This window comes from Notamacropus eugenii, chromosome 1, assembly GCF_028372415.1.
Source record: "Notamacropus eugenii isolate mMacEug1 chromosome 1, mMacEug1.pri_v2, whole genome shotgun sequence".
In the NCBI taxonomy this organism is placed as follows: Eukaryota; Metazoa; Chordata; class Mammalia; order Diprotodontia; family Macropodidae; genus Notamacropus; species Notamacropus eugenii.
This window is the reverse complement of record NC_092872.1, coordinates 254,046,936-254,110,889: the sequence shown is the minus strand read 5'-3', so window position 1 is coordinate 254,110,889 and position 63,954 is coordinate 254,046,936. Positions and strand designations below refer to the sequence as shown.

The window sequence follows — 63,954 nt, the reverse complement described above, 5'->3', positions numbered from 1 at the left end:
GTGCACGTAAATTTTCATATCAAATTTAGTGAGCATGTGATTCTCTCCTTCAACCACACGTGGGGAGAGTAACTTTATTCCTTGCCCCCTTCTCCCTTATCTCTTCCATTGAATATGATTTTTCTTATCTCTTTTATGAGTTATAGCCTGCCCCATTCCATTACTCCCTTTCTCTTCCCGGAATTTTCTTCTTCCACCCCTTAATTTTTATTTTATTTATTTTATTTTATTTTATTTTGTGTGTGTGTGGATAGTTTGTGTATGTGGATATCATCTCTTCTGATATAAGATACCCTGTACTCTCTCTCTCTCTCTCTCTCTCTGTGTGTGTGTGTGTGTGTGTGTGTGTGTGTGTGTGTGCAATCTCTCTAACTTCCCAAATACTGAGAAAAGATTCAAGGGCTAAAAATATTTTCTTTCCATATAGTAATGTAAACAGTTCAGCTTTAGAGAGCCTTTCATGATTTTTCTTTTCTGTTTACCTTTTCATGCTTCTCTTGATTCTTGTCTTGGGAAGTCAAATTTTTAAATACACATCCTCTCTTTTCCTCAACATGAAATCTTGAAAGTCATCTATATCACTGAATGACCACTTTTCCCCTTGAAGTATTATATTCATATTTGCTGGGTAGGTGATTCTTGGTTTTAATCTCAGTTCCTTTAACTTCTGAAATATCCCACTCTAAGCTCTTCAATAGCTTAATGTTGAAGCTGCCAGATCCTGTGTTATCCTGATTGCATTTCCACAGTACTTAGACTGTCTCTTTCTAGCTGCTTGCAGAATTTTCTCCTTGATCTGGGAACTCTGAAATTTGGCCACAATATTCCTAGGAGTTTCTCTGTTCAGGTTTCTTTCAGGAGGTGAACGATGAATTCTTTCAATATCCATTTTGCCCTCTGATTGTATAACATTAGGGTAGTTTTCCTTGATAATTTCATGGAACATCATGTCTAGGTTCTTTTTTTAAAATTTATTTATTTAAATTTTCAACATTCATTTCCAAAAAATTTTTGGGTTACAGGTTTTCTTCCCATTTCTCCCCTCCACCACCCCAAAACACCGAGTGTTCTAATTATCCCTATCACCAATATGACCTCCCTTCTAACATCCCTCCTTTCCCTTATCCCCATCCTCTCTTTTGTCCTGCAAGGTGGGATAACTTCCCATACCCCATTACCTGTATTTCTTATTTCTTAATTGCAAGAATAATACTCAACAATTGTTCCTAAAACTTTGAGTTCCAACTTCTCTTCATCCCTCCCTCCCCATCCATTCCCTTTGGGAAGGCCAGGAATTCAATATAGGTCATATCTGTGTAGTTTTGCCAATGACTTCCATAATAGTCATGTTGTGCAATGCTGACTATATTTCCCTCCATCCTCTCCTGCCCCCCATTTATTGCATTCTCTCTTTTGATCCTATCTCTCCCCAAGGCTGTTGACTTCTGATTGCTCCTTCCTCCCATTGCGCTCCCTTCTATCATCCCCACCCCCATCCTGCTTATCACCTTCTTCCACACTTTCCTGTATTGTAAGATAGGTTTTCATAGCAAAATGAGTGTGCATTTTATTCCTTCTTTTAGTCGAATGTGATGATAGTAAACTTCATCTTTTTCTCTCACCTTCCCTGTTGTTGCCTCCACTAAAAAATCTTTTGTTTGCCTCTTTCATGACAGATTATTTTCCCCATTCCATTTCTGCTTTTCTCCTCCCAATATATTTCTCTCTAACCACTTAATTTCATTTTTTAAGATACATCCATCCTATTCAATTCACTCTGTACTCTCTCTGTGTGTGTGTGTGTGTGTGCGTGTGTGTGTGTAATCCCACCAACTACCCAGATACTGAAAAGTTTCAAGAGTTGCAAATATTGTCTTTCCATGTTGGAATGCAAACAGTTCAACATTAGTAAGTCTCTTATGACTTCTCTTTGCTGTTTACCTTTTCAAGGTCAGCTACAGTACTGACAGCACGTTCTTCAATCTGAAATGGCTATAAGGAAGACAAAAGCAGAGGAAGTACTGGTACATAATTTTCTGTTTGCAGGTGATGGTGCACTCACTGCAGCCTCTGAGGCTGAGATGCAACAAAGTATGGATCAATTCTTTGCTGCCTGTGCTAATTTTGGCCTAGTAATTAATACCAAGAAAACACAGGTGCTCCCTCAGCCACCACCACACCATCCACACATGGAACCATGGGTTACAACAAATGGAGAAGTTTTGAATGCTGTGGATAAGTTCACTTACTTTGGTAGTGTACTTTCCAGGGATGTACACATTGACAATGACATTGATGCATGCATTGCCAGAGCTAGCTCAGTTTTGGGAAAGACTCTGGCTCAACACTTTGATCATTAAGTAGCATTGAAAGAAGTTCTGCAAATTGGGGGGGGCGTATCTTGGCAATGTGTGTGTGTATACATACATGCATATATACATATGTGTATACTTGCCCCTCTCATATCTTCCTCACCTGTTTTATTTTTCTTTTCTTTTTTCTACATAATCTAACTCTGAGAAGTTTCCATTCCTCTTGAACTGAATGCTCCTACAGATGTCACATATTATTTCTGTAAACTCTAAGGAATCTGTTCTCCCCCTCATCTCAGTTTTTCTTAACCTATGAGCAGCTCTCTTCTACTCTATCACAAATGCTAAGATGCCAAGGTCAACTCTCAAATGGCCCTTTCATTTCCACCTCAATAATCAGTTTTACTTTGGTGAGAATAAGATCTAGAATTGACATTTCACTTTTTGAAACATGACATTTTCATTTAGAGAAGTCAAGATACTTTAAGATTGTTTTTTTCTTTTCAAGGGGTGGAGAAACAGAGGCAGCGTCAGAGACACAGAGCAGAGGAACAGAGAGTCAAGGAGACAAAGACATGAGGTAGGGAGATACAGATAGAGAAACAGAGAGACAAAGTCAGAACAAAGAGGTATAACAGAGAGAAAGTAGACAGAGAGAATAACTTACATCTTTATGGAATTTACTATGTGAAAGACATTATGCTAAGTTCTTTAGGATTATTATCTCATTTGATCTTCACAAAAACAACCATGGAAGGTAGGTGCTACTATTATCCCCATTTTATAGATGAGGAATGAGTCAATCAGAAGTTAAGCAAATTGCCCAGGGTTACACAGCTAGTAAGGGTCAGAAGTTAGATTTGAAGTCCCATTCTGGCAATCCATCCTCTGTTCCAGATAACTTCCCAAAAAGAGGAAGAGAGAAAGAAAAACAGGCAGAGAGAGAAAGAGAGAGGGAGAGAGAGAGAGAGAGAGAGAGAGAGAGAGAGAGAGAGAGAGAGAGAGAGAGAGAGAGAGAGAGAGAGAGAGAGAGAGAGAGGCATTATAACTGGGGTGGAACAGAGCACATAGAGGAATTCCCAGGTGAATTTTTGGTTGGTCAGCTGTGACACACACTCTTGTTCCTTTGAGATGAAAAGCTACTCGTTCAGGTCTCAGATGTGCTGTGCCTTCTAGATGCTGAAGAAAACTCTTCTTATCCACTAAGCTGAAAAAACTGTCATTAACTCAGTAGATACTCAAAAATACTTTTTCTTTGTCCAAAATACTTTGTTCTTTCCAAGTTACATAAGTGATAAGTAAAATATAGATAGTAAGATTCAGCTAGGGAATCTCTGGGAATTTGTTTTTGCTTTAGGTTGTTTTCAGGATGAGGGAGAAATACATTTTATTGCAAGCAGTAGCAATGGAATCAATGGATATAGAGAAACTGAAAATTGGAGAAAAGGGGAGGTGAGAGGGTGCAACCTCTACAGGAGTGGGAGAGGTGACATCAAGGACTCAAGTACAGGAGCTGGTGGTTGCAAGGAGAAATGATACTTTTTTTCTCTCCACCCGCTCAGCCACATTAGACAAAAGAAATGAAGTGTGTGTGAGTATGGGGAGGTTATTTAGAATAAAGAATTGTAGACAAGAATAAATTAGCAATATGTATTCTCAATTTTTTTCCAGTGATGTATTGAGTTCAGTCTTATGGTAAGAGGGAAGGAGTGAGATGTGGGAGAAGTCTCAGGAGAGGAGAGAAATCTTACAAAAGACGCTGAAATGAGGGGATGATCAGAAAAAACAGATCTATGTTCAGCAGCAAGATAATAATTACAGAGAAGGCAAGTTGTAGGAATAATTCCTTTCTGGAATTCAGTTAGGAAATGCGTGCCCCCATAGCACAAGGGTACATGAGATTTGAAAGTGGAGATTAACTTAAGATGGAACTGGTTTACTATTGGGTCAAGATACTGAAAAAAGGAAAGTGACAAGAAAGATGGAATGAAGACCCAAAAGATAGATGAATGGGCTATCCCCACTGATCAAAGTAACATATATGAGGACTCATTAGGAAATTCTGAGCTCATGTAGTCCAACCCTTTTCTTTGAGAGATGAAGAATCTGATGACAATAAATGGTGAAGTGACTTGCCCAAGCTCACCGAAGTTGTCAGCGTTAGAGGCAGGATTGATCCCTGGTACTATGCTCCCAAAGTTAGGAATCCTTCTATGTTACCCTGCTGCCTTTGAAATCATGAACCCTCACTGTAAAGTACAAGTACACAGTTGGACATCAGGAGTCATTAGCAACACAACTGTATTTATTGTACTGTAAATTCACAAAGAAGTGGTATGCAATTTAAAATAAGATCATCCTTAAGGATATTTGAAAATTAAAAATTAATATGGGTTTTGGGGGTGATGTTTTACATATCTTCCTCCACACCCTGTAACTAGAATCAAGGCTCTAGATATTGGTGAGAGGGCTACATATAAAGGTCTATAAGGTAGCCACCATTACATAATGATATATGATGCACTCTGCAAGCCTATCTTATCCTTGAAAATTAAAATGTATTTTAATTAATAGATAGACATTTGTCTTTCCTCACAGTAATTCCACTCAAAAACAAGAGAGTGATGAGTATAGAAGACAAAACCAGCTGGATAATTTACACAGATGAGCTTTTCTTCTTACTTAGTGAGGAACAAAGCATAGTTGATAGCTTGGTGGAATATTGGTAAACCCAGTATGATTGGTCTTCATACTAATTTCATTTGGATCTCCAACTGGTTTGAGGGTGAAATTCTGTAATATGGTGGTAAAGAACAAGAATAACTCCATCCTTGCCAGGCCCTCTCCAAGACAAGACCGTTTTCCTGGAAAGAAATAAAATTGTGCTCACAAATCTTCACACAATATCAGTGTCAGCCAAAGTGAAAAAGCCTTATTGGACCAGGGAAATAGTGGGTAAGGGAGTAAAAGAGATGGATACAGATGGGCTAAAATGGTGAGAATTCCTGTTGGGAGTTATATCTGTCATTAGTGGTTACTACAGGGCAGGAAGGAATTTCCATTCATACGATTTTTCCCATGATGAGCCCTTGTGCAGTGGATTTTACAATGGAGTCAGAATTCCACTAAAAGAAAGAGGCAGATGAGCCAGCCAAGAGGATCAGCTCATCTTTTGAGGAGCCTAAGAAGAAGCCAGACCTTGAGAATACTAGAAAAGACAATGTGTGACAGGCCATTGTGGGGCAGTGCATCCTCAGGAAAACTACCAGGAGGGAGACTGGCTAGAAGAGGGTGATAGGGGATATGAGATTCTCCTTTCAGAGTAAGAGGTAGCATTTGGAAGGTTTTCTTTTTACCAATGGAAAAAGGCATGAAGTAGTCACTTTTCTTGAATTTCCCATTCTGATCCAGGAAGTGCTGGGGGTCAAACTTTTCAGGATTGGCAAACTCTTTGCTGTCCCTCAAGACTGGAAACAGCAATGGGTAGATGGTTGTTCCCTAAGGGAAAGAAATTCCAGGGGAAAATCAGTTATCATCATGACTATCCCTTTTATGCCATTTCCTAGAAACTTTAATGGCTCCCTAATGTTTCTAGTACAAAATGCACATTCCCTTGTGTGTGGTATAGACTGAGATGCCAAGCCATTGAGAATATGCATAGACTTCACTCTAGCTTTCCATGTTGGTGTCTCCATTATTGATCCCATCATGCCCTCCTTGGAGGTCCCGCTAAACTGATCAAACTTCTCTTCCCCATCCACAAGGCTCCCTGTCTGGTTTTCATGCCTTTATAATAGTCATATCCCAAGCCTGGAAGGCACTGCTTGCTAACTTCAGCCTTTTAGAATCTCCAACTTTCTTCAAGGCTTGGCTTGGATAGCCCTTCATAAAGGAAGCTTTGACTAAGGCCCTCAGCTATTTATGTTCTCTCCTCAGTTCCTTACTCTCTTTTTCATGTCTGTACCTGTTGCCAGCATGACTGTGGGCAGGATATCTGAATTTTCAATGCCCCAGACAATGCTTAAAACCTCTAGGAGTGGAACCTGAGGGAGTTTCTTTATCAGGAAGCCAATCTGCAAATCAAATCACAAGTTGTGTCTGAAGGAAAAAATAACACTTTGGGAAGACTTTTCAGGTTCCAAATTTTGCTCCCTCCAGGAGAAGCCAAAGCCCTGAATGATGAAACCTTCTCTTCCAGCCTTTTGTCTATAGCACTTGTCCCAGCTGTTCTCTTATAGTAGGTTCTTATTGAAGCCTTGATGATTTGAACTGAACAATTCACTCAATTGGGTATATTAAATGTGAAAATAGGTGGGTTGCTCCCTTCTTTTCTCAAGGGGAAATTCTTCTGCTGATTCCTGGTTAAGAAACTTCAATCTAATTCAATTCAATTACTAAGGTTACTTAACCACCTTGCAAAGCTGTACTTCAGAATCTAAAGACCTAGGTCTAATCTCTGCTTCAACACTTTTAAATTACCTTAATCAAGTCATTTGATCTGAGACAGGCAACTCCATCTATACAATCAAACAGATAATAGCATCTACACAACCTGCTTCATAGTCTAGTAAGAGAAAATGATATTTTAAAAACTTCACTTGAGCAATCTCACTCTATTATAGTCCTTATATGTTTTCTTTCCAGTGTTGCTGTGGTCAATGAAAAGGAAGAAGAACAGACATAAGTATAAAGTTTCCTCTCATTTATTTCAGCACCACATCCAAGTTAACTGTTTGTAATAACAAAGGACTACCTTAAGGAGCACATCATGTGAGATCATTACAAAGGGAATCAATTTTCTCGTGTGTAGAATTAAATCACTGGACCAGATGATATTTAAGATCTCTTTCAACACTAGATTCCATTCTTCCATGACTACTGACCTTAGGAAGGACATATTGTTGAAACTGGATGTCCTGATTCACTGCATGGGGCACGTTGAGAGGTGAGAGGTTAGAGAATCTTTGCACTTCATGTACCACAGCATCCACATAGGGCATATCTTGTCTGTCCTTTATGGAAGGAACTCGATTAGGTCCAATCACACGATCAATTTCCTCTTGAATTTTTGCTACAGAGACCAAAAATATAAATAAATACTGAACTCTTGTAATGAGAGTTGAAGATCTTCTCCACCCATTAATAGACCCCAGGTGGATTCCACTGGAGGAAGCTTAATTAAGGGAGTCTTGCTTTGTAGGAAGACTTCATATTTAGTTAATTTCTAATGAGTCACTGGGTCATGAGGGTCGTGACCACCTCCAGCTGTAAAAAAGTGTATACTTACTCTGAGGTGAAGTTTTGCTTTAGGGACTTACTCATTGGAAGAAGGTTCATGTGCTAGATGAGGCTCTGGGTAGCCATTATGGAATTTCCCCAGTTTGAAAATCCAGATATTGGTGCTTCTCTCTCTAGTAACTATGTACATAAGCAGTTGTCAGACAACTGCCTCTGTCTGTTGATCTGTGAAGTATGTATTGCTTATAGTTACAGTTAGAAACCCTGTCTGTTGGTCTTTACTTCCTCTGCTTGTATTTTCTATATTGGTGAATGTAATTAAAGATGATTGTTGACCCCTCAAAAGTTGCTTTTCTCATATAAAGGAAGATCTAAGAACCTATGCTTGCAGGCATCCTGGATGTGTCAGGGTGCTTGCTGCTACAACTCCCTGGTTTCTTAGGAATGCCCAACAGAGCCTGTGACCTAAGATGACTCTCAGATGGAGTTAGTGTCTTCCTTCTACTACTCAGTTAACTCTTCAAAGGGTTAGCAATAGAATACCTTTCCGTGGTTTGCTTGATAGGAGTCATGAAGAATTGCTTTTACATTCCTTTTTAGACACTCTCTGTATAAATTCAGGTAAATCATTAAATCTGTCTAAACCTTATTTAGCTCAACTGAAAAATGGGTATCAGAAATTATCTGTCTTCTAAGGTTCCTTACACCTCTGAAGCTATTATTCTGTGATTTTTAGAAAGGAAATAAAATCTGCACCTCCCTTACAAGGCATCAAATAAAATAATATGACAAGTGATTTTCAAACTCTACATCTTTTATACTGATACCTTCTGTCATTGTCAAAGAAAATGGATGTCTTCATTTGAATTTAATGGTGCTAGTGATTTCATTTTCTTCCTAATTTGAAGCATTCACCAGGTATATAGCTCAACTCCTGTCTCAATGTCCTAAAGTGCTGAGGCAGAGGAACTTAGCATTAGAAATCATCCCTTTTCACCTAGGGCCATCCATACTTGAACAGGAATCACATTTCCAATGGAATGAACAAAGGGTCACCCAGCCTTTGATTGAGAATCTCTACTAAAGGGGAACTTACTACCTCAATAGCAAGTGAGAAGGTTTTGGGAGAACTTTAATCATTGCCCAATCTTTCTTTAAATGAAGCCTCGATTTGTCAATTGTCATTTTCTATCTATGGCTCCTAGCTTTGTCTCCTTGGATCCAGCAGAACCAGCCCTGGCAGAATGCAATCCATTTAAGGAAAGGGGGTGTTTCATTTGAGTCTTTTTATCCTAAGCATAGAACTGAGGGTGCACTGTGGGAACTTAAGTCATGTTTGTTAGAATGAATTCAATTCACCATCACAGACCTTCACATACTTACATAATTATCAGTCCCTGTCCAAGGGTTCTCTTTTCTCAAATATACTACCACCTGATCTGTTGCTGATTTGTGTGGGAATCATAGAAATCCAAAGGGCTGAAATATGGTGCCAGCTCCTGAGTAAGGTGAAGGCCTGAGAAAACAAGCCTAATCAGTAAACAGTGCAGTTCTTATACTTTACCTTGGACCTCAGGATGTTTCAGAATGAGCAGCAGGCCATATCTTAGGGTGCTGCTTGTTGTCTCTGTTCCTGCACGAAAGAGGTCTGCTGCAGTCATTTTTAGATTCTCCAGGTCAAATTCAGAGTGAGGATTATCTTTTTCCTTAAGGACAGGTACAAAATAAATGAAGTAATGAGAGACAGTAGGGAAAATCATTAGTAATCATATTAAGTACATGAAGTTTGATCTAGAATCTCTGCCCACTTTTACTTCAGTACCCTAAAAGACCAGAACTTTTCCAATATCCTTAGACTTCCAGTGCCCTACAAAAGACTTGTTCTTCCCAGACAACTTCCTTCCTGCAGTAATATGACATAGTGGACAGAGAACTAGGGTGTGAATGAGGAAGATCTTGATTAAACTTTAGCTTCAGCTAAGGGTTAAGTATCCATGGGAAAGTTACTTACTGTCTCTGGGCCTCAGTTTCCCATATGTAACATGAGAGAGTTGGATCCCTTCCAACTCTCTATTTATTATGTGTGATACATATGGTATGGTGAGGACCTGATCAAATAACTAATTTAAAATCCTAATAACCAGGTAAATGATCCCTCAGGCTAATACTTTCCCCACAAGGCAAAACAGCATCTTGGTTTTAAAAAACAACAACAAGAAGAAATTTCAGGTTTTCAGAATGGGGAATTGTGAGAAAACTCTTGGGACTGGAGAATGCAGAATTTCAAATGTTGTAGGGAAAATGAACCAGCCAACCTGTAACTGATCAGATATCACCTATAAGTGGTCATTCAGCCTCAGCTTGAAGACTTTCACAGATGGGGAATATATTACTTAATGAAGAAGTTGATGTCATCTTTGTACACTATCCCCATCATGTGAAATTGAAATGTGTCACTGCAACCTCAAACCACTGTAATGAGTTGTGTCCTCTGGGAGGGAGGAAGCAAAGCATTCTAATTCATTTGTTTGAAAGCCCTCAAAGTTAGGTATCTGCTGAGCTTCATTTCAACTCACAAATTCTGTGAACATCTCTGAAATATGCCAACTCATAAGATATAGGGCTTGGAAGAACCTTGGAGATGATTTGGACAAACATGAAGGAAATTATGCCCTAGAGAGGTGAAGTGATTTTTTTTCAAAGTCACACAGAAGAAAATGGAAAGGGATGAATGCTCGAATGATCAAAATGGTCAGGATTCTCCAAAATTGAGAAGATTTAATACCATTTTGCGTGGAGCAGAAATGAAGTTGTCTGTGGTCCAAAAAAGAAGAAAAAAGAGGAATTAAGAAAAAAGAAGGAAGGAGGGAAGAAAGGAAGGAAGGAAAGAAGGAAGGAAAGGTTGAGACAAAATGTGACTTGATTTTCTACTCAAATCAACTGACAGTGAAACTCATGAAGAATGGAAAATGAGGAAATAATCAATACCACGACATAAAACAATGAATATAGAATATATAATCCAGAACAAGTATTGAATCATCTCTATAAATGAGAAAAACAAGGGAGTAAGTGTAATAGGACTCTCAGAAATAAAGGAGCAACATCCTAGAGACAGCTAAGTGGCAGGATGGAAGGAGTGCTGGACTTGCATTTAGGAAGATCTGAATTCAAATTCAGCTTCAAATACTTTCTAGCTTTGTGATAGTGAGCAAGTCATTTCACCTCTGTCTGTCTCCACTTTTCCATTTCTAAAGTAGGGGAAACAATAGCACCTACCTCTCAAGGTTGTTGTGAGGTTGTAGTGAGAGAATATTTTCAAAGTGCTTTGAAATTTTTAGGGTCATCTAAATGCTAACTATTACTATGAAAGTGTTTCACAAAGATAAAGAAAAGAATTAAAGGGAGAAATAAGGATGAAGAGTGGGCTGAAATAGCAGGTCCCCAAAATAAAAAAAAACATATCTATATAATTTAAAACATACAACGAATAATTCCTTTAATATGAAACTGACACATTTGGTACTGGAAAATTCAGACATTTTGGAAACTCAATGTAGACAACAATGTTGGAATAACACATTGGCTCTCTACAAGCCAAAATGATCTTGAACATGGGGCTTCAAGAAGTAAATTAAGGTTCTTAGAGATCTTACAAATATGGAATTAATCTTAAATCCTGCATGCAATACTTCAATAAAGAAAAACTATATCATTTTTAAAAACTAAGGACAAAAGTATATTTATAAAATTCTGAGGTCATCAAAAAGAAAGAAGCATCAAGCTGAAAACCTCACAAAGTGTAGTATTCCAACATTACATCATCAGCACTAAACCAGTGTTTTGGGCATGATAAGTATGCCCTTTATCTATCAAGAAAAATAAATTTGAATGAATTGTGTCTGAGAAATCAGAGATTGGAAAACAATATTATCAAAATCAAAGCCGATTAAGTTACAGTTGTAAATAATCCTGCAAATATGAACTTAACCCTGACAAAATAAGATGGACTTATAGCCATCAATAGTATGAAAATGAGCAATTTTGAAAGATTTAAGAATTCACACCAATTCTATTATAAAGCATGGGCACAGAACACTAACAAAGAAGAATGTTATCTTCTAAGAAAGCTGATAGATGAATATGCAAAATGGGACACATAATTTTGGACATGGCAAATATGGAAATTTGTTTTTACTGATCATGTTTATTTGTTAACAAGGATTTTGTTTATCTTTTCTCCATTGCAGGAGGAAATAAATATTAGAAAGAAGAAGATGAAAAAAGGGTGGATTTCAGATATTTCCTAAAAAGAATTCAAAATGAGTCAGGTGTATGACCTGGAATACTTCAAACCAGATGAACATTAGGTAAATAAAAATTTAATAAGAAAAACCTAAGCAATGGAAGCAATACTCTTATGCTTTTATTTTAATTTAACACTTTTTAAAAATCTCCCACTGGCTCAGTAAAAGAAAGGTAAAAATTCTAGTGACAATAGAAATGAAGTGCCAATATATCTAGGGAGGACATTAAAAGAGTCTTCAAAGATTGTTGTATTTCTTTCTAGTGAACACTTAAGTGCTCTGTACTATTTGAGATTTTTTATCAGTATATTAAATCAGTCAGTCAATAAATATATATGAAATATGTTTTATGTGTCAAGAAGAGTTCTGGATAATGGTGATATAAAAGCAAATGATAAAAATAACTCAATCCCTTTGCTTTAGGAGTTTATATTCTACTGAAGGAATGCAACATATTGAAAGACAAGTACATATGGGATCCATAAATAATAAATACACTGAGATTTTGGAGTGGAATGCAAACAGCAGGAGGAAGAAGAGAAGGCTACTTGAAGCAGGTAGCAGCTCCATGGGGAAGGATGTTAGACCTGCGAAGAGTTGAGGAAGGAGAATGACAACATTCTAGGCATGGGGGCAAAATTATATAAAGGCAAAGAGACAAAAGATGGAATGTTGTGTAAAGGGGAAAACAAGTGGGCCAGTTTGAGGTTGGGAGGGGGGAAATGCAGAAGCAGCCTAGAAAGAGAGGCTGGCAGGAGATGGTGAAGGGCTTTCGTTGCCAAACAGATGAGTTTGTGTTTTGTCTTAGGAGCCCTGAAGTTTTCTGATCACAACAGTGAACCAGTGAGTCTTGCGCTTTGCATGGTAACTGTGTCAAGAATGGATTGAGTCCGGATGCCTGGAGAGCTGGTAGGAGAGAACTGGCATTATCTAGGTGAGAGACGATGGTGACCTGAAGTAGGGTGGTTCTGGCATCACTAAAGAGAAGAAAGGGTTAAGGATACTACCAAGATGGTGTTGGGGGAGGGAAGACAATTACTCTCTCCTCCTTGCCCCCACCCCCACATGATCATGAATTATTTGGATAGTTCAGATACTGGTTAGCACTCCCAAAATGATTTTTCCTTCCAGTGTATATTTAGTTTAGATTTTACTAACATTTATTTTACTTCTTTACTAATAAGCATTTATTGAGCATTTGCAATGTGCTAAGCACTTGGAAAATATTATCTCATTTGATCTTCACAATGACCATAGGAGGTGGATGTTAGTATTTTATCCATCTGATAGTTGAAAAGACGGGGGCAAAAAGGTGTTAGGTGATTTGTCCAGGGATACACTGCTCTAAAGCAGCTGTCTCCAGATTTGAACACAAGCTTTTCTGACTTCAGGATCCGGACTCTTTCCATACCACTACCTACTACCTCTATCAATGTGAGTGTAACTATGTGTCACTAGAAGGATTAATTACAATGTAGGGCTGATGTCCTCATGGCAACTCTGAGGAAATTTTCCTTGTCAGGGAACAGTATGGGATACCATAAATGCTTCATTTATTTATTGAATTGTTTTGTGGGTTTCTGGGAGACTTTTGCATGTTTTTCATTTTTGTGTAGGGCAAAATTAAGGTTGCCCTCCTCCTGAAATTAATTTTGACTGCTTTTATACGATCGAGTTATTGTTATCATTTCAATTAATATGTAGTATTTATAGAAGATTTTAAGGTTAACTATTTGCTTTGGAAAGTGTTATTTTGTCTTCATAATCATCCTGGGACTTAAATACTATTATCCCCATCTTAAAAATGAGGAAACGAAGACAAACAATAGCAATAAGATGTGCCCAAGATTACAAAGCTGGAAAGTACAGGAATTTGACTTTGAAATCAGTTTTTTTGACTCCAAGTCCTCCTCTGCAGCTCCTTTCTCCTTTTTAAAGTTTGTTTTGTATTTATTTGTTTGCATATTATGTCCTCCATCACATTGTAAGTTCCTTGAGGGTAGGGGCTGTCTTTTGCCTTTTTTTTTTTTTAATTGTTAAAACTTAGCAGAGTGCCTGACACATAGTAGGTGCTTGGTAAATGTTTACTAACTGATTCCTATTATCATTCTCCAAAGCAATATCCTCCTCCAAACAGGAAAGCCCACATCAGCAGCTCAACATCCAGCAAAGTGGATGTTTTCCTATCTCATTTTCCATACGGAATTCAGAGAAGGGACATAAACCAAATAAAGTCTAATTACAAGAAAGCCAATGGCTTCCTTGGGGTATGTGGATACCTTGAGACTCTCCATGTCCCTTCCTGTGCTTTGAAGAGATTTGTCAAATTTTTAAATCTGCTAAATTTGTTGATAATTCGTATAAAAACAGCCTTGTTCAAAGAGCAAAGTGCTTCCCGGATGTGTCCTACCTGCAGCATTTTGGAGAGAAAGCAGTCAATGTAGTCTTGTGGGTTGTTGGGGTCCAGTAACTTTTGATGCTCCTTCACTCTTTCCACAACGAAGCATTTTACTTCCTCAATATTTTTAAAAATTGTTTTATGTGTTCCAGGTAGGTGTGCTCTGAATGCTGGTAAAAAGTTGTAGAGCTACACAAAGACACCCCCAAACCCAAACAAACACAAATGAGTTTATTGTCATGAAAAATCAACTTTAAATTTCTAATTACAAACTATTTCATTTTATTCAAAGGCATTAGACTTTTTTCTCATTTTAATTAATTTTTTCAATAACAAAATGTATTTTCTTTCCCATTTTTACTGCACAATTGGAAAAGAAAGAAAGACACATCTATTGAAACACATATACATAGTCAAGCAAACAAATCCCCACCATGGCAATAGCCAGAAATTCGTGTCACATCTTCCATCTTGAGTCCATTCCCCAATCCGTCATGAGGTGGGTCGCTTGGCTGACTGTGCTTCCTCTGAAATTAGTATGAGTCTTTGCATTGTTTGTTACTTAGACTTGAATGGTATTTGTCCTTGTAGTGCTGTTGTAAACTAATTCTGCTCACTTTGTTGTTGCTGCTCAGTTGTTTAAGTTGTATCTGACCCTTTGTGACTGCATTTGGGATGTTCTTGGCAAAGATCTTGGAGTGAGTTGTTATTTCCTTCTCCACTTCATTTTACAGAGAAAAATAGGGTAAGTGACTTGTCCAGGTTCACACAGTTAGTAAATGTCTGAGGTGAAATTTGAACTCAAAAAGATGTCTTCCTGACTTCAACCCTGACACTCTATCCACTGTGCCACCTACCTGCCCGTTCTACTTGGCATCTGTTCCTAAAGTTGTTCTAGGTCTGAAACTTTCACTTTCATCATTTTTGACAATATAGTGAAATTCCATTGCATGCATATGCCATAATTCATTCAGCTATCCAACAATTGATGAATATCCCCTTAATTTCCAGTTCTTTATATCCACAAAAGGCTGCTTTCAATATTTTGCATATAATTTTCTGGTTTTCATATTTTCTTCTTTTAAAAAAATTCTCTTTGAGTTCAGGTGAAGTAGTGGTATTGCTGTTTTAAAGGATATACATAATTTACTTCTCTAATAATGTACTAATATACATAATTTACTAATCAATGGATATATAAATTTACTGATATGGGAGGGATAGATCCACATTGCCTTCCAGATTTCCTGGATCAGTTCACAGCTACACCAAAGAGTAACTCAATGTGCTGTTCTTCCCACAGTCCCTTTAAAATGTGCTATTTACCTTTGTTTAAATGAATTTGAAAACAGTTGCAAGGAGAAGTCAGGACTTGTTCACATTTTAAAGAAAGTCATTTGGGGCTAATTTTTTATGACAACTTCAAAAGGGCAGTGAACTGGAAGAATGTTTTTTTCAAGTCATCCACTGAGCAAAGACTTGGTGTTAGTTATAATGAGCAGGTTCTAGCAACCAGGAGCAGACAAAACATCTCACCTTATTTGGACAGAGCAAGTTTCAGGGTTATGTACAACAGAGGTAGAGAAGTTAGAAGTTGTTGACTTCACTGAACTTCAAGGAGAAACAATTTCATTTCTGACTGAAATGACTATGGAACAGAGAAAGAAACCTCAGGACAAGACAATGCTTCTTTCTTTGCAGAAATGGAATTTTGGCAGGGCACAGTGCTGCCACGTTCTAATTGAGGTGGCGATTAGAATTGGGAGGAGGAGAATTAATGAGAGACTTCAGAAAAAAGGAAAGTTCTAACCTTCAGAGAAGCTAAGCCCTTGAAGGGATAGGGAGAGAGAGTTTCTGTGCAGCAAAAGTGTAAAATCAATTTCTTTCCATTTTTTGTTTATCAGGTAATAAACTTTACCTTTCCATGCCTGTTGAGTTGAAAATAAAAAATAGTGTAGCAACAAACATTAATAGCCAAATAAAACACAAATCCCATTGTCTATGTCCATAAATTTTTGTCTCTTTCCGAATACTCAATATTTCAATTTTCTTTCAGTTAACAGCATATTTTATCCTGGATCCTTTGTAATCAGCATTGGTCATTGCATTGATAAGACTAAGTAAGTCTGTTACGGGTTTTTTGTGTTTAAAATGTTGTTGCCGTTGCATAAAATGATCTCCTGGTTCTGCTTGTCTCAATCTTCATCAATTTACCCATTTCTTTCAAGGCTTCCCTGAACTCATTACTCTCATTATTTCTTTAAGTAAAATAGTACTTCATTAAATTAATATAATATAGTTTTTCAACCATTTCAAAATTGATGTGTAACCCCTCAAATTTAAGTTCTTAGCCCCAACAAAAATTAAGTATATTTTTGTAAACATATAGGCTTTTTACTTTTTCTGTGAGGTCTACAGAGGAACTGATGGTTGAAAGTTTAAATGACTTTTGAGTTTAATGACTTTTAAGACACTCTTCCAAATGACTTCCAGAATGACTTCACAAACACTACATTAATGTGCCAACTTTTATGCAGCTCCACCAAAATTTGTCATTTACTATTTTGTCAACTTTGCTAAATGAGAGTAATATTTGCTTTAATTCTTACTTCCTCTAATTATTAATGATTTGTAACAAATTTTTTCATATGGTGGCTTGTGACTTGAATGTCTTCCTTTGAGAAATGTTTGTTCATATCTTTTGTTCATTTATCAGTTGGAAAGTGGCTACAATCAATTTGAATCAATTCTTCATAAATCTTGTCAATAATACCTTTTTCAGAGAAAAATATTGCAAGTTATGTTCTACCAAGTTAGTTTCCCTACTAATTGCAACTGCATTGATTTTGTTTGTGCTAGCAATTTTCAGTTTTACATATCAAAATTGTTCCTTTTATCTTTTGTGGTTCTCTAGCTTCATTTTTTTGTCATAAACTCTTTCCATATGCATACATCTGGAAGATAATTCCTTCCTTTTATCTTTAAGTTGTATGTGATGTGATATTTTATATATGTCACATGCAATTTGAAGGTAATCCTTATCTATAAGATATGAACTCTTGGTCCGAACTGTTTTTTACCAGGATAATACTTAGTTTCTCCAGCACTTTTTTGTCAAATAGTGATTTTCTATGCTATGAGCTAGGGTTTAGGCTGCCAGGTTAGTTTTTTTCTAATTGCATTATATCCTATCAAATTTCCCTGATCCATTTATCCATTTTCAAGTATAGTGACATCATTTTGACATCTGGTACTGCCAGACTCTCTTCTCCAGTTTTCATGATTTCCTTGAAGTTTTTGACATTTTGTCCAATAGATGAATATTATCACTTTTTCTAGTTCTATTAAGTAACCCTTGGATTTGAGTGGCATTTATAAATGAATAAATTGAGTTTTTATTACATTGGTTCAGCCTGCCTGTGAGCAATTAAGATTCCTTTAATTATTTAGATCACTCTTCATTTCCATGTAACAGAACTTAATACTCTGTCCAAATCCCAAGAGTTACATAAATCTTCTCCAATCTAAATTGGCAAAAATCTCAAAATTAATTTGTCCATTGTTGTACTTCCCACTAAGGAGACCAGAGGGCAGAATATTATGTGCTTGTTCAAAAGAAACTGATATTAAAGTTAAGGGGGAATCTAATTACCTTGGAATTGCCAACATAACAAAGAAGGCAAGTAGACATCAAAGTATCCAATTAATTCAACTCAGTTCACATTAAGGTAATGAAATACATCACACATTTATTCAATGCTCACTAGGAATGAAGTACTGTGTTAGACTATGTTGATATTGACAAGAACGAAGCAGTCGTCATCCTCAACAAATTCACATGCTGCCAGAGAAGGTTTTAGCTAGAGTATGTATTCTAGACTGTAAGTGGAACAGAATATGGGCACAGAAAAAGAAAGCTTGTTTTTGTCTGGAAGAGGATACTTAGTTCTAGCTTCAATGAATGAAGCTTTGATCCTAGACTAGAACACCCTCTGAGTCAGTGTAGGCTGTCAACCTAAATGGCTTGGCCATATAACTTTAGTCAACTCTCCTCCTTTTTCTCTGGAAAATGTCTAGGGAAAGTTCTTTGTTGAGAGTTATTTTACTTGGCCACATTAATGAACACTATTCAAGTGAGACTGTACCAGGCCCCAATCAGACATTTCCTTACATGTTAAATTTTTATATGACCTAGAACTAGTTTGAATGACTACTAGAAACAGACTATCTACCCCCCAGCATTTTATCTGAGACATAAAGATACTACATGATATTATTGTCTATGTTGAATGGTGTGGGAATATGTGAGTGTGTGTGTATGTGTCTGTGCGTGTGTGTGTATGTGTGAGTGTTCTCATGGGTGATGGAAATCTTTCTAAAGGGTGAGAGCCTATGGTTTACTGATCCTGTTTCTGAAGCTCAGGAAATAATTACAGAGTAAGAAAAGAACTCTGATCTTACCTGTGACCATGGTTTGCTAAAAAGTCGAAAGTTTTCATTTAATAAGCGCATCAGATGTAGAAATTTTGCATCATTGTACTTGAATCGATCACGAAAAAGGATAGAGCAGATCACATTGCATGGGGCACAGCCAAGGATGAAAGTGGGATCGGTGGGCTGACCTAATGTAGAAAAATTTACCAAAGAGGGGGGGAAGCAACTTCAGTAAGAATGTTTCTAATGAGGTAGAGCCTGTGCATCTCTGCTACTCATATGGTACTTAGTTCCTATAAGGCTAATGTATATTGTTCTACACCATCTCTTTTACTGCTTATTGGGAGGGCAAGTATGCTTATAATACCTGAATACAGGAAAAAAAGAATGGAGTTCTCTGTCCCAGTAGAGTTATTAACTTGTTCAGTCAACCAAGGCAGAGATTATAAAATAATTCTAAATACCATTTAGAAATGGGAATGATTGAGCAGTTGGACCCCACATGCCCAGGAGCAAATAACCAAAAACTAACCCTTTGTTTTCCTGAGTTCCTCCACCAGACATTGGGCTTCTTCTTGAACTCTCTCTTCAATGGATCTCTTCCCCATCCCAAAGTTCCTTAGGGTCATGAGAGAAAACCTGCGGATTTGTTTCCACCTTTCTCCATGACTGAAAATAACACCTAGACAAAGGAGAAGAATATGACATTGATCACTCTAACATGAGAGGTGGGGGAGGAGTATAGTGACTGGATTTTCCAGCTTAGTCCACTGATTGAGTTTAATTTTATTCAATTCAGCCCCAAATGCAATGGTAACATGGCAAGTAACAGGTAACTACCACATAAAGATTTTGCGGTGGGTGCTGGAAATTGAACAATAAAAATGAAAGCAGTAACTATATCCAGAGGGTTATGTTCTACTGCATATACTCTGTCATATATTTTCCTTTTCTGTTACTCTCGCATAAACTGAACTTACCTTTTCCTTTGGAAAAATCGTCAAATATTGGTACATCTCCTCTCTCCATAAAAACATCTCCATGATCAATTAGAGCTTCCTTGGTAACATTATATCCATGGAGCACCACAACAGGCTTGGTTCCAAAATAAAGAGTATAAATGGGGCCATATTTTTCAGCCAGCTGTGAAAAGAATGCCAAGAAATAGGATGAAGGTCAGTGTGAAATCTTAGAAAGTTGGGATTTATTCCCACAAGTGTTTTGTACCATACCAGTGCCTATATATATGCATGAGATTATATGATATTAATGAATTATGGGTATATAAAGGCATAAGCTGTGGGGCAAAGAAGTAGTATTCTCATTCCTTTTAGTTTACTCCTTGGGAAGCCCTGTCCTTATGTGACATAGTATTTTTCTCAAGTAGAATCTCCCTTTGTGCTCCATTGGTACCTATCTAGTGTGAAGAGAATACAAAAAGGCTCTGGGGTCAATGTTTGGTAGATGACGTATGGCGGTTTTGTAAGAGGAAATGGGAAATAGTTACACAGATTGCAGAGGGGATTGGCATCTCCTAATGAAAGTTAACTACTCTCATTGCTTCTCCTCTAATTTTTTAATTTTTTTTTGCAATAATTCTTTAGTCATAGCTGGTCAATTCCAACTGATGATTCCAAAGTTATTACTGTTCTTAGCATTGCCAATCTGATAGTCTTATCTCAATCTACATTCTTTTATACCTCTTTACGACAATTGACGCTATTCTGCTCTTTGGGTTTCTTACATCAGTCTCTCTGTTTCTCTCTATCTCTATCTATGTCTCTCTCTATGTGTCTCTCTGTTTTTTTCTCTTATTTACATTATTACACCTTTTTAATCTCCTTTGCTCAATCATAATCTATATTGAAATGTGGATTTTCCCCATCGTTCTGTCCTGGGCCATCTTTTCTTTCCATACTTGCACTTGGTAACATCTTTATCCCCATGGAGATAACCCCCAGATCTATACATTTTGCCCTACTATCTCTCTTGAATATCCACATGCATACCATCGTCAATAAAAACAAAATAGAATTCACTCTCCTTACCCTAATGATCCGTTCTCTTCCAAATTTTCTTATTCATGACTAAGATGCCACTATATAGGCAGAGGTCTTATCACTTCTCTCCCTGGATCAACAAACTTCAGTGGTTCCCTATAGCATTTGGGACCAAATGTAAACTTCCTTGGTATTTAAAGGCCTTTGCAACTGGGCTGAAACCTTTCCAATTTCATTATTCCTCTTTATTTATTCCATAGTTTAGATAAATTGACTTTTTTCCTCTTTCTCACACAGTACTCTTATCACCCATATCCTTGCCTTTGCAAGGCATTTGGGAGCCCTATGTTCTGGAGGCACTTCTTCCTTGCTTCTGGCTCTTGCAATTACCTGTTTCCATCAAAACTTAGCTCAAGTACCTCTTTCTGCATGAGGTCTTTCCTGATACCTCTCTGCACTGCCTTCCCTTGTAAACATTACCTTACATTTATTTTCAGCATTTATGTTTACTTTGCAAATTCTCACATTTCCCCTTTGGCTTACTTCCCAAATCTATATCCACACTAGAATTATTGCCCCTCCAATGGATGAATGCTGAAGCTCTCTGAGTTCTACAAGAGTGAGCACAAAATTATTATACTATTGCAGTGTTATACATAGAGAGGGTGACATATGTAGAGTATGTAAGTCATTTTTCTTTTTCTCCTAGGTCTTTATCATGAATGTGTGTGTGGACACACACATGCTTTTTGTCTCATTCAAATGTGAAATCCTTGAGGACATGGATCATTTTGCTTTTGTCTTTGTAACCTTAGTTCCTAGTGCAACGTCTGCCACATGGCACATGTTCAGTGATGACTTTTTTGTTGATTGATTAAGTTCTGGCATATTCTTCCTAGATAAAAAAGCCCTAGTCCCAATAATGTCTTCATTATATGCTATCTGTTTGTGGAGAACAAGTCTACCTAAGATCAACATAGTATTTAAGTATTTCTTAATCATTTACCATTTTAAAAACTCTTCTATCATTTTATTAGGTTACTCCCTTTGTTATTGGTCACTGACAAAGTTATTTAATCCCTAATCCCATTTCCCTGTAAACTATGGGTTTTATTGCACAATTTTGAATAGTGGGGTGATTGGGGGAAATCATACAACATGTTATTGCAGGAATAGATGTATATAATTTTGCTGAAATATTATTTCATTCTAAGCAGTGAAGAATGGGTTAGTCTCAGAGAAACACAAGAAATCTTGTGTGAACTGATATAGAACCATGTGACCAAATCAAGAAGAACTTATATGTTAAAAGCAACATTATAAGAACAAAAACTTTGAAAATCTTGAGGACTATCATCAGCATAGTAAGAAGCCACCATGCCAAGGGATTCATAATGAAACATGCTATACACATCCTGAAAGAAATGGGATAGATTGGGGTTCAGATGGAGATACTTTTCATTCATAGATAATGCAGGAATTTGTTTTGCTTGGCCACATATTAGCTACAGGGATCTGATTTTCTTTGTAAGGTGGGAGCTTCAGGCAGGATGAGAAAAGATGAATTTCCTTCCACAGAAAAATGTGAATATAATTAATTAAGTAAAATTAACTGTTCTCTTACTATTTCCTTATTTCTCTTGAACATCACCTCTCAGTCATTTTTTCCCGTTATTTCCAGCACATAGTTCATTTTCCTCGGCAAGAAAAGCATAGTCAAATAAGGAACACCTGACTTTGCCCCCTCTCTGTTGTCATTATTGTCCCATGAACGCCAAGCAAATGTCCTTTTCCATAGTTATCCTGCTTTTCCCACACAGAAATTTAAAAACCAACCCTCCTTGTTGTAGTTCATGACATTATTTTTATCAAATTGTGAGAGACGCTTAGGCCCATTTTCTCCTACCCAGCCTTCTTTCTGCAGGTTTCTTTCCAAATAAGTTTAAAGCCAGGACTTTCGATCTTCTATCACTTTCATATCTCTGTGAAAGAAGGACAAGAAGTTACCCTGGCATTATCTGTTCTTAATGAAGGCATGGTAGCTTTTTGTAATCATTGTGATCTTTTATTGATGTTCAAGAAATATCTTTTCAGTGATCCACTCTCAAAATTATCCAGGAATTGACATAAAATTAATTGACCTTTTTTTTTTCACAGGCTCTGGATTTTTTTCCCTTTTTGAAATTTGGCTTCAGGATGACTTGAGGCTAATGGTTCCATTAGGCATCAAGAAACAATAAAGCAAAGTAAAACTACCCCTCCCTGCAAAATGGAGAGAAAAATAGATAGCAAACTGAGTAATCAAGAAATTTCTGCAGACTATCTCAGTTTCTTCTGGTTCTCCTGTTACATGCTTGGCTGCTTATTCTGAATCTGCAGTGCTGGATCATCTTAAATCTCCTGCCCACTAAGGCTCTTTTCTGGCCCCTCTTTCCTTTTCACTCCCATGGAGATTCCATGGAGATGCCATTACACTTTATAGCTAGGTGACCTCAGTGTCTATGGTTTCAATTATCATTTATAAGCAGAAGATTCCCACATTCATATAACTAGGGTATCCCTTTTGAACTCCACATATCTAGCTATTGAGAAGTGGATTTCTCACCCTGGATATCCTATTGGTATTACAAACTTAATATGTTCATGATACAAGTCATTTGTTTTCCCCTAAAACTACACTTTCCTCCAAACATATCCATTTTCCTTGAGGGAACCCAATAGGCAGACTTCATTTGGAGGCACCTCCATCAACCCTGATTTTTAGGTATGGGTTTATGTCTGACTTTTCATTCTTAATTATATCCAATTAATTGTGGTCAAGTCTGGTAGATTCTATCTTCGTGTCTCCCACATATATTCTGTCTTCCATCCTTACTTGTTTTCTGACCTAATAAAGACTCTCATCCTCTCTACCTTACTTAGATTACTGTAATAGACTTGTGAAACTGGCACCTAAACTACTTAACCCAATAAGTAACCTAGAGGGGAAGAAAAAATGGAATGTGACCATCAAACTACCACTAAAATCCTTTGGAAATCAAGATAGCCCAGAACTGTTACTCAAGAGCCTTTGGGATGGCCTTTTCACATCAGTGATTCCTCCCCTTAGACCTGAGGTTCCCAAACTTATTTTGCCTTCGGTCTCTTTTTTAAAAAACTTATTCTGTGGCCCCTTGGAAATGAATTTTCCTCAACCCTTCAATTTTTAAAAAAAAGACGCAAAAGAATTTCTTAGATGATACAACTTATGTTTAATAATTTATTGAAAATTTGTGGTTTCCAAGTTTTTTTTTTATTTCTATGACATAGTGTCTTAATGTTAAAATGTCATTACATGCAGATATTCCTACAAATGGATGCTGGACTTCACAACCTGAAATGTACTATACACTCACCTGGCAACACTTGCTTGTTAAGACCTGTGGATTGACAGCACACTGATCTGTTACAACTTACATTTTATGTAGTTTATTTTATTTGTTTATTTTTAAAAAGTAAAAAAATAAAAAGTTTATTTTGTTTAGAAAATAATGTAAATAATACGACTTTAATTCTGTTTCACAACAGATAAAACACGTACAAGAGGTTTTTCAGATTTTTCTTCCCTTCTTTTCTTATGCTTCCACTGCTAACTTGTCTTTATTCAATGCTCCATAACTGCACCAGAGGCTATGATCCCCTCCTGGATCATCCTGGTGACCCGCATTGCATGGTATCACCCCCTTTGGGAACTTTTTTCCGTAGACTGTTGGCTTTTCTTTTTGCCCAGGCCAAGCAAGAATCCTTTCACTGAGGGGCGATCACTATGAATAAGGGACCCAACTTCCTCAAAACCATCACTTCCAATTACTAGACAACTGATCCTGGAAGGCAGGTAAGCCCAAGATTCCTGGGAGTGGCAGTCCACCCTGCAAACCACTGTTCCTACTTCCATTCAAGCCACTCCCAGCATCAGCCCTGGAAGCAAAACTCCAGCAACTGCTTTTGTAGGTGCTGAAGCCATAACTACTGAAGACTGCAAAAGAAAATGGTTCAGTATCAGAAAAGATATGACTTTTATCAATGGAATTGATGTTAAATGTGCTGTATTGCTACCACTTTTGTAAATTTGCCCTAAGAAGAATCAGACCTTTCCTAGTGATATAGACCTGAAATGTCATACTCTGTATTATCTCCACCATACTGAGCACATTGTAAGTACTTAAGTATTGATATTTTTATTCATTCTTTCAGTGGGTTCCAACTTCAACACCCTGGGCCTAATATTTCTCCTTTGTAATGAATAATCCACACAATTAATAACTCAATATTCCTGTGGCAGAATTCTGACCATGTCATTCGTCTTTTCAAAAGTCTTCAGGGGCTCCCTACTGCTTCCCTAACATGGCACTTAAAGACCTCCACAGCTGGCTCCAATCTAATTGCCCAGATTTATTTTGTACTACCCCTAATCCCATGCTTTACATTATTGCCCAATCCACTTGCTCGTTATATAGTTTCTTGCCTTTGCCCAGAATGTCTCCCATGCCAGGCATTCATTCCCACCATGTCGTCCAATCAGAATATGTTATTTCCCTCAGGGTCTAGCTCAGGTGTTCTCTTTGACTTGAAACTTTTTTTTGTATCTTCCAATTACAAGTGTTTTCTCTGTAATTTAATTACCTTCTAGTTATACGAATTTGTCATATCCTTCTTTTAGAAAATAAGCACTAGGAGGACAGGAACAATTTGCTTTCAAAGTGAGATGTTTTCATTCACTATATGTTTTTCTCCTGTGCCTGCCACTGTGCCTGGCACATAGTAGGTACTGAAGAAGTTCTCATTCATTGACTGATTTATTTTTTCATTTCCATCAGCAGAAAGTAGTGTGATGCATTACAAAAGACAAATACTTTACCCTATTGTTGAACTTCTTTTTGTTTTTTTATTTTCAGCGTTCTACAATAACTACCATATAACTTAGATTTTTTTCCCTCCCTCCCCCTCCTTACCTCCACCACCCCTCTCTCTCACCAAGATGGCATGCAATTTTATATGGGTTCTGCACATACATTACTATTAAATACACTTTTACCATACTCATGTTGCAAAGTTTTTAATTTTAACTAAAATTTATTTTTAATAAGAATTTTAATTCTTATTAAAATGAATGGGAGAAATCCTAAAACAAACCAAAACATAATACAATAGAAAATGATCTGCTACATTCTGTAGTTGAATTTCACAGTTCTTTCTCTTGATGTGGGAGGCATTTTGCCCTAAAAGACCAGTGGAAATTTTTTAAGTCCTTGCATTACAATGAAGTGCTAAGTCTACCAGAAAAAATCCTTGCAAACTGTGGTTGCTGCTGTGTACAAAATTCTCCTGGCTCTGCTCCTTTCACTCAGCATCAGATCATTTGCCTGTCCATTCCTCTCTGAACTCTTCCTGTTCATCATTTCTTAGGGCACAGTACTATTCTATGACATTCATATACCACAATTTATTCAGCCATTCCCCAATTGATGGTCATCCCCTTGTTTTACAGTTTTTGGCCATCACAAAATATATCAATGCTATAAATATTTTTGTACATGTCGTATCCTTTCCCATTTTTATAATCTGTTGGAGATACAATCCTAGAAGTGGCATTGCTGGGTCAAAGGGCATGCACATTTTTCTAGCCCTTTGGACATAGTTCCAAATTGCTCTCCAGAATTGTTGGATCAGCTGACAGCTCCACCAACAATGAATTAGTGTTCCAGCTCTCCCACATCTTCTCCAACATTTATCATCTTCTTGCTTTGTCATGTTAGTCAATGTGATAGGTGTCCTGTGATATCTCAGAGTTGTTTTGATATGCATCTCTCTAATAAATAGTGATTTACAGCATTTTTTCATATGACTATAGACATCTTTTCATTTCTTCCTCTGAAAACTACCTTTTTATATCCTTTGACCATTTATCATTTGGGGAATGACTTGTGTTCTACATTTGACTCAGTTCTCTCTATATTTAGAAATGGGGCCTTTATCAAAGACACTTGTTGCAATAATTCTTTTCCAGTTTTCTACTTCCCTCCTAATCTTGGTTGCATTGGGTTTGTTTATGCAAAAACTTTTCAGTTTAATGTAATCCAAATTGCCCCTTTTGTACTTCATAATACTTTCTATCTCTTATTTAGTCAAAAATTCTTCCCTTCTCCATAAATCTGATAAATACACTATTCCTTGCTCCACTAATTTGTTTATAGTATCAATCTTTATACCAAGATCATATATTCCTGTGCACTTGATTCTTGTGTAAGGTGTCAGGCATTGGTCTACGTCTGGTTTCTGCCACACTGTTATCAAGTTGGATAAACCCATGGACCTCAACTTCTGGAATAAGAACTTGCTGTTCTACAAAAATTTCTGGGAAAACTGGATAATATTCTAGAATTTCTTTTGCTATCAGAGTTTTGACAAAACTGTCAATTCATGCCTGACATCATTGAGAATGGATTTATCATTCATAACACCCTTGATTATACTCTCCATAAGCTAGGACTCTAAATCACCATGAGTCCTGATTCAATTATTTATTTGAAGTGTTTGTGTCACATCCCCCTTCCAACACACACAGAGACATATTCCAAGCAGCTAGGATCCAAACCCCAAATTCTGTCCCTTTACCTGTGAGAATGTTTCACTCAGATTCTTGAAATCCAATTGCAGGATGTTACCAATAAAGGGTAGAGGAGTGGGACCTGGTGGGAGCTTCCTCCTTTTGAATCGTTGGTTCCATAGGGACACAGAGAACAGGAAAAGGACACAAGCCAGAAGGGCAGTAGTGGTGAGCACCCAAGGATCCATTGCCCTGAGAGATGGTCCTACAGCTCTCAGGGGTACTGGATCAGTTACCGTACTTTTATAATCATTTGTAGAAAACAAGGGGAGGGAATGCCAGGCCAATAAACAGATAGTTTTTGTAGGCAATCTGGATTAGTTTTCCATTAACTTTGATTGATTTTATGGTCTTTGGACACTGACGTTAACCTGGAAATAAATTACATGGAGAGAGTGGGAGGAAGGAAGGATTATATCCATCTCTTCTTGTTGGGAGATCACAAACTGTCAATAATAAAATTTCTACAGGTATATGAATGTGTATTGACATAAGAAGGGAGAAAATATTGAAATTCAACCTGAGAGGAGGTGGAGGTGGATTTCATATGGTCAGATCCTGCATGCTTAACCTCCCATTAAAGAGCTTATGCCCTATCTTCTTGTCTCCTAAGCTACATTGGGCTTAACTGACTTCTTAATCATGCTTATTGTTTCTCTACCTTGAAGAACATTCCTCTTGAGAGAGAAGATGGAAAATAAATAGATATTGACATGTCCTGCTTTCTTTCTGTACTCTTTGAGTGGTAGGCCATCCCCCCTAGGGGTCCTCACCACTATCTTTCTCTTTTTCACTGTTCTTACTCAGACCTTTTATGTTTCCCAAATTTTTACAACCTTAAATGTCTTCAGAGCTTTAGTCTTTCTGACCCTGATCTTTCAGGTTGATATCTTTTCTGGTATCAGTCATTGAAAATACTCACCATCCAACCATTCTTGTTACATGCCTTCATCTACTAATGTCACTTTAAGCCCAGTCTGAACCTATCTCTCTTACTGACCTGCATAGATTACCTGCCTCATTCTACCTTGGAGGATAACCATAGATCTCAGACTGAGACTGTAATCATAAATCCTTTTATTCTTGGTGGTCTTCCAATTTATATTGATATAGAACTCATTTCTCTGTTCGTACTGACCTCTGTTTTGTGTCACGTTCAAGACTTTGAGCATCCCATTGGAATGTATTCCTTGCCCCATATTGCACTTTCCTGCAGATCTTTAAAGTTCCATAGGTAATATAATATGCCTTCAATGGTCAGTACACAGAGAGTACTTCAGGAAGGACTCTAGGTAGGGTCTCAGCTAGTCACCTTTCACTTATCTTCCTCTTTTTCGTTCACAGAAATTCCATTCCCTGGCAAACTTTGACTAAAGTCTCTTGTTCTGTTGGAATAACGGGGATACTGAGAGTTTCAAAAAGAAAATACAAAGATAAAGAGTTAAGATCACTGCCCAAGCGTATGCTCAGTCTATCTCCAGAGAGTTGGTTGTTAAAATCTAAGTGTGATCATTTATGCTGTGATCATGTGAGAAACACCAGAAATCAGCACTTGATTTATTGTTTTATTTTTAGACTTAATAATGAAGAAAATGGTAATAGTTAAGTCTAAATCTAAAAGTATGACAAGTGTAATTTTTTTCTGGAAATCTGGCTATTTACCAGGCTACTTCTGAACCCTGCCTCTTTGGAGGGTTTTAGGTGTCCTGACACAAGAATTATCTACCCTGCAAAGATATGACTGTCTTACTATATCACTTGTTCGAGGGAGTTCTTCCTCTGGTTATATCTCAGAAATCTTAATTAATGTTATAATAATAATATTTATGTGACACTTTCTATGTCCCAGACACTGTGTTAAAAACTTTATAATTATTTCACCTAATCCTCACAATAATATGAGTAACTATGTGTTATCATTTTCCCAGTTTAACAAATGAGAAAAGTGAGCCAAATGGGAGTTAAGTGGCTTAATAATAATAGCAGAAATACCATACTGCCTCTATTCCATTACCATTCTGACCTTGGTCCCTAGACCTAAGTTTCCTTCCCTGATTACTGAGAGCATTGGGCTAGAAGAAATAGTCCTTATTTTTTTTTTCATAAGATTGTGTCTGAACATTTATTTTTATTTTTTTATTATTTTTATTATTTTTTAATGTTTAACAATCACTGCCATACAATTGAGATTTTATCCCCCACCCACCGACCCCCCACTACCCCCCTCCCTCCCCACGACTGCATACACTTCTGTATAGGTTCTACATATACTTTCCTATTGAGTATATTTTCTCTATAGTCATGCTATGTAGTCAGACTAAAATAAATGAAAGAAATCGTATAACAAATCAAAACATGATTCACAAACACATACACATACACAAACATGATCTGCTACATTTTGTGAATGACTTCCATATTTCTTTCTCTGAGTGTGGAAGGCATTTTGCCTTGAGAACCACCTTTGCGATTTTTTTTTTTATAAGAATTTTTTGCGTTATTACAAAATTCCAAGTCTACCAGAAAAAACTCTCTCACACTGTGGTCATTGCTGTGCACAAAGTTCTCCTGGTTCTGCTCCTTTCACTCAGCATCAGGTCATATAAGTCCTTCCAGGCCTCTCTGAAGTCTTCTTGTTCATCATTTCTTATGGCACAATAGTACTCCATTACATTCATATACCATAATTTATTCAGCCATTCCCCAATTGATGGACATCCCATTGACTTCCAGTTTTTGGCAACTACATAGAGTGCTGCTATAAATATTTTTGTACATGTGGGACCCTTTCCCATTTTTATGATCTCTTGGGGATATAGTCCTAGTAGCGATATTGCTGGGTCAAAGGGCATGCACATTTTTGTAGCCCTTTGGGCATAGTTCCAAATTGCTCTCCAGAATGGCTGGATGCGCTCGCAGCTCCACCAACAATGAATTAGTGTTCCAACTCTCCCACATCCTCTCCAGCATTTATCATTTTCTTGTTCTGTCATGTTTGCCAATCATATAGGTGTGATGTGGTACCTCAGAGTTGTTTTGATTTGCATCTCTCTAATCAATAGTGATTTAGAGCATTTTTTCATATGATTATAGATAGCTTTAATTTCTTCCTCTGCAAATTGCCTGTTCATATCCTTTGACCATTTATCAATTGGGGAATGACTTGTATGATTATACATATAAGTCAGCTCTCTATATATTCTAGAACTAGTGTTTCAACAGTGAACCCTTGTGATCTTGTGATTTCCCCACACATGCCTTACATAATCCTCACCACCCAGTTTAAAGATTAGGAATTGCTAGTGAAATGATCACAAGGGATTTACATAAGATCATACACCCAATGAGTGACACACTGAGTTGGGATCCTCCCTGAACTATGAACTCAACCAAAGTGAGATGAGTTTATTTCTTTGTTTATAGGAGACATGGACCCTGGTGACCACTCATGGACTCTTTTGAACTTGGCATGAAATTATGAGGACTTTTAGCTTGTTTAAAACTAATCCGTGTGCCTTATTCAACACTGGTGTGAATTATTTCCTTCTAATTGCTTCCAGAGAGATGGAAAATACATGGTGCTAGGACAAGAAAGAATGAAAGTGGATTATAAAGGGAGATCACTTGGCATCAACCTTCTGATTATTATTATCAGGGAGATACATGTTCTGGAAAGTTTCTAGCACTGTCATGATGGAGAGCCAGAAGGGTTCCATTTGGGTGGTGAGGTCTTTCAAGTGCTTCCATCTGGATGCATCAAATCCCCAACACTTGCAGAGCACTCTGGACATGATGGAATTCCAACTTCTGTGTTGAGGTTCAGTTAGGAGGTAACAAAGGGAATATCTACATCATTATCAAAACTTTATATAGCTTTTAAATTCACACACAGTCATAATTAGAGCATTTTTAGTGTAAAATGCAGTTGATCATTGGTAAAATGCAGATGATTCTTAGATCATCACAAGTTTCCTGTGAGGTCAGAAGTGCACCTCATGAGTTAGCTTGGTATCCAGGGAAGGAACCCAGACTTGGAGTCAGAAGATCTGGTTTCAAATGTCAGCTCTGCTGGTGACTCCCTGTGTGACCTTGGTCAAGTCACTTGCCCTAACTAGGGCTTCAGTTTCTCATGTGTCAAATGAAGCCATTGGCCTCAGTGACTTCCAAGTTCCCATTCAGCTCTAGATTTAGGACTCTTTTAAGCATTTTATGATTTCCCAAGGTCTTTACAGACATTGTTTCCTTTAACTCTCATGAGAATTCTGTGAGGTGAGTGGGGCAAGCATTACTCAGCTCATTTTTCAAATGCAAAATCCTGGGCCCTGAGTCATTCAGTGATTTGTGTAACAAATATGTTCAAGCAGGAACTGGCAGAGCAGAATTTGCAGGCATACCTTTTAACTCCATATAAAGCTTCTCCTACCACAAAACCCTCTTATGATCATGCCAAGTATGTGCTATGTCATTCTTAAATGTGTGATTCCATTAGGGACTGAATTTCTGTTGATAGATGTCCTCTCCTAACGCACATTGCCACTTTCTCTGAAACATTCTGCTAGAGAATTTTCTAGGTATGCTAAGATGGTAATGACTAGTCAAAGGCTACATAGCCAGTAAGTCAGAACATGTCTTCCTGACCCCAGGGCCAACACTTTCTCTTCTCTGGCACATAGGAATGAAATGTGGGGTTGGAAGTATAAAAGGAGAAGAAAAGAGCAAACAGCTGAGGTTAGCCTGCAGGATACACTGCTGAACACACTGCTGATAATGGACAATGCATCAGGTCCTTGCCACTGAGTACTCCATGGCAGTTCTCTGACAGCAGATAATGAGACATGGCCATTATTTATCTGCAGCAGAAAAGAACTGACTAATGTCAGGGTATTTTTTTATGTACTTCAGTCCACAGGTCAGAGATGGTTTGTGAGCTTGATATTTCCATAGTTCCTCGTGGCTAGTTTTGGGTGGAATTGAAATGAAATAAATATATTGAAATCAAGGTGCCATAGTTATGAGACCCCATCTGAGCTAGAGTTGCAGGGAAGTCTATATCTTCTTGGAATTCAGTGAATTTTCTTTATTTTAATTCAGATGTATGGCATCTGCTAAATATGTGGTGAATACTGATATTTGTTTGTCTTCTCTAGTCCCTTGCAGATATCATCTCCTTAATCATCTTAATTTGCATTTTTAAAATTTTGTTTTTGTTTTTCAAATTTCTGGAATAAAACAAGCATTTCCATAACAGAGTGTAACAAAATGAATGTACATGATACTATAAATCTCTTATGTGCAACTTCCTAATCCTTTTAAATATATAATAAAGTTATCATATAAATTTATTTGTTTCTCCCCCCAACCTAGAGATGGCTACCACCAAACACAAATACATGTGTGTGTTTGTGTAAATTTGTTCTATCCATATTTCTCTTCGTCAATTCTTTCTCTGGATGTATATAGCACCTTTCTTTACATGTCTTCTGTAGCTAATTTGGGCATTTGTAATAGTCAAAGTGACATTCACGCAAAGTTATTCTTAACCGATATTGCTGTTGCTCTATATGATGCTCTTCTGGCTCTGTTCATTTGTTTTTTGCTTATTTTGTGAAAGGCTTTCCATGCTTTTTCTAAAATCATTAAACTCATCACTTCTTATGGCACAGTATTATTCCATCATAATCATGTACCACCAATTGTTCAGCCATTTCCCAATTGATGGGTATCATTGAAATTTCCAGATCTTTGCCACTACAAAGAGAGCTACTATAAACATTTTAGGTTATATCGGTTCTTTTCCTTTTCCCTTAATCGTCTTTGTAAATATATCCCTAGTAGTGGTATTGCTGGGTCAAAGGGAATGAGCAATTTAGGAATTCTTTGGTAAATAAAACACACTATGAAATATCTCATCAGAAAAGCAATTAAACTGGAAAATAGATAAAGAAGAGACAATTTAAAAATTATTGCACTACCTGACAGTCATGATCAAAAAAAGAGCCTAGACATCATTTCCTAAGAAACTATCAGGGAAAACTACCTTGATATTCCAGAAACAAAGGGTTAAATACATATTGAAAGAATGCATTGATCACCTCCTGCAAGTGACCCCAAAAGAAATATTCCTACGGATATTGTAACCAAATTCCAGAACTGCCAGGTCAAGGAGAAAATATTATAAGCAGTAGGAAAGAAATAATTCATGTATTGTGAAAGTACCATCAGAATAACACAAGTTCTAGCAGCATCTACATTAACTGTAGAATTGAAGGGCTTGGAACAAAATAATCGAGAGGTCAGAGGAGCTAGGATTAAAACCAAGAATCACCTACCCAGCAAAACTGAGTTTATTACTTCAGAGAAAAATGGTCTTTTTTTTTGTTAGGGATAAGAATTTGTTTACTTAAAATGTCATTGTGGGAAATCAATAGCATTGATTGTTTCAAGGCAAATTAGCCTGTTCCTTTGATGAACATGAGAACACACCGTATCCTCAGGTGCCAGTCTCATTAACTTGTTCAGTGGTGGCAAACCCGAAAGATCCCTGATTGTATGGACCTGAAAAGGGAAAATGGTCTTTCAATGAAATAGAGGACTTGAAGCATTCCTGATGAAAAGACCAGAGCTGAATAGAAAATTTGACTTTCAAATACAAGAATCAAGAGAAGCATGAAAAGGTAAACAGGAAAGAGAATCATAAGCAACTTATTAAAGTCAAACTCTTTGTATTCCTACATGGAAAGATAATATTTGTAACTCTTGACACTTTGATCAGTATTAGGATTGATGGAGGGATTATATACACATAGACAGAGGGCACAAAGTGAGTAGAATAGGGATGATATTTTAAAATAACATTAAGGGATGAGAGAGGAATATGTTGGGAGGAGACAGGAAGAAATTAAATGAGGTAAATTATCTGTCTCATAAAAGAGCCAAGAAAAATCTTCAATAGAGGGGAAGAAGAGGAAGGAAGTGAGAGGGAAAGAGTGAACTTTACTCTCATTGCATTTGGCTTAAGGAGGGAATAACATGGACACTCTATTTGCTATGAAAACGTATCTTTTCCTTGGGTAAGTAGGAGGGAAGAGGATAAGTGTGGAGTCAGGGTGGGGAGGGAATGATAACAGGTGGGGCAAATGGGAGGAGGGGGACATTTGATGGAAATAACTTTTAAGGAGGGATTCTTTGAAAAGAAAATAGAATAAATTGGGGGCATGATAGAATGGAGAGAAACATAGTTAGTCTTTCACAGTATGACTGTTGTTGAAAAGTTTTGCATAACTTCACATATAAAACCTATATTAAATTGCTTGCCTTCTTATTGGGGCTGGTGCAGGAGGGAGGAAGGGAGAGAAGTTGGACTTCAATCCTTACCCCCTTGAGTACCTTTGGGAAGAAATCTCTGAAGATCTTTCTGTTATTTTCTCTCTTAAAACTTAAAAAGGGAAGGAAGAGACAAGGTGGAGGAGTAGAAAGAGGGACCTACTACAGGTCTTCCCTAAAAACTCCTCAAAAGACCTTTAAAATGACTTTTAATAAATTATAGACCATCAGAAGCCATAAAATGGCAGGTAGATGCAAATTACCAGTCAAAGACAATCTGGAACAGGTATGTTGTATCCAACCAGGGCGGGAAGGATTGCCTTTCTGTGGGTCATGCCAGCTTGGACTGAGCAGGACCAGGCCTTGGGGACAGAACTGATGGTGGCTGCTGTGGATTCCTGACTTCTCAGCCTACAAATGCTGAAGACAGTTTCAAACGTCAGTGGGATTGATGTCTCACCTGGTTGAGAGGGGAGCTCCAGCCCCTGCCTCAGAGCCACTGCTGAAGCAGAGGGTGCTTCTGGAGACCTCCACTTGAGTAAATGATTCAGAAAATGAGGAATCCAGCTAAAAAGAAACAGACTACAGATTCTTGCATTCCCTGTGAAGAGGTATTTTCTTGCATCTTTGGAGACAAGGAAGATAAAAATATATAGCCAGAAGAAGACAACAAAGTCAAAACTCCTGCATTCAAGACCTCTAAGAAAAATATGAACTGGTCTCAGGACATAGAAGACCTCAAAAAGATTTTTGAAAATTCAATAAGAGGAGTAGAAGAACAATTGAGAATATAAATGAGAGTGATGCAAGAAAATCATGAAAACAAGCTAACAGCTTGCTAAAGAAGATCCAAAAATGCTGAAGAAATTAACATCATTAAAAATAGACTAACCTGGAGCAGAACCAAGATGGTGGAGTAGAAGCATGGACCTGCTTGAGCTTTCCCCTCATAGGCCTTAAAATACATGTAAACAATGACTCTACACATATTCTAGAGCAGCAGAAGCCACAAAATGACAGGCAGAGCGAAACTTGTTTCAAACGCAAGACAACCTGGAAGACCAACAGGAAGAGTCTTTTGTACCAGCCTTGGAGTGCAGCACAGCCCAGCATGGGCCTTGCTAGAACAGACGGGACTGGATGAGGCTTCAATGTGCTGAATCATGGATAACTGCTGTGATTGCCAGATATCTCAACACACAAACACCAAAGACAGCTTCAAAGGTTAGTGAGAAAGGTCTTTCACCTGGCTGAGAGGGAAAGTTGGTCAGGCTCCAGCCCCAGGCTGAGCCGCAGAGCAGTGACAGTGGCTTCTAGAGCTCTCAGCCTAAAGAAGGTGGGGCAATCCAGTGACTGACCTTGGTCTCAGTCCTGAGTTGCAGGCCTGGGGTGAGGGGGGGTCCTTGCATGATGGAGCTCGAGTTGACTGTGGAGATGGAATTCTACTCATAGTTCCAGGGCAGAACAAAGTCCATATGGTTTTCCATAGGCCAGAGTACAGGCCATGAGAGGAGTAAACACCTCCCCTCTGATCATACCATGTTGGAGGAACTAAGAATTTACAGATCTCAAAGGACTCAAAAGTCAAGTAATTGTCTGGAAAAATGCCCCCAAAAGGGACAAAATAAGAACATGGAAGACTACATTCTTGGTGAACGGTACTGTCTTCTATCCTTTTGAATGAAGAAGATCAAAACATAGAACCAGAATAAGACCAAAGAATACAACCAGAGGAAGATAGCAAGGTCAAGACTCCTACATCCAAAGTCTCTAAAAAGTGTGAAAGGCTCTCACGCCGTGAAAGAACTCCAGAAGGACGTTGAAAAGTAAGAAAGAGAGGTGGAGGAAAAATTGGGAAGAGAAATGAGTAATTCAAGAAAATCATGAAAAATGAGTCAATGGCTTGCTAGAGGAGACTCAAAAGATTCTAAAGAAAATAACAGCTATAAAAATAGACTAACTTAATTGGCAGAAGAGATCCAAAAAGCCAATAAGGAGAAGAGTGCCTTAAAAAGTGGAATTGACCAGGTGGAAAAGGAGGTCCAAATGTTCACTGAAGAAAAAAGTTCTTTAAAAATTAGAATGGAGCAGATGGAAGCTAATGACTTGAAGAGAAATCAAGAAATTACAAAACAAAAACAAAAGAATGAAAAAATGGAAGACTATGTGAAATAATGCATTGGAAAAACAACTCACCTGGAAAATAGATCCAGGTGAAATAATTTAAACTTCTTGGTCTGCATGAAAACGATGATCAAAAAAGAGCCTAGACATCATCTTCCAAGAAATTCTGAATGAAAACTGCACTGATATTCTAGGATCACAGAGTAAAATAAAAATGGAAAGAATTCATCAATAATTTCCTGAAAGAGACCCCTAAAGGAAAACTTAGGTATATTGGAGCCAAATACCAGTGTGTCCATATCAAGGAGTAAATATTACAAGCAAGTAGAGAGAAACAGTTCAAGTATTGTAAAAATTCAGTCAGGATAACACAGGATTTAGCAGCTTCTAGAGTAGGGGATGAAAGGGCTTGGAATATGATATTCCACAGGTCAAAGGAGATAGGATTAAAACCAAGAATCACCTACCCTGCAAAAATGAGTATGATACTTCAGGGGAAAAAATGTGACTTCAATGAAAGAGAGGACTTCCTAGCATTCTTCTTGAAAAGACCAGAGCAGAATAGAAAATTTCACTTTCTTTTTTTAAAAATTAATTTATTTGTATTCTGTTTTCCACAGTCACTTCCACAGGTCCCAGATTTCTCCCCCTCCCTTTCATCTCCCTCCCTGAGATGGCATACAATCTTACATGGGTTCTACAGACACATTCTTATTAACCATATTTTGGCATTAGTTATGTTACATAAAAAAATGGAAATGAATGGGAGAAGCCATAAGAGAAAACAACCAGAACATAACATAACACAAGAGAGAAGAGTCTGCTTCATTCTGCATTCCAATTCCAGAGTTCCTTCTCTATATCCAGATGGCATTTTGCCTCAAGAGTCTTTTGGGAATATTTTAGGTGCTTGCATTGCTGTGAAGGGCTAGGTCTACCACTAACAGTCCTTGCACACTATGGCTGTTACTGTGTACAATGTTATCCTGGTTCTACTCATTTCACTCAGTTTCATTCCATATAAGTCCTTCCAGGCTTCTCTGAAGTCTTCTGTTCATCATTTCTTATAGGAAAATAGTATTCCATCACATTGATATAGCACACCTTGTTCAATCATTCCTCAACTGAAGGACATCCCCTCAATTTCCAGTTCTTGGCCACCACAAAGAGAGCTGCTATAAATATTTTTGTACATGTGTGACCTTTTCCCATTTTTATGATGTCTTTGGGAAAAAATTCACTTTCACTAGAAGTATCAAGAGAAGCATGAAAAGGTAAATAGGAAAGAGTAACCATAAGGGGCTTACTAAAGTTGAACTATTTACATTCCTACATGAAAAAATATTTATAACTCATGAGACCTTTCTCAGTATTCAGTATTAAGATAGGTGGAAGGATCCTATATGTATACATATATGTGTGTGTATGTATATGTATGTGTGTATATACAGAAAGATACAGAGAGACACAGAGAAAGACAGAGAGACAGACAGAGAGAGAAATGGAGATAGAGGACACAGGGTCAGGTGAATATGAAGGGACAATATCTATAAAAGAAAATTAAGGGTTGAGAGGAATATAATAGCAGAAAGAGAAAGGGACAGGCAGAATATAACACATGATCTCACATAAAAGGAAAAACTTTTACAGTGGAGGCAAAGAAGCGGAAGGTGAGAGGATGTAAGTGAACCTTGCTTTCATTGGATTTTTCTTCAAGAGAATATAACACACACATTCAATTGTTATGGAAGTTTATCTTACTCTAAAGGAAAGCAGAAGGGAGAGGAATAAGAGAAGGGTTATAATAGAAGGGACAGCAGATTGGAGTGAGGGGTTATTGGAAGCAAACACTTTGATAGAAGGACCGGTCAAATAAGAAAATTGAGCAAACAGACAGGGGCACAGCATAGAGAGAAATCTAGTTAGTCTTTCACAAGATCACTGTTATGCAGATGTTTTGCATGACCACATGGAGCCATAAGAACACCAGCATACACAGGAGGGCCTATTACACAGGTGTTTTTCGAAAAGTAAGGCAATTTTTGAAGGGTCAACAATCAGTTTAATGAAACACATACATAAACAGAGAAAATACAAGCAGGACCAATAGACAGGGTTTCCAGATGTCTGATCATAGGCAATGTAAACACACATTGTTACGAGAGGGAAGAGCCAACATCTGGGTTGTCTAAGTCAGGGGGATTCTTAAAATGACTTCCCAGAGTCTCATCTGGCACATGAAACTTCTTCCAAAAACTGAACCCCAAAGCAAAACCTCACCTCAGAGTGCATACTCTCTTTTCAATAACACCTGGCGACCTTGCCTCACCAGCATCCAGCACAAAGTATAGGCCTCCATACCAAACAATTGCTGAATCAAGCTTCCATCAACAGCCTCACCTGAGGTCTATCAATCGACAGGGAAGATAATGAACTCCCATCAAACCACACTGGTATAAGCTTCATCCAATTGCTTGCCTTCTCAATAAGGGTGGGTGGGGAGGGGGGAAGGGAGAGAATGTGGAACTCAAAGTTTTAAAAATGAATGTTAGAAGCAGTTTTTCACATGCAACTGGGAAATATGGTATATAGGCAAAGAGGTGCAGAAATTTATCTAAAGGAAAATACAAAAGAAGGGGATTCAGGTTGTGATAGAAGGGAGGGCAGATTAGAGGAAACAACAATCAGAATATGCACTTTCCTGGGGTGGTGGTAAAGGGGATTTGGGGAGAAATTTTGAAATTCAAAATTTTGTGGAAGTGAATGTTGAAAATTGAAAATAAATAATTTATGTGAAAATAAATAAATAAACCTTAATAGGTTTCTGTCCCTTTCTAGTTTGTTCCTCCTCCTAGTATTTTCATGAGATAGGGTAATATACTTCATTACTTATGTTTTCTCTTGGTAGCTTTATTTTTTTTAATTTTAATATATAATTTATTTATTTTTCAATTTTCAACATTCACTTTTTCAAGAATTTGAATACAAAACTTTCTTCCCACCCCCCACTCAAGGACAGCATGCACCCTATCCACCCCTTTCCCCAGTCTGTCCTCCCTTCTATCACCCCACTTTTTCCAACTGCCTGCACCCATTTTCATGTAGGGCAAAACGGATTTCTATACCCCATTGCCTGTAAATTTTATTTCCCACTTGCATGAAAAATAATTTTTTAACTTTCATTTTTCAAGCTTTGAGTTCCATATTCTCTCCCTTCCTCCATGGCCATCCATCCTTATTGAGAAAGCAAGCTATTCAATAAAGGTCATACATGTGTAGCTGTGCAGAACACTTACATAACAGTGATGTTGCTTAAGAGTAACCACATTTCCTTTTGTCCTATCCTGCCCTCCATTTATTCAATTCTCTCCCTTGACCTGTTCCCTGCCAACAGTGTTTGCATCTCATTATCTTTCCCCAATTTACTCTCCCTTCTTTTATTTGCCCTCTCCTATTCCCTCCCCCATTACCTTCTGACAGAATGAAATAGATTCTCATACCCAATTGAAGGTGCTTATTTCCTCCTTAAGTCAAATCCCATAAGAGTAAGGTTCATTTTTTTCCCTTTCATCTCTCCCCCTTTCTCTCCACTCTAAAAACTCTTTCTTGCCTCTTTTATGTGACAACATTTGCTACATTCTACCTCTCATTTTCTCTTTCTGCTAATGTATTTCACTAAACAGTATATTTTATTTTTACGTATTCTCCCTTCATGTTCAGGTCATTCTGTGCACCCTACCTATACATATACACACACACAAACACACACACACATACTATATGCTCATATATATGCATATATATACATATATATACATACATACATACACACACCTACACACATATATATACACACATATAGTATATTCATACATACCCACGTGTATGTGAATATGTATGTATATGTGATGTGTGTTCATACATATGGGGGTAGTGGCGGTTTTCCTTTGCTCTCGAGGAGGAAGAAAATGACATCTCTATGATAACATCAAGTTTCAGTGTGTTCACTTGTGACTGATCAGACCTATATGAGCTCGGAATGCTGTACCACAGATTGGGCACAGATAGTTGGTATGAACATTTGGGGTGGACACTCTGAATTTGTTCATCCTGTTTTTCCTTTGTGTTGTCTCATTTCTGCCTTGCTCATAGAGCACAGCACTCTTTCTCCTGTGTGTACTCTATGCTGAGTGTTCCTGTGCCAATGTCTCCCATCTCACACAGTCAAATCCAAAATCTTGAGCATCCTTGTATCACTTCTTCTGACCACCATGTGATCTCCTGCCCCATGAGAGTTCTCCATCAAATAGTCTTTTTGGCAAGCATAGATTTTGCATTCAAACAACATGGCCAGCCCATTGGAGTTGTGATGTCTGAAGCATAGTTGGAATGCTTGGCAGGTTAGTTTGAGCAAGGACCTCAGTGTCTGGTACCTTATCCTTCAGATGTTCAGAAGATCTTCAGAATCCTCCTAAAACAGTTCAAATGGAAGCAATTTAGTTTCCTAGCATGGTGCTGGTAGACTGTCCATATTTCACAGGCATAAAAGAATGAGGTCAGCGCAATGGTTCTGTAAATCTTCAGTGTAGTCATCAATCTAATATCTCTTCTCTCCCAAACTTTTCTTCAGAGCCTCTGAAACATTGAGCCAGCTCTGAAAATGTGTGCATCAACCTCATTGTCAATGTGTACATGCCTGGAAAGTACACTACCAAGGTAAGTGAACTTATCCACAGCATTCAAAACTTCATCATTTGTTGTAACTGATGGTTCCATGTATGGATGGTGTGGTGGTGGCTGATAGAGCACCTGTATTTTCTTGGTGTTAGTTATTAGGCCAAAATTAGCACAGTCAGCAAAGAATTGATCCATATTTTGCTGTATCTGAGCTTCAGAAGCTTCGTTGATTGCACAATAATCTGCAAACAGAAAATCATGCACCACCACTCCCTTCACGTTGGTCTTGCTGTTAGCCTTTTCAAAATGAAGAATTTACCATCAGCACAGTAGATGACCCTGATGCCGTGTTAATCCTCATTGAAAGCCTTTGACAACATGGCTGAAAACATCATGCTAAAAAGCATGGGAGTAAGTACACAGCCCTGTTTCACTCCATTGGTGACTGGGAAGACATGAGAGCATTGTCCACTATATAGAACCTGGACAAACATACCATCATGAAATAGATGTACAATGCTGATGAACTTTCCTGGGCAAGCAAATTTTGACATAATTTTCATAAGGCTTGACCACTAACAGTTTTGAAGGCCTTGGTCAGATCTGCAAACATCGTATGCAGACCTCTGTTCTGCTCCTGGCATTTCTCCTGGAGTTGCTGGGCAGCAAACACCATACCGACTGTTCCTTGGTCCTTTCTGAAGCCACACTGGCTCTTGGGTAGATGAGCATCTTCCAGGTGAAGGGTCAGCCTATTAAGGAGGACTTTAGAAAGAATATTGTCAGCAATGGCAAAGAGAGAGAGAACTCCCTGTGATTGTCACAGTACAATCTATTTCCTTTACCTTTATAGAAATGGACAATGAAAGCATCCTTGAACTCCCAAGGGATAACTTCCTCTTACCATATAACCTGGAAAATTTCATTCAGCTTTTCTTTGAGTAATGGTCCCCCTACATTGTAAATCTCAGCTGGAATAGAATCAGCACCAGGTGCTTTGCCTTATGAAATGATCCTAATGGCATTCAAAACCTTTTCTTCAGTTGGAAGTTCAGCTAGAGAGGGATTGACATCAGCCTCTTGTGAATGGCCAATGGACTTGGCATTAATTGATGATGATCCGTTGGAACACTATGGAAGGGTTCAGCCCATTTCTCTAGGATCATGTCCTTATCACTAATCAATGTGACTCCATTGGCACTGAGTAGTTGTGATTCACCATAGGTTTCAGGTCCATAAATAGCTTTCAGGAAATCATAAAAGCACTTTGGATTGTTAGTATCAGCATAAAACTGAATTTCATCTGCCTTCTTACTAAGCCAGAAATATACACACATATACATGCATACACATATATACATATGTACACACACATATATGTGTATGTATGTATGTATGTTTATGTATTCCCTCTAACTTCCCTAATACTGAGAAAGATCTCATGAGTTACAAATATCATTTTTCCATGTAGGAATGTAAACAGTTCTACTTTGTAGAGTTCTTTATGGCTTCTCTTTCATGTTTACATTTTCACATTTCTATTGGTTCTTGTATTTTTCCATTCTGGTCTTTTCTACAAGAATGATTGGAAGTCCTCTATTTCATTGAAATTCCATTTTTTTTCCCTGAAGCATTATGCTCAGGTTTTTGGGTTAGGTGATTCTTGATTTTAAGTATACCTCCTTTGATCTCTGGAATATTATATTCCAAACCCTTCAGTTCCTTACGGTAGAAGCTGATAAATCCTGTGTTACATTGATTGTTCTTCCACAGTCCCTCAATTGTCTCTTTCTGGCTGCTTTTATCCTTGACGCTGGAATGTGGGAATTTGGCTACAATATTCCTAGGAGTTATCCTTTGGGGGTCTCTTTCAGGAGGTGAGTGATTAATTCTGTCCATCTCTATTTTACCCTCTGGTTCTAGAAAATCAGGGCAGTTTTCCTTGACACTTCCTTGGCAGATGATGTTTAGGCTCTTTTGTTGAACATGGCTTTCATGTAGACCAAAAATTTTTAAATAATCTCTCCTGGATCTATTTTCCAGGTGAGTTATTTTTACAAGGAGTTATTGCACATTGTGTTCTTTCCTTGAATGTTTTGATTTTTTAAAATAATTTCTTGATTTCTCAAAAATTCATTAGCTTCCATTTGCTCCATTCTAATTTTTCAGGAATTACGTTCTTCAGTGAAGTTTTAAACTTTCGTTTTCATTTGGCCATTTCTACTTTTTAAGGAATTCTTCCCTTCATTAGCTTTTTGGACCTCATCTGCATTTTTGGGATCGTCTAGTTTTAAAGGTCTTACTTTCTCGAGCATTTTGTTGGTATCTTTTAGATAGCTGTTGACTCATTTTTCATGATTTTCTTGCATCACACTTATTGCTCTTCCCAATTTTTCCTCCACCTCTCTTACTTGATTTTCAAAATCCTTCTTCAGCTTTTCCATGGCCGAAAACTATTTCACATTTTTTTCAGGTTTTAGATGTAGGACTATTGACCTTGCTGTCTTCCTTGTGTTGTAAGTTTTGGTCTTCTTCCTCCAAAAGGATGGAAGAAAATATCTTTTCCCTAATAAAGTCACAGTGTACAGTCTTATTTCCCCCTTTTAGCTATTTTCCCTGACAATTACTTGACTTTTGAGACCTTTATCATGTGCAGGCTATGCTACCCCATTCTGCAGATATTTTCTGTAGATGTTCTCCAGGATATCTCTAGGGACCTGTAAATTCTCAGTTCCTCCAAAATGGTATGATCAAAAGATAGGTGTTTACTCTTCTCCTGTCCTGCACACTGGTCTGTGAGCAACCACAAGCACTTTTTATGCCATGGAACGGTGAGTAGGATTCCTTCTACACTCCTGCTATCAGCTCTGCCATGGCAGTTCTCCTCCTCACTTCAGGCCCACCACTCAGGACTGAGATACAGATCAACCCCTCGATTCCCCCACTGTCTGTAATCCAAGAGCTCCAGAAGCAGTTGCCGCTCTGGCTGTGGCTGCTGCACCCCTGTGACTAGAGCTCAAGCTGGGGCTGACACTGGGGCCAGATAACTCTTTCCTCTCACCTAGGTCAGAGAGTTTTCTCACTGACCTTTGAAGCTGTCTTTGGAGTTTGTGTGTTGAGAAATCTGGAAACCACAGCAGCTTCAGAGACCTGAAGTCTGCTCCAATCCTGTCTATGCAGGAGTGTGACACACTGGAATGAGCTCCACTCTGAATTCAATACAATAGATCCTTCCTGTCAGCCTTCCAGGTTGTCTTGGACTGGAAATCTGTTTCACTCTGTCATTTGTGACTTCTGCTGCTGTAGAATTTCTTTAGAGTCTTTTTTGCAGGTATTTTAAGGGTTTTGGGGGAAGAGCCTGAGCATGCTTCTGCATGGATCTACAGATCCATGCTTCTACAGTGTCATCTTAATAGAGATTAGTAGACTTACCTGAGGATCAAACAGCTTGTATCAAACAAAAAGGATGCTAGATTCAGCGAAGGATAAGTTATAAGTAAAACAAACTATAAAGTGAAAGTGAGGGTTGAGAAGAGAAACTTTTAAAGGAAAACGGAGAAGGTAAAAACCTATGATTGTGTTCTGGAAAGGGAGAAGAGAAAATGTCAGACTCATGGAGGACCAATGCTGAACATATTCTATGTTCACCTTCCTATTTGTACTTGTGAATGGAAGGTGATGGGTCCACAGAAGAAAAAGTATAGAGAATGGGTTGAAGATATTAACACGCAATAAACATTCATAAATGTCAATGAACTCATACATAAAACTGGTAGGATAGGAGAATAAATTACAAAGCACAATAAAACAATATGTTGTTTATAAGAAATCTACTTAAAACACAAAGGATTTGTGCAGTTAAAATAAGAAACCACAGCACAATTTAATATTCCTCAACTACATAAAAAAAGTAGTTGGAGTAATCATGATCTTAGAAATGGTGAGAGCAAAACCAGAATCAATTAATATAGAGAAACAGCATTTTACTGAAAGAAGACACTGGACTCTTGGTTGTTCCACAAAGATGACACTGCATCTCTGAGGTACAGGCATTTTCTCAGACTCTGCCGCATTCCTGGAATATTTTTCTTCCTCATCTCCACCTATTCCCTTTTTTTGTTTTTTGTTTCCTTTAGGTCTGAACTAGAATCCGTTCTTCTGCAGGAAAATTTTCTAAACTTCTTAATTCTAGTGCCTTCTCTGTGATAATTCTTTGAATATAAAGCTTTTCTGTCTGTGAGGTCATGTGTGTGTGTGTGTGTTTGTGTGTGTGTATGTGTGTAAGTTCTTCCAGGGAAAGCAGGTACTTTCTTTGATCTCTTTTTGTATCCTTAGCACTTATCACACAGTACCTGGCACAGAGTAAGTACTTAAGCAATGTTTATTGCCTGACTGTCTAAGCTACTGAGAAAAAAAGTGAGATAATTGGACATATAGAAAGCATTTAGGTACTTATGGACGTTTAAAGTCAAACAGAACATTTTTATATTTGATCCTGGAAGTAATAGGAAATGAATGCACTTTCTTATACATATGATCAGACTTCTTATTTAAATCTGTTTGGCAGCTGAGTTTGGTAACTTGGTTTGACATGGAAAGAAAAATAAGTCAGGGCACCCTATCAGAAGGCTATTGTGTGATCTCAGTCATGAGATGATGAAGGCATAAACAAGAGTGGTATTTATGTGAGTGGAGATGTCAATGGAGATGTATGTACGAGATGTCAAGAAGGTAGAAACGATATGACTCAATAAGAGATTAGCTATTGGAAATCGATAGGAGAGAGGAATTGAGGATGACACTGAGATTGCAAGCCTGGGTATCTAGAAGGATAGTGATGCCTTTCACATTAATGGGGAAGGTTTGTGGCAAAAGATACTTCTATTTTGGACATGTTGAGTGTGAGATGTCTATGGGACATCAAGGTTGAAATATGTCCACCAGGTAGTTGGTACTGTGAAATTGTCCAGAAACAAGCCCACAGACAACCTGAGATCAATCCCTAGACCTTCATTGGTGCTTGGACCTCAGGTTAAGAACCCTTAGTATGGAGAGGGAATAGAAGATGGCTTAGAACAGAGTACTGGGGAACATCCCTGAATAATAGGGATGAGCTGGGTGAAAATACAGCAAAGGAAACTGAAGAGTTAGGTATGTGGGAGTACTACAAGAGGCAGCCCAGTTCAGTGGAGTAACATATGACCTTGAAAATATTAGAGACTTGGTTTTATGTCCTGTCTATGAGAATGTGGGCAAATCATTTTACCTTTCAGCACCCCAAGCAACTTTGTCTAAAACTATAAGAGAAAACTGTAAGTACAAAACTATAAGATTTTAGATAATTAAAGTATTGACCAGATGTCAATGCTTAGGAACATTTTGGTAGGTTTTTATTGCACTCCACATTTTTTTCAAAGAGCTAACATTTCATTCTCATCTTCTTTTCTCATGTGACTTTTTATTTTTACGTCACTGATCCTTTGCAATTTGTAGTGTCTGAGGTATCATTTAGGATTTGTTTATGTTGTGGTAGGGGAAAGAGGCGTATTATCATTCAGTTTTCTCACCAATTTTGTACATATTTCCTGAATGTAATAGGGGTTTTAAAAGATGGAGGTGTTGATGAATGAAACACTAGGCAAGCTAGATTTGAAGAAAAGAATTTTCATTGTCCAAACAATCACTAGTCTTTTCCTAGCCATCATTTGGAGATTGTCACAGGTGTAGAAAGAGATGGCTTCTTAGGAGTATTAGAAGAGATAGTCTCAGAATGACTGAGAAGTGATGACAGTCTTTGCTTTGAGAACCTATTGGCTATAACATCTTACATGAGATAATCAAGAATAGGGCAATTGTGCTACAGCTAAGGTGAACCAGGTAGGAATGCGAGATTCAACTGTGCTGCAGAAACGCAGCCAGGGACAAGAAGGAAGAAGCACATGCCTGGTGAGTGCAAAAGCAGTGCAGTTGGGACACTCCTGGTTGTACGCACTTATAGGAGGCTGGAGGAGTTTGCTAGAGGACTTTGTTCCCCTGTTCCACCAATGAGATAGTGAGAAGAACTTTTTGTATTCTTTCAGCAAGTGGAAACAATGGATCTTAGAAACTTGTCGCCAAGAAAAAATGACTACTGCACAGCTTGCAGTTGGCACCTTCCTGCTCTCTCTCCCCTGACAACATGACTCCATCCCTTCAGAGCTCTTTCTTAGTTTGGTCTTGATCCTTTCTCTACCCCTGTGGCTTCCTTAGCAGTTTCCCAGAGTTTCTGTCTCTTCAATAGGGTCAATGTTCTGGTCATTGCAAAGTGCATTTGAAGTCACTTGATGTTTCTGTCCCTTATGTCAGAATTGCTAATTTTGCTTCTGAGTGTTTCTGTAATATGGCTAGTACATCTAAAGGATTGTTTATCATGGCAACTGCACCCACTTATCCCCCTCCCTTACTGTCTATAAAATTCATTATCTTGGCCACATTGTGGCCAGACAAGGAGAAGGAAGATAATTAGAAGAGAGGTACAGCATCAAGATAATCCAGGGAGAAGCATTACTGGCATAGAAGGAGAGCGTGGTCAATAATATCAAAGGTTTCAGAATGGTCAAAAGATGAAAACTGGTAAAAGGTAACATAATTTTGCAAGTAAAAGACAGTATAGAGAGTATTCTGGGAAGATGGTGGAGTAGGTCAGAAAATTCCAAGCTCTCAAGATATTCCTCCACAAATGAGATCAACAAAGCCTTGGGGTGATTATTGGGCAGTAAAAGTAAGTAAGAGTAGGGGCAGAAATGGGTCCTCTTGGGACAAATGGAGAAAATCTGAAGAGAAGTCTCAGGAGGAGGTTTGGTTTATGTGAAAAATAAAACCTCTGAGCTTAGTCTTAGGTTCCCTGTAAATAACAAAGTGCAAGCCCTGGGGTTAGCTGGATTGGGAGGCTGTTTAGGCCCTAGCTTTAGGAAATTTTACCCCTGGAATAGTGAGGGGAGTGGGGCATCTCAGCCAGGGAAGGTGGAGGGAATATTTGCTGACAAGTGATTGCAGACCCAGCTGTGCTGTGGTGAGTGTTGGGGGCAAGAAGGAAGCAGTATATGCCTGTGAATGCAGAGCTAGTGGGGCAGAGATGCCCCTCAATGTGAGCACTTACAGGAGGCTGGAGGACTTTGTTCTAGTTCCAAGCCAGAGGGGAGAACTAAAGATGAATATCAAGCCAGAGGTACAATCACCAATATTCCAGAACTAAAGGTGGTTATAAAAACTGAAGTACTAAAAATTTTTTTCAAATTCTTATGCAAAAAAGAAAAAAATCAAATCATAGAGAATTCCCATAGAAATGGAAAAGATCAGTGTTCATATTGAGATGAACATATTGAAGCAAAGAAACCTTGTTCTACCCCAAAGAATAACATCAAATGGTAACCTCCTCCCAAAGAATTCATAACTGAATTTTGAAAAGACTTTAAAAATCAATTGAGAGAAATACATGAAAAACTAAAAAAAAAATCCAAGTAAAGCAAGAAGATTATGAAATGAAAGTGAACTAAGTAGAAAAGAAAATTCAGAATCTTAAGGAAGCAAATGACTCCTCAAAAATCAGAATTGGGGAAGGGGAAGCCAAGGAAGGTATCAAAGATCAAGAAATAAAAAATAAAATATAAAGAATGTAAAAATGGAAGAGAAAGTGAAACATCTTATAAGAAAAACAGCTGATCTGGAAAACATAACAATAATTGGACTCTCTGAAATCTATGATCAAAAACAGAATCTTGATACAAATAATACAAGAAATAATTAAAGAAATTTGACCTGAGGCATACGTACAAGATGGAAAAGCAGAAATAGAAAAAATCTAATTACCACCTGAAAGAGATCCTGCAAGGAAAAGTCACAGTCAGATTCTGAAACCCACAGCTCAAGGATAAAATACGAGCAATAAGAAAAAAATAATTTAAATATGGTGGATGGCACAATTAGATTCACAAAAGATCTAGCAGCATGGACCCTAAAAGATCATGAGTCTTGGAACACTATATATCAAAGAGTGAAAGAACTGAAGTTCCAGCCAAAAATATCACACCCAGCAAAGCTAAGCATAATCCTGGATGAAAAAAATAGATATTTAATGAACAATTAGGACTTTGTGAAAAAAAAACAAACTCTGAACTTAATAGAAGATTTGATGTCCAAGGGTCAAGAGAAGTATAAGGTGCATATCAGGGACTCCATAAGGACGGACAGGTTACTTTTATGTATGCAAAATTTACAAACTATGTCTAAGATTGTTATTAGTATTGGCTGATTAATAAAAAAGTTGAGGTAGAGTAGAGTATGATATGACTTTAAAAAGTCAAAAATTGTTTAGTAATAGCTAAAAAGAATAATTATTTTATATGAATGAAGTCCAAGAGGAAGAATCAACAAACAGGAATTAGATGGAGGAGGAGAGCTGTTAGTTCTGGAAACCTATTTTCATTAGGAATGGGTTAAAGAGTGAACAAGATATATATCTATAAGAGTATAAAAGTTTTCTAAATTCAGAAAGAAATATAGCACTAAGGGGGTAAGGAGGGGAAGAGATTGAGGGAGGAATCTATAGAGGAGAAGATCAGGAAGTAGATTAAAGGGGGACATGGAAAGGTGTTTAGATTTAAAGGAATTGGAAGAAAAATGATCGGTCCTTGGAAGCGATCTAGGTTTATTAATATGAAGACAAGGCAGAGGGCAGAAGTAAAGGAGTAGAGGAGTTAAGAGGGATAAGAAATACATATAAACATAAAAAGGAGATTAGAAGTAGATTTTATTAGGAAAATATATGTATGTATATATGTATGTATGTATGTGTATATAAGTATATGTGTATCTATATAAATATATGTGCACTTAATTGTAGCCTTCTGGAGGTAAGAGGAGTGAATGAACAAAGTAAAAAGACCGACCATGAGAAGGAGGAGAGACAGAAAAGGGCAATATACTTGGGGTTGAACAGGGCAGAGAGATTTCTATGTGACTTTCCAGCTGGCCATGTGTGACTCAGCACCTTGTACCTTTAAGATGAAAAGCCAGTCATGAAGGACTCAGATATACTGTGCCTCTCAGAAGTTGAAGCAAAGTCTCCTCCACTGAGTTAGAGAGCAGTTGCTAACTTGGCACATGTTCAAAAAAAACATGTTTTGTCATTTTGAAGGGTGAAAGCAATAAGCAGCCAAGGAATCTCTGGAATTGTTTTTTATTTCCTTCTAAAAATGAGAGAGTTGAGCACATGCTCATAAATAGTAAGGAAGAAAGCAATTGACATAGAGACACTGGAAATCAGCAACAGACAAGGGTGGACAGAAATCATAAATGTCAGCAGAGAAAGGAGCTATGTATGATTAAGGGTCCAAGTAGAGAAGTTCATAGTTCCATAGAGAAATGCTGCCTTCTTTTTCTATTCTTCCACCTCCATCTATCATACTAAGACAAAAGGAAGGAAGTTTTTGTGCAATGAAGAAGTAATTTAGAATATAGAATTGTAGAAAATATTTGCTCTTTTTCTTCAATGAAATAGACATTCTCTTTTTTTTTCAGTGAAAGATGGAGTTCAGTTTCCTGGTTAAAAGGAACGGGATGTAAGAGGACTAAACAGAAAAGAGAAATCTTAGAATATATGTGGGGGGAGGTAGTGAGCTAGAGAAAATATCTGTGGTCAGTAGCAAGTCTATAGTAAAAGAGAATGCAAATGATAGGAGTAATTCCATGTTGGAATTTGGCAAGAGATACATGTCTCTATAGTGCAAGAGAACAAGGGATTTTGACATGGAGGTCAACTGAAGATGGAACTGGTTCACCACTGAGTCAAGATGCTGAAAGGAAGAAGGTGATACAAGAAATGAAGTGAGGATCTTGGAAAACAGGGAGGCATAGAAGTGAAGGAAAAAGGAGAGATGCAGAAAGTGTGAGCCCCAGGAAAAAATGACAGTGTGTTGTAGTGGATAAAATGCTGGATTTGGAGTCTGAAAAATATGGGTCTGGATTCGTCAAATAATTCTTTAGAACTGTGTGACCATAGGCAAGTCCAGTGATGTCTAAGAACTTTAGTTAACTCTCTCAGATTCAGCTAGTGAGTTATAGTTGTGTTCTTATGTTTCTGGGACTTTGCCAAGAAAAGCACAGATCCTTGACAGATTGATGTGTTGCATTTTTTTTTAGCATAGATGTAGTCTTGATTGGCTAAGACCTAAACTCTAGAAGACTGTACAACACTGGAAAGTTATGGCTCTACCAGTGGACAGTGGTTTCATCACCTGGTGACCATCCTAGTCAATAGCAGAAAAGTTCATCACTAATGTGGCTGTCTCCAGAGGATGGTTCTCCTTTGAATTTAACTTTTGAAAATGGTTCACTAAAGAAAAGATAGATGGACTCTCTCCACTCATCAGAGCATTACAGATGGAAAATCAGTAGGGAACTCAGGGCCCATGTAGGTCAATCCATTCATTATAGAGATGAAGAATCTGATATGACAATAAATAGTAAATTGACTTGTCCCAGGACACACAAGTTGTTAGCATTAATCATACGTAACTCCTTTCTCTGCTGACACTTGTGCTTTCTATCCACCCTTGTCTTTTGCCATTTTTCAATATCTCTATGTCAATTGCTTTTTTCCTTACTGCTTGTGAACATGTGCACATAGGTTCCAGGTCCTCTGCCCCTAAAGTCAGGGTTTCTTCCATATTACCATGCTGCTTCTGAAGTCATGAATCCTCAATGTATGGAAGTGGAGGCACACATTTGCACATAAGGGCTTATTATCAACACCATCAAGTTAGTTTATTGTTCCCTCCATTCACAACCAAGAGCTATGCAATTCCAGAGAAGATAATTCATCAGGATATTTGAAAATTACAAACTAATATGAGTTTTCTTGGGGGGCTATTTTACAGATCTTTCTCCATATCCTAAAACTGGAATTGAGGATGTGAATTAGATCATGACTGGAGACACTGGTAAGAGAGTTGCACATAAATAACTAAAAGGCAGCCCCTATTACATAATGGCATACAAGGTACTTTGTTAGCCTGCCTTTTTTCTGGAAATTAAGACTCATTTTGATCACTGGTGGGAATTTTTCTTTCTTTCATGGGGATTTCAGTCAAAAAACATGAGAGTACTGAGTGCAAAAGATGAAACCAGTTGTATAATTTACTAAATCAACTTCATCTTCTTCCTTCATGAGGAAGAAAGCACTGTTGATAATATGGTGGAACATTGGTGAACCCTGATACTAATTTCATTAGGATCTCCAACTGATTTGAGAGTGAAGTTCTGTAGAATTGTGGTAAAGAATAAAAACAACTCCATTCTTGCCAGACCCTCCCCAAGACAAGACCATTTTCTTGGAGGGAAATAAAATTGTACTTAAAAGTCTTCATAGAACATCACAGTGTCAGACAAAATAAAGCAGACTCAGTGATCAAGGGCAATAGTGGGGAAAAGAGTAAAAGAGAAGGGCATCAATGGGCAGATATAGTGAGAGCTATTATTGGGTTATGTTTTAGCCATCAATCATCACTAAGATAAGGAAAAAATTCCCTCTTCTTACTATTCTTCTCATGGTGAGCCCTTGTGCAGTGGATCTTGCCAGCGTTTCTTTAAAGTAAGGGGTCAGGTGAGCCAGCTAAGAGGATCAGCTCATCATTTGAGGGATCTAAAGAGAAATCGGGCCACAGGAATACTACTAGAAAAATCGTTGTCATGTGCCTCAATGGTACAATATATCCTCAGGAGAACTATCAGTAGGAAGCTTATCCAGAGAAGGGTGGAAAGGGGAACAGAATTCTCCTTTTAGAGTGAGAGGTAGAGATGGGAAGTTTTTCTTTTTACCAATGAAAAAGGCATGAAGTAATCACTTTTCTTGAATTTCTCACTCTTATCCAGGAAGTGCTGGGGGTCAAACTGGTCAGGTTTGGGAAACTCTTTGTTGTCATGTAAGACTGGCAAGAGCAGTGGAAAGATTGTTGTGCCCTAGAGGGAAGAAATTCCAGGGGGAAAGTCAATTATCATTGTGAATATCCTTTGTCTTCCAGTGCCAAGAATCTTCAGTGACTCCCTATTGTGTAGTAAAAAATACAGACTTCCTTGAATGACTGGGATGTCTAGCCATCATGAATCTACATAGACTGCAGTCTAGCTTTCTAGGTTGATGTCCCCATTATTGTCCCCATAATGCCCTCTTTGGGGTTCCAGTTAAACTGGTCCAATTGCTTTACTCCCATCCACAAGGCTCCCTCAGTGATCCTCATACCTTTATAATGGCTATGCCCCATTCCTCGAAGGCACTTATTGCTTATTTCAGCTTTTTAGAATCCCTACATTTCTTCTTTGTGCTCTTTCTCTCCTTAGTTCTTTGATCTGTACTTCATGTTTACACGTGCTGCCTTGGTGACTCTGGTCAGGAAGTATGAACTGTCAGTGCCCCAGGCAATGCCTAAGCCTCTGGTGGCACACCTTACTTCCTCCTAAGGGAGTTTCTTCAGCAGAAAGTCATTCTGCCAGTCAAATCACAGCTTGAGTCTGAAGGAAAGAAATAATACTTTGGATGAACTTTTCTGGTTCCAAATTGTGCTCCCTCATGGAGAAACCAAAGTCCTCAACGGTCAAATATCCTTTTATTCTTGTTTTTTGCCAACAGAACTTGACCTAGAAATTTTCACATAGTTGGTTCTTGAGAATCTTTGATGATTGGAATTGCATAATGCACTCAAAGGGGTATGTTACATGCGAAATTAGATGAGATGCTCCCTTCTTTTTTCTCTGAGGGAGAACAGTTCTTCTCAGCCATTGCTAGAAAACTTTAGTCTAATTCAGTGTTTCTTTATCACCCCCTGGAAAGTAGTATTTTAGAGTTTAAAGATCCAGGTTCTAGTCTCAGCTCCAACATTTTTAAATGCCCTTGAGCAAGGCATTAGATCTGAGACTCAATGTCTCCATCTATAGAATGGGACAAATAAGAGTGTTTACATAATCCAATTCACTGTCTAGTAAGAGGAAATGGTGTAAACAAAAATTTCTCTTTAGCAATGTCATTCTGTTATGTTCCCTGCACTTTGTCTTTCCAGTGGTGCTGTGGTCAATGAAAACAGGGTGAACCAAAATAAATACATGCTTTTCTCTTATTCATCATTCAGCACCACATCCAAGTTAGCTATATCTAACAAGACTGACTTAAGGGGAACTTCCTAGGAGATGGTGACAATGAGACTTGATTTTCTCATGTCTAAAATGATGTCAGAGTATCAAATGATATTTATGATGTTTTCCAACACTAGATTCCACAGACCCATGACTGTTTACCTTGGGGAGGACATGTTTTTGGAACTGAATGTCATGGGTCACTGCATGGGGCACATTGAAAGGTGTGAGGTCAATGAATCTTTGCACTTCATGCACCATAGCATCCATATAGGGCATATCTTGTCTGTCCTTTATGGAAGTAACTTGATTATATCCAATCACATGATTAATTTCCTCATGAATTTTTGCTGCAAAGACAAAAATAGTAATAATCACTGAACTTCCTGTTTTCCTGGAAATGCGCAACAGAGCCTGTGAGGAGTACCTGCCTGATTACGACTTAAAATAATTCTCAGTTTTACTCAGTGTTCTCCTTCTACATAGTCCAGGAAACAGGCTTTTTCAACAGCGATGGAATAATTTTCTGTGACTTAGTGGATAGGAGTCAGGAAGAACTATGTTTATATTTTCTTTAGACACCCTCTGTATGTATTCATGCAAGTCATTAAACCTAACTGAGCCTCATTTTCCTTATTGGATAAATGGGGATCATAAATTATATGTCTTGTAAGTTTCCCTATACCTCTAAATCTATTATTCTATGATTTGTAAAATGGAGATAGTAACTATACCTCCTTTATAAGGCAAAAAATGAAATAATATGTCAAGTGATTTGCAAACCTTACATCCTTTATATTGATTCCAGCTAACATTGTGAAAGAAAATAGATGTCTTTATATGAATATGATAATGCTGGTGATGATATTATAATCTTGATTCAAACCATTCAGTAGGTATGTATCTCCTCTCCTGTCTCAATAACCTAGGTTGCTGAGGCATAGAGTCTCAACGTTAAAAATGACAGCATTATCCCTAGTTGAACAGGAATCCTCTTTCTAATGGAATGAACAAATTGAAAACCTTCAACAATCAAGAACTCCTGCCTTCCAGGGCAGATGAATCAATTTTGGGAGAATTTTAATAGTCTTGTAGTAGGTAATTATAAATAATAAAAATAATAGAATAATAAAAATAAAGAATTAATAAGCAAGTCTTTCCTTATATGAAACTTTCATTGCTCAATTTGCAACTTCTTTCCGTGGCTACTAGTTCTGCATCTTTGGATTCATCCTGGTAGGATGTCAGTCATTTGAGGAAAGGGGACATGTTATTTGAGTCTTTCCATCCTAAGTGTTGAAGTGAAAGTGTATAGTGTGAACTTTATACATCTTAAAGTGAATTGAATTCCCATGATAGACCTTCACATACTTAAATAACTCTCTGATCTTGTTTCAGTGTTTCGTTTTCTTAAATATGCTACTGTGTGACCTGTTGCTCATCTGTGTGGGAGTCAATTAAATCCAAAAAGTGAGAAAGTGGGACCATCTGCTGAGCAAGGTACAATGCTAGGAAAGCAGGCCTGGTCAGGAAACACAGCAATTCTACTTTATCTTGGATCTTAGGATGTTTCAGAATGAGCAGCAGACCATATCTTAGAGTAAGGCTAGTTGTCTCTGTCCCTGCACCAAGTCTGTTGCAGTCATTAATAGGTTTTTCAAGTGAAATTCAGCCTGGGGATTACCTTTATCCTAAATGAGAAGTATGAAATTCATGAAATAATGAGAGACAACAGGGAAAATAATTTGAAACCATATGAGGTATATAAAGTTTGTCCTAGAAGCCTTACCACCATCTTCATTTCTCTACTCTGAGAGAAGAGAACCTTCCCAATTTCCTAAGGCTTCCATTGTTGCACCATAAATTTGTCCTTGCTAGGCAACCTTCTTCCTCTCCTACAATATGGCATATTAGTTAGAGCACTAGACTTTGAATCAGGAAGACCTGGATTTAGATTTAGCCTCAGCTAAGAGGTATGTATGTGTCAATGAGAAAGTCATTTAACTCCTTAGGGCCCCTTTTTTTCTCATATGTAACAGGAGAGAGCTGAATCCTTTCGAGCTCTCTATTCACTATCAAAGATATGTATGGTATGGAGAAGACCAGATCAAGTAATTTACTTAAAACATTAATGATGTGGGAAGTGACCCCTTAGACTGAGTTCCTGACTCTAATGTTCCCCTAAAATGCACAGGGAAAGTAAGGGTATGCCAGTATTTTGCCCTGCTCATCTTTTGAGGAGGGGTCAGAAGCTGTCAACAACCAAATTTCTGCTGACCTATGGGTGTGTGTTGAGCTAAGGACAAAGCAAATATCCAGATTCATCTTGAGAAAACATGGTTATAGAGTCCAGATTCTAAGATCCTGCAGACTTCACCTCACATTTAAGTAATTAGCTGTTATCTTCTTATGTCCTAAGCTAAACTGGGCTTGATTAACTTCTTAATCATGCTTGTCCTTCATCTTGAAGAACGTTTCTCTTGAGAGAGAAGAAGGCAACAAAACAGGCATTGACATACCTTGCCTTTTTTCTATCCTCTTTGAGCAGTAGTCCACTTGCCCTAGGAGCTCTCCCCACTATCTATCTTTCTTCTTCTTACTTGGATGTTTGATGTCCCAAACCTTTTTAGATGCTTGGATGTATTCTGAGCTTTAGCCTTCCTGACAATGATCTTTCTTTCATGTTGCTGTCTTTTACTGTATCAGTCCTTGATGATACTTACCCTCCAATCATCCTTGGTATTTGCCCTCACCTACTAATGACAGCTCAAGCAGAGCATGAATCCATCCCTCTTGTAGACTTCCATGGATTACTTACCCCATTATAGTTTGGGGAACAACTACAGATCTCAGATTGAGACTATGGCTACAGGTAGTTTTATTCTTAATGGTTTTCCCCCTTGGATTGATATGGGACACATTTCTCTGTTCATACTTGACATCTGCTTTCATGTCAGGTGCAAGGCTCTGAAAATCGCATCAGGATGTACACCTTGCCCTATGTTTGACTTACCCACAGATCTTTAAAGATTCAAGGATAATCTAATGTGCCATCAATCGTCAGCATACAGGGAACACTACAAGAAGAAATGTACGCACTGGAGTATGGTCTCAGCTAGTTATCATTCACTTATCACCCTCTCTTCATTTCACAGAAAGTCCACTGCCAGCAGTTTGTCTAAAGGTGCCACTCCATCAAAGCTTCTTGTTCTGTTGGAAGAAAGGAGAATGTGATAGTTTTAGAATAAAATGAGAAGATAAAGCATTCAACTCTTGCCAAAAGATGTGCTAGAGCCTGCTCTGTTCATCTCAAGAGAGCTGGTTTTTGAATTGTAAGTGTGAACATTTACACCTTGAACATCTGACAAAAACCATAAGAAGTGCTTAAATTGTTGTTTTATTTGCAGACTTCAAAATTAATGAGGTAAATGTTAGTGGGGTTTATTTAATATGAAAATATGCCCGGCATTTCTTTCTGGGAAGCCATATGTTAGACATTTACCAGACCACCCCTGCATACTGCCCCTGTGGAGGATTTTTAGGAGTACTTACACAAGAGCTACCTATTCTGTAAAAGCATAATTGATTTGCCTTTTCTGTTCTTAGAAGGAGCTCCTTCATTGATTCAATCACAGAACCCTTGATATATGCAATAACAATAATAATTATTATTATGTGACACTTTCCATGTTTCAGACACCATGCTAAAAGCTTTATAGGGGGGTGGAGCCAAGATGGCGGAGTGGAAAGACGCACATACACATAGCTACGAACCCACAACCCATAGAACGGCTACAGGGAAGTAACTCATGGCGAATTCTGCATCCAGAGGCCACAGAACATTGGAGCGAGGGAGATTTCTGTTCTGGAGAGACCTGCAAACCTCTCACAAAAGGTCCGTCGCGCTGCAGATGCGGAGCCCAGCCCAGCCCAGACCCGCCGCGTCCATGGCACCGAGAGGTACAGATCCGAGCAGGCTTCAGGGACAGGATCTCCAGCGGCTGCACAAGTCCCTCCACCCACAGGTGAGGGGGGTCGGTGAAAGAGTCTCTTTGGCGGGTCGAGAGAGGAGTGGGGTGCCCCCATAACTCAGGCCCCCCCGGGAGGTAGAAGCTGAGAGGCGGCTGCAGACCAGGGCTCCCCAAGGGGGCAGGAGCCTGGATCCATTGTGGAAAGTCTGTGCATAAACCCCCTGAGGGAACTGAGCCTGAGAGGCAGCCCTGCCCAGACCTCAGCACCTGAACTTAATCTCACACTGAATAGCAGCCCTGCTCCACCCAAAAGCCCTAAGGCTCGAAGCAGCATTTTAATCTCAGACCCCAAATGCTGGCTGGGAGGATCAGAAGGCGAGGTGGGTGTGAGGAGAATATTCAGAGGTCAAGTCACTGGCTGGGAAAATGCCCAGAAAAGGGAAAAGAAATAAGACTATAGAAGGTTACTTTCTTGGTGAACAGGCATTTCCTCCCTTCCTTTCTGATGAGGAAGAACAATGCTTACCATCAGGCAAAGACACAGAAATCAAAGCTTCTATGTCCCAGCCCACCCAATGGGCTCAGGCCATGAAAGAGCTCAAAAAGAATTTTGAAAATCAAATTAGAGAGGTGGAGGAAAAACTGAGAAGAGAAATGAGAGAGATGCAAGAAAAGCATGAAAAGCAGGTCAACATCTTGCTAAAGGAGACCCAAAGAAATGGTGAAGAAAATAACACCTTGAAAAATAGGCTAACTCAATTGGCAAAAGAGGTTCAAAAAGCCAATGAGGAGAAGAATGCTTTCAAAAGCAGAATTAGCCAAATGGAAAAGGAGATTCAAAAGCTCACTGAAGAAAATAGTTCTTTCAAAATTAGAATGGAATAGATGGAGGCTAAGGACTTTATGAGAAAACAAAAAATCACAGAACAAAGCAAGAAGAATGGAAAAATGGAAGATAATGTGAAATATCTCATTGGAAAAACAACTGACCTGGAAAATAGATCCAGGAGAGAAAATTTAAAAATTATGGGATTAGCTGAAAGCCATGATCAAAAGAAGAGCCTAGACATCATCTTTCATGAAATTATCAAGGAAAACTGCCCTGAGATTCTAGAACCAGAGGGCAAAATAAATATTCAAGGAATCCACAGAACACCACCTGAAAGAGATGAAAAAAGAGAAACTCCTAGGAACATTGTGGCCAAATTCCAGAGTTCCCAGGTGAAGGAGAAAATATTGCAAGCAGATAGAAAGAAACAATTCAAGTATTATGGAAATACAATCAGGATAACACAAGATCTAGCAGCCTCTACATTAAGGGATCGAAGGGCATGGAATAGGATATTCCAGAAGTCAACGTCACTAGGACTAAAACCAAGAATCACCTAACCAGCAAAAATGAGTATAATACTTTAGGGGAAAAATTGGCCTTTCAATGAAATAGAGGACTTGTAAGCATTCTTGATGAAAAGACCAGAGCTGAAAAGAAAATTTGACTTTCAAACACAAGAATGAAGAGAACCATGAAAAGGTGAACAGCAAAGAGAAGTCATAAGGGACTTACTAACGTTGAACTGTTTACATTCCTACATGGAAAGACAATATTTGTAACTTTTGAAACATTTCAGTATCTGGGTACTGGGTGGGATTACACACAAACACATGCACAAACGCACACATACATAGAGACAGAGTGCACAGAGTGAATTGAAGAGGATTGGATCATATCTTAAAAAAAAATGAAATCAAGCAGTGAGAGAGAAATATATTGGGAGGAGTAAGGGAGAAATTGAAGGGGGCAAATTATCTCTCATAAAAGAGGCAAGCAAAAGACTCATTAGTGGAGGGATAAAGAGGGGAGGTGAGAGAAAAACATGAAGTCTACTCTCATCACATTCCACTAAAGGAAAGAATAAAATGCACACTCATTTTGGTATGAAAACCTATCTCACAATACAGGAAAGTCGGAATAAGGGAACAAGCAGGGTGGGGGGGATGAGAGAAGGGAGGGCATGGGGAGGAGACTGCAATTCGAGATCGATACTCATGGGGAGAGATAGGATCAAAAGAGAATAAAAGTAATGGGGGACAGGATAGGATGGAGGGAAATATAGTTAGTCCTATACAACACAACTATTATGGAAGTCATTTGCAAAACTACACAAATTTGGCCTATATTGAATTGCTTGCCTTCCAAAGGGAAAGGGTGGAGAGGGAGGAAGCTAAAGAAGTTGGAACTAAAAGTGTTAGGATCAACTGTCGAGTAATGTTCTAGCCACTAGGACATAAGAAATACAGGTAAAGGGGTATAGAAAGCTATCTGGCCCTACAGGACAAAAGAGAAGACGGAGAAAAGGGCAGAGAGGGATGATAGAAGAGAGAGCAGATTGGTCATAGGGGCAATTAGAATGCTTGGTGTTTGGGGGGGGAGGGGATAAAAGGGGAGAAAATTTGTAACCCAAAATTTTGTGAAAATGAATGTTAAAAGTTAAATAAATAAATTTAACTAAAAAAAATTAAAATAAATAAATAAATTTTAAAAAATAGCTTTATTGGTATTACCTCAACAATTTGAGTAAGTCGATGCTATTGTTATTCCCATTCTACAGATTAGAAAATTGAGCCACATAGTGATTAAGTGACTGGAGAATAATATCAGAAATACCATCCTGGTTCCACCCCCTGTTACCATCCTGACCTTGGTCAAGTCCCTTCCTATCCCTAGATTTCAATTTCTTTCTATGATTACTGTGAATGCTGGACTAGACCACCCAGTTCTCAAAGAGGGAAGCCTTGTAGTCCTGTGATTCCCTTCCCAATAAAAAGTTCTCCTCCAAGTTTAAAGATTAGGACATTTGAGCACAGAGATAGGAAGAGATTTCCAAAAGGCCACAAACCCAATGAGTGGCAGGTAGAGCTGGGATCCTGCCTGAACTACGCACTCACTCAATCTGAAATGAACTTCATTCTTTGTTTATAGGAGAAATGGACCCTGGTGACCACTGATGGACTCTTTTGAACTTGGCATGAAGTTCTGAGCATGTTTGCATTTCTTTAAAACTTACCTGTTTACCTGATCCAGGACTGCTATTATTTAATTGCTGCTAAATGGTTTCACACAGATTCAAGGTACATGGTTCAAGGACAAGAAGGAGTGATGTGGATTCTAGAATGAGGTCACCTTGAGCCAGCCTTCTAATCATTATTGTCAGGGAGACTCATGGTTATGGACAGTTTTTAACATTATCATGATAGAGAGCAAGAAAAATTTCATTTGGTTGGTGAGGTCCTCCAGGTGCTCCAATTTGGAGATAAAATAGCACTGGGTACATCAAACCCCCAAACTTTGCACAGTGTTCTGGACAAGATGGAATTCTATTTCATTCCAATTTCTATGTTGAGGTTTAGCTGAAGGTAATAATGAGAAGTACATCATTATTAGACCTTTATAGAGCTTTTAAACTCATACACAGCCATAATTAGAGCATTTTGTAGTGTAAAATGCAGTTGTGGTGCACCATCTCCTTTGACCACTCCTGTGAGGCCAGCAGTGCACATAATGACTTGGCTTGGTATCCTGGGAAGGGACCTTGACTTGGAGTCAGAGGATCTGACTTCAAATGCATTCTCTGCTCATGACTCCCTATGTGACCTTGGTCAAGTCATTTGCCCTAATTAGGGCTTCAGTTGCTTATGCGTCAAACGCAGATGTTGGAGTCAATGACTTCCAATTTCTCATTCAACTCTAGATCTATGAGCCTATGACTCTCCATAGCACTTTATCATTTACCAGGCTCTTTACAGATATTGGGATTTTTTTAAAATTTTCATTAAAATTCTGTGAGGTAAGGCAAGCATTACTTCCCTCACTTTTCAAATGTGAAAAGCTAGACACTGAGTGACTCAGTCATTTGGTGCTGCTGCTGTTTGTACTTTGTTATTGAGGTCTATGTCATCATGGAGATGATGCCATGACATGATAAGTTAATTGGATTTAAGTGAACAAGGGCAAAAGAGTATTAACCAAGGGAAGGGACACTTGCTTAGGGTAAACAGGACAACAGTGCCAACAACAGAAAGAGGGCAGAGAGGTTCATTTCTTATATGTTTTCTTTTCCAAGGAGAAGGATGCATGCCCTAAAAATAATTGAACAAAATGACTGAGCCCTAGGATTCAGGGCAAGTCAAACTTGAGCCTTGAGGTTAGAGGCCATGGAGGAGAAATTGGCACGAGAGAGTGTGAGGACCAGGCTTTCCCTGCTCACAGCTCCTAACTGTACCATAAATCATAGAATGCATGTGGCACTTTACCTTGTCAAAAGCCTTAGGTTTACTTGTGTTAAGATAAGCAACTTGTAAATTTTTGTTAAGCGGTGCCATATTCTGCATTCTTGTCACTTCTCAGGAAGAAAACTCAAAATTCATGTTATGTTTGACATGTTCTTTAATGTATCAATCATATTAGAACAAATTGTAGGGGTTTTTTTGTAATTTTAAATAATTTTAAACTTAACTACAAAATAAGAAAATAAAAAAAATATTGCCACATGCAATTCAAAATATACATCAATAAATTTCTATTTCAAAAAACTTATACAATAAATATTAAACATTGTGTTGAGAATTGTCCATCTTCTGTTTGTTTCCTTGTAAGTTTAATGTGTTCTGTGCTCTACACTTTTTACTTTGTTCCTTTTCCCTCTTCCTCCTCACCCACGATGGCACAATTAAGTGCAGATACATACACATGCAAGTATATATACATACATACAGATAAAGATATTGACATATAAAGACCCATATATGCATGCATTCACACATCCATGTACTTAGATATTAATAATCACAATCATATATAGACATATTCATTAAGAAGCATCTATGTAAGATCATACCAATTTATCCTCTGTTTTTCTGAGAGTCAATAACCTCCTCTTCATAAGTCCAAGTCTTTCTGTATTTTTCCAGATCCATCAACTCATGATTTCCTGTATCACAACAATATTCCCACCTTATACTGTCTAGTTATTTTAAATAATCCAAAACAATGTTGATAAATGTGACTTATAGTGTAGTTTCCCTGTTTTTCTCTTTTGATTAAATCTATTTGAGCCTTAATTTTGTCCGAGATTAATACTCCTGCTTCTTTTTCCCTTACAAATTCTACTCCTGATCTTTATTTTATGTTTGTGCATGTCTTCTTGCATATCCCTAGCCCTCCTGTCTCCTCTACTTTATTCTATCTTCTACCTTGCCCTCCTGTTACTTAATCTAACCCCCACCAGGATCCCTCCCTTATTCTCCCATTCCCACAAAACAAAATACTTTTCTATACTCCTCTTTGATCTACTCCCTCACTT

General features: G+C 38.0%; 1 protein-coding gene and 1 long non-coding RNA gene across 4 annotated transcripts; one reads left to right on the top strand and one right to left on the bottom strand.

Moving 5' to 3' along the window:
• Positions 1-4,596: 4,596 nt before the first annotated feature.
• On the bottom strand, positions 4,597-27,576 carry LOC140517379 (cytochrome P450 2C23-like). 2 transcript variants are annotated; one of them, XM_072628572.1, is made up of 9 exons: positions 27,344-27,576; positions 19,670-19,832; positions 19,222-19,371; positions 18,717-18,877; positions 14,268-14,444; positions 9,115-9,256; positions 7,196-7,383; positions 5,669-5,810; positions 4,597-5,176 (listed from the first exon to the last, which is right to left on the bottom strand). In XM_072628572.1, exons 1-9 carry the CDS (start codon positions 27,521-27,523, stop codon positions 4,995-4,997), a joined length of 1,485 nt encoding a protein of 494 aa, XP_072484673.1. In that variant the 5' UTR covers positions 27,524-27,576; the 3' UTR covers positions 4,597-4,994. The 2 variants fall into 2 exon arrangements, with proteins under 2 accessions (XP_072484673.1, XP_072484674.1); XM_072628573.1 differs by lacking the exon at positions 27,344-27,576 and adding an exon at positions 22,314-22,352.
• A 6,208-nt stretch (positions 27,577-33,784) lies between these two features.
• LOC140517378 (uncharacterized) lies at positions 33,785-63,181 on the top strand. 2 transcript variants are annotated; one of them, XR_011971568.1, is made up of 7 exons: positions 33,785-34,009; positions 41,413-41,498; positions 52,376-52,438; positions 56,022-56,123; positions 57,779-57,955; positions 58,320-58,648; positions 61,575-63,181. It is a non-coding gene; the product is annotated as an uncharacterized lncRNA (long non-coding RNA). The 2 variants fall into 2 exon arrangements; XR_011971567.1 differs by lacking the exon at positions 56,022-56,123 and having other exon boundaries at positions 33,786-34,009.
• The last annotated feature ends 773 nt before the right edge of the window (positions 63,182-63,954 follow it).

What these genes read in the sequence shown, in the direction of transcription:
- LOC140517379 (XM_072628572.1), bottom strand. Translation starts at nt 27,523, where the DNA reads ATGGATCCTTGGGTGCTCACCACTACTGCCCTTCTGGCTTGTGTCCTT. An exon ending in TGAGTGAAACATTCTCACAG is followed by an intron (nt 19,833 to 27,343) that starts GTAAAGGGACAG and finishes TTCTTTTCACAG; the next exon opens with CTGGCTGAAAAATATGGCCC. An exon ending in CGATTTTTCCAAAGGAAAAG is followed by an intron (nt 19,372 to 19,669) that starts GTAAGTTCAGTT and finishes TCCTTTGTCTAG; the next exon opens with GTGTTATTTTCAGTCATGGA.